Source organism: Oryctolagus cuniculus, chromosome 5 (assembly GCF_964237555.1).
Source record: "Oryctolagus cuniculus chromosome 5, mOryCun1.1, whole genome shotgun sequence".
Lineage (NCBI taxonomy): Eukaryota > Metazoa > Chordata > Mammalia > Lagomorpha > Leporidae > Oryctolagus > Oryctolagus cuniculus.
Genome location: NC_091436.1, coordinates 132950503 through 133015395, shown reverse-complemented (window position 1 = coordinate 133015395; position 64893 = coordinate 132950503). Strand labels below are relative to the sequence as shown.

At 50.1% G+C, this 64893-nt stretch overlaps 1 protein-coding gene and 1 long non-coding RNA gene across 2 annotated transcripts; one reads left to right on the top strand and one right to left on the bottom strand.

The window, feature by feature from the left end:
• The first annotated feature begins 42526 nt into the window (after nucleotides 1-42526).
• Nucleotides 42527-49532, top strand: SRSF3 (serine and arginine rich splicing factor 3). Its single transcript, XM_008262842.4, has 6 exons — nucleotides 42527-42665; nucleotides 44465-44672; nucleotides 45751-45885; nucleotides 48048-48086; nucleotides 48298-48384; nucleotides 48550-49532. The coding sequence occupies exons 2-6, from the start codon at nucleotides 44467-44469 to the stop codon at nucleotides 48575-48577; spliced, it is 495 nt and encodes a 164-aa protein (XP_008261064.1). The 5' UTR covers nucleotides 42527-42665; nucleotides 44465-44466; the 3' UTR covers nucleotides 48578-49532.
• Nucleotides 49533-63777: 14245 nt separating this feature from the next.
• Nucleotides 63778-64415, bottom strand: LOC103349749 (uncharacterized). Its single transcript, XR_517888.4, has 2 exons — nucleotides 64175-64415; nucleotides 63778-63871 (listed from the first exon to the last, which is right to left on the bottom strand). It is a non-coding gene; the product is annotated as an uncharacterized lncRNA (long non-coding RNA).
• Between the last annotated feature and the right edge of the window lie 478 nt (nucleotides 64416-64893).

Below are 64893 nucleotides of genomic sequence, written 5' to 3'. Positions count from 1 at the left end.
CTTTTCGGGTAGAGGTCCCAAGTTTACTAGCCCTTGGGCCCTTATTGCTTCAAAATGGAGCAAATTGCTCCCAACTACAAAGTGTCAGGTCCCTGGAATTAGATGCATAAGACATTGTTCCTGCCTGCCTTCCAAGGGGCTTCCTAGGGAACCAAAGAAACATGCTCCTACTCATTCACTTTCTTGTTTGTGTTTTCTTTATTTATTTTATTTTATTTTTTATTTATTTTTTTTTTACAGGCAGAGTGGACAGTGAGAGAGAGAGAGAGAAAGGTCTTCCTTTGCCGTTGGTTCACCCTCCAATGGCTGCTGTGGCCGGTGCGCTGGGGCCGGTGCACTGCGCTGATCCAAAGCCAGGAGCCAGGTGCTTCTCCAGGTCTCCCATGCGGGTGCAGGGCCCAAGGACCTGGGCCATCCTCCACTGCACTCCCAGGCCACAGCAAAGAGCTGGACTGGAAGAGGAGCAACCGGGACAGAATCCAGTGCCCCGACCGGGACTAGAACCCAGTGTGCCGGCGCTGCAGGTGGAGGATTAGCCTATTGAGCTGCAGCGCCAGCCTGTTTGTGTTTTCTTTAACAAATTTTTTTACTCATGTTGATATTTGAAAGGCAGAGTTAAAGAGGGAGAGAGAGCTAGAGAGATCTTCTATCTACTGGTCCACTCCCCAAATAGTCACAGTGGTCAGGGCTGGGCCAGGCCAAAGGCAGGAGCCAGGAACTTCATCCAGGTCTCCCACATGGGTGGCAGGGCCCAAGCTGCAGCAGAGAACAGCCCTAGTGCTTGGGCCGGGACGTGGATGGAGTTCTAGGCTCCTGGCTTCTGCCTTACCCAGCTCTGGCCGTTGAGGCTATTTGGGAAGTGAACCAGCAGATGGAAGATCTCTGTTATTCTGCCTTTCAAATAAATAATCTTTAAAATATGTATTACATTAAAATATTCATCTTGATTATTAAGCTTTTTGCTGCCCTCTTAAATCTTGTACCCAAGGTGAGGTTCTTGCTTACCTGTTCACCTCACCTTAGTCCAGGCCCTGGAAAGATCATTCTAAATCCGTTCTGGTAAGAATTCATCATCAGTAGTGTCAGCCACACCAGCATCAAGATCTGGCCCAGCAATGGGAATAGATCAGGTGTTCAGTGTGATTCTTTTTTAAGATTAATTAATTTATTTGACAGTCTGAGAGATGGAAACCCAGAGAGCGAGCGAGCGCACACGGGCCTCCATCCACTCCTTCACTGCCCAGATGGGCAGAGCTGGGCCAGGCCAAGCTGAAGCCAAGAGCCAGGAGCTTTATCAGTTCTCCCACATGGGTAGCAGGGGCCCAAACACTTGAGCAGTCTTCCGCTGCTTTTCCCAGGCCGTGAGCAGGGAGCTCAATCAGAAGTGGAACAGCCAGCGCTAGGACCGGCACCCCATATGCTTTACCTGCTACGCCACAGCACTGGCCCCCTTCAGTGTGATTTTAAGCTGCCTCTTTGCACAGTTTGTTGCTAATCCTGCCTCTCTGCCTATCCCCAGAATTCTTTACACCACTCAGCTTTTTTTTTCCTTTTTCAATATCTTGTTAGTAAAGACTTTTGCTGCATCCATTGGCCAGAGTTAGGCTCTATGATTTGCACTTAAAAATTCCAAGTGCCAGGGCTGGTGTTGTGGGGCAGCAGGTTAAGCCGCCACTTGTGGCGCTGGCATCCCACAGCTGAGAGCCCGTTCCAGGCCCAGCTGCTCCACTTTTTTTTTTAAGGTTTATTTTATTTATTTGAAAGACAGAGTTACAGAGAAAAGTAGAGCCAGAGAGAGAGAGAGAGAGGTCTTCCATCCACTGGTTCACTCTCCAGATGATCACAAAGGCCAGAGCTGAGCTGATCTGATGCCAGGAGCTTTTTCTGGGTCTCCCACCTGGAGTGGTGCAGGGGCCCAAGGACCTGGGCCATCTTCTACTGTTTTCCCAGGCCATAGCAGAGAGCTGGATTGGAAGTGGAGCAGCCTGAACTCAAATTGGCGCTTATATGGGATGCCGGCGCTACAGGCCAGGTCTTTAACCTGCTGCTCCACAGCGCCAGCCCTTTCAGCTGCTCCACTTCTAATCCAGCTCTCTGCTAATGCGCCTGGGAAGGCAGCAGATGATGGCCCAAAAATGGTTGAGCATGTGGGAGACAAGGGTAGAGTTCCTGGTTCCTAGCTTCAGCCGGGCCCAGCCTTGGCTGTTGCAGGCATTTGGTGAGTGAACCAGTGGATGGAAGACTCTCTCTCTCTCTCTCTGTCACTCTGCCTTCTGAATAAATAAATCTTCAAAAAATAAAACAACAAAAACTCTGACCATGAATGCTTCAAACAAAAAGAAACAAGGAGAGGGGCCAGTGTTGGGATGCAGTGGGTTCGGCCACCTCCTGCTGCGCCAGCATCCGATATGGGCGCTGCTTCAAGTCCCAGCTGCTCCACTTCCGATTCAGCTCCCTGCTGATGTGCCTGGGAAGGCAATAGAGGAGGAACCAAGAGCTTGGGCCCCTGTACCCACATGGGAGACCTGGATGAAAATCCTGGCTCCTGGGTTCAGCCTGACCCCTCCCAGCTGTTGCAGCCTTTCGGGGAGCGAACCAGTGGATGGAAGAATTCTCTCTCTCTCTTTCTCTCTTTCTTTCTCTCTCTCTAACTTTGCCTTTCAAATAAATAAAATTAATCTTAAAAAAAAAAAAAAAGACCAGAAGAAGGAAATGTCCATCACCCTGATTTGCTTAGTATACGTTGTATACGTTTATGGAAACATCACACTTTACTGCCTTATTTCCTGCCGCATGGTTTGTGGGGTGATATCAGCCACACCTTGTGTCTCTTGCTGAATCACAGGATTTACAGACCCACCAAACTGAGGATAGATTCTCACCAGTTTAGAATTCCAGGCTTGGCCGGCGCCACGGCTCACTAGGCTAATCCTCCGCCTTGCGGCGCCGGCACACCGGGTTCTAGTCCCGGTCGGGGCGCCGGATTCTGTCCCGGTTGCCCCTCTTCCAGGCCAGCCCTCTGCTGTGGCCAGGGAGTGCAGTGGAGGATGGCCCAGGTGCTTGGGCCCTGCACCCCATGGGAGACCAGGAAAAGCACCTGGCTCCTGGCTCCTGCCATCGGATCAGCGCGGTGCGCCGGCTGCAGCGCGCGGGCCGCGGCGGCCATTGGAGGGTGAACCAACGGCAAAAGGAAGACCTTTCTCTCTGTCTCTCTCTCTCACTGTCCACTCTGCCTGTCAAAAAAAATAAATAAATAAATAAAAAAATAAAAAAAAAAATAAAATAAAAATAAAAAAATAGAATTCCAGGCTGGCGCCGCAGCTCACTAGGCTAATCCTCCGCCTGTGGTGCCGGCACCCCGGGTTCTAGTCCCGGTTGGGGTGCCGGATTCTGTCCCAGTTGCTCCTCTTCCAGTCCAGCTCTCTGCTGTGGCCCGGGAAGGCAGTGGAGGATGGCCCAAGTACTTGGGCCCTGCACCCGCATGGGAGACCAGGAGGAGGCACCTGGCTCCTGGCTTCGGATCGGTGCAGCAGCCAACCGTAGCAGCCGCTTGCGGGGGTGAACCAATGGAAAAAGGAAGACCTTTCTCTCTGTCTCTCTCTCTCCCTCTCTCACTAATTCTGCCTGTCAAAAAAAAAAAATTCCTGCAAATATCATAGAAAATCTCTGTAGGTTTGAGCAACTTCGAAAGAGCCTAATATTTATCGGCAGTTAGATCTCTGAGAAGCTCACTCCTCTGGAAGTAACAACTAACTAGATTCCCAGTGACTGCAGCAAATAGGCTTTGCTTTCCTCACGTGCAAAGAATCCTGGAGGTATGCGGCTCCATGGTGTCAGGACTGTCTCTTCTAATTTTCTTAGCTTTAGCCTCGTGGACCGGAGTTGACAGCCGTAGCTCCAGGCATCTTGTCTACATTCAAAAAGGGACCAAGGAAGCTAGAGCACCATCAGCTGTGTCTGTCCCTTTCATCAAGAGAGCAAGAGGCTTCTCCGCGGGTGCCAGCAGGCTTCAGGCTCTCATGAGGCCACCATTCCTGGGAAAACGAGCACTGTGCTTGCGTAGGCCCTGTGACCGGGATAGGGAGAGAAGAGTCAGGCATGGATGCTAGGTTAGCCAGCCAGTAATGTCTACCACAATCGTGTATATTCCTATGACTTTTAATCTTTTAGTCTAACCCACCAGTCTGTATGGAGAACCGAGACATGGCAGGACCATTAATCGGCCTGGGAACTCAAGCAACCTCTTCATGTTGTATTGCCTCTGCCCTCGCAATAATGGCTATCATAACATAGTTCACTCCATCAAGCTTCTCAGTTTGCTAACAGGTTTCTCTAAAACTCCCGGGGAGAAGAAAAAGGCATAGCCTACTAAATTTTTACTCATCTGCAGGGGATTGAGTTACTTGATTAGCATCTTTAAAATATTTATTTATTTATTTGAAAGTCAGAGGCAGTTAGAGACAGAGAGCAAGTGAGCTGGTTCATTCCCCAGATGGCCACAATGGCAGCGGGGCCTGGGCCAAGTCAAAGCCAGGAGGCAGGAGCTTCTTCTGGGTCTCCCACGTGGGTGGCAGGGGTCCAAGCACTTGGACCATCTTCTGCTGCTTTCCCAGGTCATTAGCAGAGAGCTGAATCGGAAGTGGAACAGGTGGGACACGAACCGGCGCCCATTTGGGATGCCAGTGTTATAGGTGGTGGCTTTACCTGCTACACCACAACACCAGGCCCTGTTAGCTTTTTTGTTTATTTCCCCAGTTTCAAACACAATAAATAATGTTTCCCTTCTCTTTAAGTGTTGCCCTAAATTATTCTTTGTCCCAAGGGAATTAGTTGCTTCCTTCCCTCAGGCTGAGCTGTGATTCCTCCACCAACTGGAACTCAACCTCTTGGCAAGAAGTGCAACCATCCTGGACACAGGCAGTGTGTGCGCCTTCCGCGCTGTGGCGCAGTAGGTTAATCCTCCGCCTGTGACTCCGGCATCCCGTAACAGTGCTGGTTCTAGTCCCTGCTGCTCCTCTTCTGATCCAGATCTCTGCTGTGGCCTGGGAAAGCAGCGGAAGATGACCTGAATGCTTGGGCCCCTGTACCCCTCTCAGAGACCCATGAGAAGCTCCTGGCTCCTGGCTTCAGATCGAGTCGCTGTGGCCATTGCAGCCATCTGGGGAGTGAACCAGTGGATGGGAGACCTTTCTTTCTGTCTTTCCCTCTCACTGTAACTCTACCTATAAAAAATAAATAATAAAAATAAAATCTTTCATTTAAAAAAGGGTAATGACATCAGTTACCTCTGACTATTCCTTCCACAGGAGAGCAGGAGGGCTGGCACTGTTGTGTAACAGAGTAAGCCGCTGCCTGCAATGCTGGCATCCCATATGAGCACAGGTCTGAGTCCCAGACCTGGTGATCCAGCTCTCTGCTGATGTGCCAGGGAAAGCAGCAGAAGATGGCCCAAGTCCTGGACCCCTGCCACTCACGTGGGAGACCCGGGTAGGGTTCCAGTTTCCTGGCTTTGACTCGGCCCAGGCCTGGCTGCCATTGTGGCCATTTGGAGAGTGAATCAGCTGATGGACGATTTCTCTCTCTGTTTCTCTGTCTTTTTTTCCCCCTCTCTCTCTGTAACTGCCTTCCAAGTAAACAAAATAAAATCTTTTTTTTTTTTTTAAAGAGCAGGAACTATGCTTGGTGCCTGCTAACCCAGTGTTTTTCAAGCTTTAATGTGCACACAGATCTCCTGGGATTTGGTTAAAATGCAAATTCTGGTTCAGAAGGTCTGGGGCAGAGCCCAGAGATTCTGCATTTCAAACAAGTCCCTAGAGGTGCTAACTCTCCTGGTCCACATACCACTCTTGGAGTTGCAAGGAACTCCACCAGATAACTGAGTGGAAAATGAGAAGGAGAACCTGCCCATGGGCCGGGAACCCTCAGTCTCTTCTATGGCCAAGACTAGAGGGACCCATGGGGGCCCCAAGGGCACAATTAAGGAGACACTCGCTATCATGTTCCCTGCACTTGAATAACCCTGAGAGTGAGGGCATCCTTGTACTGAAAATCTTCTAGTTCTGACAAACCATCCACTGAGGGGCATTTGGTGAGTATCCCTCCACACTACTTTCTAATAACATTGATGAACACATATGGAATCCTACTGTATGTGATTATATTGTATATAAGAATACCTACAAGATTACACACACAATATTATGTACTTTTTAAAAGATTTACGTATTTGCTTGAAAGGCAGAGTAACAGACTGAGAGAGGGAGAGACAGATAGAGAGATCTTCCATCCATGGTTCACTCCCCAAATGGCTACAATGACCAAAGCTGAGCCGATCCCAAGAGAGGAGCCTTCTCCGGGTCTCCCACGTGGGTACAGGGGTCCAAGCACCTGGACCATCTTTCACTGCCCTCCCAGGCCATCAGCAGGGAGCTGGATCAGAAATAGAGCAGCCAGGACTCGAACCGGCACCCACGTGGGATACAGCACTGCGGGCAGAAGCTCAACTTACTGTGCCACAGCACCGGCCCCTATTATGCTGTACTTATTTGCTCATTTATATCTAAGTTGCAATGCTTAATTTTTTTTATTTGTATTTATTTATTCTATTTTAAAGGCAGAGAGATAGAGACAGAGAAGGAGAGATCTTTTATCTGCTGGTTCACTCCCCCCAGATACCTGCAACAGTTGGAGCTAGGTCAGGCTGAAGCCAGCATCCAGGAAGTCCATGTGAGTCTCTTATGTGGATGGCGACAATTTAACTCCTTGAGCCATCACCTGCCCTCCTAGGGTGCATAATAGCAGGAAGCTGGATCAGAGGCAGAGATGGGCTTCAGACCTGGCCACTCCAGTATTGGATATGAGCATCCCAAGTGGTAGCTTATCACACTGCACCAAAACGCCCGCCCCAGTTACAAAATTTTAAATCCTGAATCTTGCAAATTCATTTACTAATCCTGGTCCTCCGAAATGCACACATGGTTTTCTCTGAGTGCAGGAATTGTGAGTGGTCTATCTTCTTTATATTTTCCTGTGTTTTCCAGATTGTCCACACTAAGGAACCGGCACTGTGACATAGTGGGTAAAGCCAAATTGTCCACATTGGCCCTACACAACTTTCCAATTTCATTCTTATTTTTATCAGAGCAGCACCTGTATAGACCTGAACAAGGTCAGGTGAGCTACGGGACTTGGTAAACAGCACTTACCTGCCCCCCGCCCCGCCCCCGACGCTGCCCCCCCCCCCCCGCCCCCGATGCTTCCAGAGTCACTCGGCAGAAGCAGCTGCTGTCAGTGCTTCCAAGGGTTCCTTTTCTTACACATTGTTATTTAAGCTGTTAGATTCCTCAGTGGAGGTGAGCATTTAACTCATGCCGCAACTTCTTCCACCACCTCCATCCCTCTTACGTCAGTGGTAGCGTTTACAATTGAGCCAACTTGCCTTCTTATACAACTCTCTCCTGCCGCGGAATGAATTGACTCGACGTTTTATATCTTGCACAGTTCTGTTAAATAGTATTGCTGCGAGCTCCCTGCCAACACTCCACTTATGGTCAAACTCGCCATTAATTTATCAGCTGCATTTTTTGTCCATAGGGTCTCCCTCCCTGGAGCCCTCTGTACAAGTCAGGTTTCTCTTCCTCCTCCTCCTCCTTCTTTGAGATTTGTTTATTTATCTGAAAGGCAGAGTTACAGAGAAGCAGAGGCAGAGAGAGAGAGAGAGGTCTTCCATCCACTGGTTCACTCCCTACATGGTCGCAACAGCTGGAGATTGCTGGGCCAGGCCAAAGCCAGAAGCCAGGAGCTTCTTCTGGGCCTCCCACTTGGGTGCATGGGCTTAAGCACTTGGACCATCTTCCACTGCTTTCCCAGGCCATAGCAGGGATCTGGATTGGACGTGGAGCAGCCAGGATTTGAACCAGCACCCATATGAAATGCTGGCACTGCGAATGGAGGTTTTACCTGCTATGCCACAGCACCAGCCACAAAAAAAGTCAAGTTTCTTGAGATCCAGTAGGCGACAACAATAGTCTGCCCTCTTTATCCTAGGGAGATACATTCTAAGACCCTCAGTGGATGCCTGAAATATTGTATAGTACTGAACCCTGCTTCAAAACATTTGTGGAAAATAGAATTAAAAGGCAAGCATATTTGGATGCAAAAAATCTTGAAACCCATGTATACTTTTTTTTTTTATTTTTATTTTTATTTTTGACAGGCAGAGTGGACAGTGAGAGAGAGAGAGACAGAGAGAAAGGTCTTCCTTTGCCGTTGGTTCACCCTCCAATGGCCGCCGCGGTTGGCGCGCTGCGGCCGGCGCACCGCGCTGATCCGATGGCAGGAGCCAGGAGCCAGGTGCTTTTCCTGGTCTCCCATGGGGTGCAGGGCCCAAGCACCTGGGCCATCCTCCACTGCACTCCCGGGCCACAGCAGAGGGCTGGCCTGGAAGAGGGGCAACCGGGACAGAATCCGGCGCCCCAACCGGGACTAGAACCCGGTGTGCCGGCGCCGCTAGGCGGAGGATTAGCCTAGTGAGCCGCGGCGCCGGCCCCCCATGTATACTTTTTCATACCACACACATTCCATGAGCTTTTCAAAGTCCCCTTGTGTATGCTATGTTTTTTCCCTATACCTACATATACATAATAAAGTTTAATTTATAAATGAGGCACAGTAAGAGATTAACAACAATAAAATAACAATATGCTGTAATAAAAGTTATATGAGTGTGGTTTCTCTGTCAAAATATGGGATATTTAATTTAATATTTCCAGACTGCAGGTTACCATGGATAACTGAACCTGTGGAAAGCAAAGTCGCAGAGAAGGGGGCCCCCCTGCATAGGGTTATACAGAGGACTGTGGAGACAGAGCCGTGTGTTAGGGACCTGGCTCGTGTGATTCTGAGCAATGGAAAGTCTGAGTTCGCAGGGCAGGCTGGACACTCAGGCTGCCGTCCACACTCTGGAATCCTCACCTGCAGACTGGAAACTCGGTTGAGGGCTCTGTGTTGCTGCCGTGAGACAGCATTCCTTCTTCCTCGGAAAACTTCAGCCTTGGGGCCGGCACTGTGGAGTAGCAGGCGAACCCTCCGCCTGCAGCGCCAGCAACCCATATGGGCACCGGCTCGAGTCCTGGCTGCTCCACTCCTGATCCCTACTAGTGGCCGAGGAAAGCAGTAGAAGTTGGCCCAAGTGCTGAGCCTCCACACCTGTGTGGGAGAGCCTGCCGGAGCTCCTGACTCCTGGCTGTGGCGTTGCAGCCATCTGGGGAGTGAACTAGCAGATAGAAAAGCTCTCTCACTGTCTCTCCCTCTCTTTCTGTAACTCTGCTTCTCAAACAAACAAATAAATCTTTAAAAATAAGTACATAAATCCTAAGAAAAATAAAACCTCAGTTTTGTTCTGATGGTCTTCAACCAATTGGAAGAAGCCATTTTAGATGATGAAGGCTCATTAACTTCAAGTCAAGCGACTGTACGTGTTAATCACACCTAAAATAGACCTAATCAGCAACATCTAGACTGGTCTTTTTTTTTTTTTTTAGAGAGATTTATTTATTTATTTGAAAGGCATAGCTACAGAGAGGCAGAGGCAGAGAGAGAAAGAGAGAAGGGGGGCCTTCCATCCACTGGTTCACTCCCCAGATGGCCGCAATGGCCAGAGCTGGGTAGATCTGGAGCCAGGAGCTTCTTCCTGATCGCCCACGTGGGTGGAGGGGCCCAAGCACTTGGGCCATCTTCTGCTGCTTTCTCAGGCTATAGCAGAGAGCTGGATCAAAAGTGGAGCAGCCGGCCGGCGCCATGGCTCACTAGGCTAATCCTCCGCCTTGTGGCGCCAGCACACCGGGTTCTAGTCCCGGTCGGGGCACCGGATTCTGTCCCGGTTGCCCCTCTTCCAGGCCAGCTCTCTGCTGTGGCCCGGGAGTACAGTGGAGGATGGCCCAAGTGCTTGGGCCCTGCACCCCATGGGAGACCAGGAGAAGTACCTGGCTCCTGCCATCGGATCAGCACGGTGCGCCGGCCGCAGTGTGCTGGCCACGGCGGCCATTGGAGGGTGAACCAACAGCAAAAAGGAAGACCTTTCTCTCTCTCTCTCTCTCTCTCACAGTTCACTCTGCCTGTCAAAAAAGAAAAAAAAAAAAGTGGAGCAGCCGGGACTCGAACTGGCACTGCAGGCGGTCGCCCCACCTGCTATGCCACAGCACCAGCCCCTGGACTGGTCTTTAACAAGACTCCTGGGCACCATGGTCTAGCCAAGCTGACACAAAGAATTAACCATCACACCCTCTCACCCCCCAAAGAATCCCTCCCCAATCATACATGATTCTCTTTAGAGTACTCCTATTCCCTTTAAACACCATCCATAGCCTACAGCAAATATTTCTCAGGTTCATGAAACAAGCCATCAGGGAACTGGGCTAAGGTACACAAAGTGTTACACACACACACACACACACACACACACACGGCGAAGAGGTGACTCAAGGGCACCCCTCCCCCCCAGCTGCTGGGTGGGTGCTGAACTCGGGCAGCACGGACTCCATGGTAACTGCCAATAACCAAGCCAGGCGAGGAGAAAGAGAATTTATGCACAGCTCCAGTCGTTCCGGGAAGCATTAGTCGGATTAGTTGGGTCTACAACAGCTGCCTCACTGATCATTTTTATCCTGATGCTTAAATTGCAAACCTGAAAACCTCAAAGTCAAGAAAGCTCTAAAGGCAAAAGTAACTTTTCATGTGGTTTCTTGGACTCAGATGGACAGGTGAAGCAATGAGATGTTTTGATTGTATGCTTTTTCCTGCTTGGAGATTTTTTTTTTTTTTTTTTACTTTCAAGTGCATGCTTAATAAACCAGTCAAAATAATTGAGAAGTCTTTGGAGATACAGACTTTAATTTTTTCCAAATGACTGTGGGTGTGTGTCATGATGAGTCAATGTTTCTTTGGGAAATGAGGGTGAAAAATCTCAGAAACCAGTGAAGAATGCGAGGTGTGGCAAGTCCAGTGCCACACACTTCACATCCAACCAATGGATAAACTTTTCCCGCCTGCCCATATGGGAGTGGAGAGGAACATGCAAGCAACTGTGGCCTGAGGTCTCCTGGGAGAACGAGAGGAGGGGAACCAGGATTTCCAAACAAAAAGAATGCAGGAAACCTTTTCCTCAAAGCAAAAACAAATCTGAAATCTAGAAGCGAAAGCGAGAAGGTGTGCACTGACCTCACCCAGTGTAGATGGGAACCTCTTGGAAAATAAGGGAGCTGCCGAGGCCGCCTGTGGGGAGCAACTCGGACTAGACTAAGTTACTGGAATCAAGACTTATTCTATGCATCTGCTCTCCCACAATATGGCGCTGGGAGAGGAGGAAACAGCTTCTGCGCAGCTGCCTCCAGTTCAACCAATAAACTGCAGGACCTGCTCCTGATTGGAGGAGAGCAGCGTACTCGGCGTGTGGGTAGCAGAGTTGGGATTGGTGGAAGAGGATTATAAAGGAGGAGAGAGACAACATGCACCAGGAACACCTGAGGAACATCTGAGCAGCCCCCGAGAGAGCCGGTCGGCGGTGTGCCGCTCCCCCGCGGAAGTGGGGAAAGTGGCAGGGGGCCCGCCCCTCCACGGAGGTGGAAGGACGGCAGCCAACCCAGGAAGGACCAGCAGCAAACCTGGGAAGGGCCAAGCAGATGAAAGAACAGCGCAGGGTCCAGTGTTGTTCCTCCGCGAAGAGGGGGACCGACAGCCGCCATGGTTGAAAAGTTTTCCTTTGGCTGCTGGGCACAGGGCTACGCAGATCCCCAGAAGCTAAGGCCCCTCCTTGGGGCTGATCTGCTACTTGCAAAGGTCATGGAACTGCCAACTGAGAGGCCGTCTCAGAAATTCTCTAAGTCCCATTTGTGAAAAAGATGTATGTATTTATTTATTTGAAAAGCAGAGAGAGAGAGAGAGAGACATTTTTCACCCACTGGTTCACTCCCCAAATCGCCACAACAGCCAAGGCTGGGCCAAGTCAAAGCCATGAGCCAGGAACTTCATCTGGGTCTCCCAGATGGGTGGCAGGAAACCAAGTATTTGAGCCATCATCTGCTACCTCCCAGGTGCATTAGCAGGAAACTGGATCGGAAGCACAGACAAGCCAGCAATCTTACGTGGGATGCCAGTGTCCCAAGCACGGCCTTAACCCGCTGTGCCACAACGCCTGCCCCATTTCTTCCAAATAGAGATAATAGGACAAACCTCCCCCTCCAAAAAAAAGTGTTCCATATCCATAAATCTGGAAAATATCGGATTAAGTAAAGTTGTGTGGTCTTATTTATTTCAGGACTTCTCAGTACCTTTAATAGTGTTTTTTAAAAGATTTATATTATTTACCTGAAAGACAGAGTTAGAGAGAGAGGAAGAGACACACACACAGAGCGAAAGGTCTTCCAACCACTGATTCACTCCCCAAATGGCAGCAACGGCCGGATCTAAGCCAACCTGTAGCCAGGAGTTTTTTCTGGGTTTCCCACACGTGTGCAGGGGCCCAAGGACTTGGGCCATCCTTTGTTGCTTTTCCAGGCATATTAGCCGGGAGCTGGATAGGAAGTGGACCAGCCAGGACTCGAACCGGTGGCCATATGGGATGCTGGTGCTGCAGGCCAGGGCTTTAACCCACTGCACCACACCAACGGCCCCCTTTAATAGCATTTTTACTCTCCATCTGAAACATTAATTTTATCGGATTTCTCACAGTTATTTGAGATGCTTTGTGGAGCACTAATTAACATTTTCCTAGCTCATGGAACACAGGTCTGGATGGTCATCATTGGGGTGAGCACGAGATAGGGGTCCAGAAGATCACTGGCTAGCTCCCGGGCAGCTTCAGGCCAAAGGAGCCCAAGGAGGCCTGTTAGCCCATTGCCATCCCCTGGAAGCGAAAGATGACTTCATAAATTCCCTTTTCACGCCGAATTGCGGCTAACCGTCTCAGAATCCAGTAACATCAGAGCTCACAGGGAACATTGAGATCCCTGTAATTAAATTGTAGAACTCCCTGTCCACTGTGACAGTACCTTCCCAGATGGCTGAATTCACTGACTAGCACTAGTGTGATTTTGACACGTCTGCCTATAGTCAAAAATGAGCCTGACTGACGGCCCACGTCATCCCAAACACATCTCCATAGGACAAAATTTCCATAAGGTAAAATAATTCAGTCATTGGAGCTTGAAGCAAGATATGATCTGTTATTTCAACAGTGGATTACTTTTTTCATTTTTAGATTTTATTTTTTATTTATTTGCAAGTCAGTTACAGAGAGGAAGAGAGAGACAGAGAGAGAGAGAAAAAAAAAAAAGAGAGAAAGAGAGATCTTCCATCTGGTGGTTCACCCCCCCCCCCAAACTGCCACAATGACCAGGACTGGACTAGGTCAAAGCCATGTGCCCAGAGCTTCTTCTGGGTCTCCCAAGTGGGTGCAGGGGCCCAAGGACTTGGGGCCCCGTTCTACTGTTTTCCCAGGAGCATTAGCAGGAAGCTGGATCAGAAGTGGAGCAGCTGGGTCTCAAACTGGCACTCATATTGGATGCCAACGTCACTGGCAGAGGTTTAACCTGCTATGCTACAATGCTGGCTCCTGGATTCCTTTTTTAAAATTTTTAAATTTATTTGAAAGACAGAGAAAGAGAGAATTCCCTTCTGCTGGTTCATTCCCTAAATGCCTGCAACAGTCAAGGCAGGGCCAGACTGAAGCTGAGAGCCAGAAGCTAAATCCAGGTCTCTCATATAGGCAGCAGGAACCAACTACTTGAGCCACCATCGGCTGCCTCCTAGGGCGCACATTAGCAGGAAGCTGGAATTGGAAGTGGAGCCAGGATTTGAACTCAGACACTGTGATATGGGAATCCCAATGGCATCTGGTTACCCTTGTGCCAAACACCTACCACTGGATTCTTGATTTACTTCTGAACCTACAACCTGCTTGAAACTGAGCTGTACGTCATGTGGATGGCACTGTCCTAAAGATTGTGTATGTTTTAAAGAATAGGCCAAGGATAATAAAAAAATTCAAAGTGAAAATCTCCTTCCTGCCTATGACTCCTTCCCCCTCCAAGTTAGCCATTTGTATTAATTAGCATTTTGTGGCCCCTTCAGGAGTTCTTTATGCAAATGGAAGCAGATGTGGATAGGGAAATTTATTTCTCTTCCTTTGTCTTATACAAAATGACACAGTTTTTATTAGGTCCTTGCCTATTGGGCCTGTTTCCTGATTGGTGAGTAGAGGGAACCACACCATCTCTCTCCCGGAGTCCTCCCCTCCCACATCCTCCGAGGCTGGAGGCTGGGACTCGTCCAGACCCCTGCCGTTTGGATTTTTTGGAAAGTCGCACTTGCACGGCTGGTTTTGTCAGTGACCTCAAATTTGAGCACTCAGGGTGTGGTTTACAGACGCTGGTATTTCACGCCTTAAGAAGAGCCAGTACACAAATGTCAACATTTCCAAAGCAAATGTGGGAGCGGTTGTTTGCATTACAAATGAACCTTGTAAAAATGATTCACCAAAGGCTTTTTGAGAATGTATTTACATATGTTTATTTATTTAATAAATAATACTTATGCTTGGTACAAAATTGAAAAGCATGTACAATGAAAATGCTCCATCTTGGTCCCCAGCGCCCGCAGGACCCCCCTCCCCATGGGCAGGGCTGTTCCCAGTGTCCGGTGTATCCATCCATAACCTTTGCATATGCAAACAGATCCACATATATCCTTTTACAAAAACAGCACTCTAAAGTCCTGTCTTTGCCCTTTGTTATTTTTTTTTTAATTTTATTTATTTATTTGAGAGGGAGAGAAAGAAATGTCTTCCACCTGCTGGTTCACTCCCCAAATGGCCGCAATGGCCGGAGCTGGGCCAATCCGAAGCCAGGAGCTTCTTCCTGGTCTCCCACATGGGTGCAGGGGCCCAAGCACGTAGGCCATCTTCCACTACTTTCCCAGATCATAGCAGAGAGCTGGATTGGAAGAGGAGCAGCTGGGACAGGAACTAGCGCCCAACCAGCCGGCCCAACCCTTTGTTATTTTTTGCTGAAAAACATATCTTGGAGAGTCTTCCATATCAAGACAGAACAGCCTCAGCCTTTTTTTTGGGGAAAGGACCGTATGATTTTTCATTAATGGAGACACACATAAGAATCTTGCCTGAAAGAAGACTTTTGTCATGGTTCACTCCATTATCCACTGTCAATCTGACTGGATCGCCACAGTCCTGTCTTTATTTTATTTATTTATTTATTTTTGACAGGCAGAGTGGACAGTGAGAGAGAGAGACAGAGAGAAAGGTCTTCCTTTACCGTTGGTTCATCCCCCAATGGCCGCCACGGCCGGCGCACCGCGCTGATCCGATGGCAGGAGCCAGGTGCTTATCCTGGTCTCCCATGGGGTGCAGGGCCCAAGCACCTGGGCCATCCTCCACTGCACTCCCTGGCCACAGCAGAGAGCTGGCCTGGAAGAGGGGCAACTGGGACAGAATCCGGCGCCCCAACCGGGACTAGAACCCCGTGTGCCGGCACCGCTAGGCGGAGGATTAGCCTACTGAGCCACGGCGCCGGCCCACAGTCCTGTCTTTAATCACACTCAGTTGTAGGGCAAGATGCTCTCAGAGCGTTTCCAACGCGGTCTGTATGTGCAGCACAGAAATTCAGTGTTTCCTAGCTCCTAACTCTCAGTGTTGACTTTCAGACAACTTCAAGGTCTTCAGTGCAATCCAACTTTTTAGAACTTCTTCCTTTTCCTATGTTGTTCCTATGTTCCTTCTCTCCACTCGTTATCAAAAGTTGAACAACCTAATGTAGACTTTTTTTCTTCGGTCTGTCTCTCTTTCAAGCAACAAGCTTTTAAAAACTGTCTCTTTCTCCGAGGCTTTTACCAACCTTCTGAAGACCAGCAGAAGCTCTTACCCCGCCATGGTCCCCAGCTCTGCCTGCTCAGCAAAGCCCTCCACAGACCTGCTCAATGTAGGAATCGGAAGGATTTTTGGTCCTAGAGACAAGGGAGGGTGAGCCATTAGTATCCCAGCCCTCAGAGTGGCCAAGGGAGCCAGGCAACCTCCAGTGGCCTCATCATCCACTCACCCCAGCAGATGTACAAATATTATCATTTTTTATGTGCGACAGCAAAAAAAAAAAAAAAATTGAGGGGCTCCCCTTGGGCACCACAAAGAAGCCTGGAGCTTCACCTAAGGTGCAGGGATTTTAGCGCATGCGTGATGGGCTGCCTGAGGCGCCTGCCGCGCAGGACAATCAATCAATAGAAGACAGGATTATTCTCATGACTGCATCTTCTCAGGGTTCCTTGTGCCTCAACCCAAAGAAAGAATCCGTGACGTCCCACGGGTGTCTGATAATCCCCACGCTAGCTGGCTTATGTCCACTTCACATAAAACATTCGCTGGCCTAGGTTCTGAGAGAAGACGCTGGCCCGCTTCTTTTTCCCACCTTGGGACTCTTCTTTACGGATTCTTCTTCCTCCACTGGGCCTTTCAGGCTACAGTTTTTCCACTTTTGGCTCTTTGGTCTCTTCTGCCTCTCGAACCAAGCAGAAGTACTTCCCGGAGGGGCCAGCGCTGAGGTGCAGCGGGATAAGCCGGTGCAGCCTATCTGGGGAGTGAACCAGCAGATGGAAGATCTCTCTCTCTATGTGTCTCTCTCTCTCTATGTCTCTCTCTCTCTCTCCCTGAATTATAAATAAATAAATGAATGAATACTTTCTGGAAGTCCAGGGACAAACTCTTTTCTGATGAATTCCTAATGGGTGTTTCCAGCCCATACCCTTCCTCTGAGCTCCAGACCCAGGTATCCACCTGCCTCTCTGTCCCTTCTTCATGAATTGCTGGGGATGCAACATCAGACCCCTGGGGGAATGAGAGCTTGAAACAGAAATAAAAGTGTTCAATGTCAAGGTGCTCTTGCACCCTGGAATTTGTACCTACTCTAGTGGCTACTTCAAGCCTTTTTTACCTTCTTTAATTCTTTGATTTTGCCTACCCTCCCCCCCACCCCCCACCCCACCCCCAGCCCCTGGCCACTGCTGCCCCAGTGCCACCAGTCAGCAGATTCTACAACCTCACACTTCACACAGAGGCGGGGCCTCAGAGTGTTTTCTCACCTTCTGCCACCAAATTATAGGCATCCGCGTCCACCCTCAGGCTCAGTCCCCATGTTTAGGCCAATTTCCTATGGTGCTTTCTGGCTCTTTAGGGGTCCCCATCCTTTCTCTCTCACCTGGTCTCTCTGGTGCCTTCTTCCTCTTTTGCTCCTTTAATTGATTAGACGGAGATAGAGACAGAGAGAAGAACTCATCTACTGGTTCACTCCCCAAACGCTGGCTGGGCAGAGGCCAAAACCAAGAGCCAGGAACTCCATCCAGGTCTCCCATTGGGTGGCAACAGCCCATCTACTTAAGCCATCACCATTGCCTTCCAGGTCTGCGGTAGCAGGAAGCTGGAGTCAGGCACCAGAGGTGGGCGTGGAAGAAAGGCACACAGACACCCTGCCTTTACCAGAGTCTTCACTGCTAGGCCAAGTGCCTGCTCCATGTTTGGTGCTGCTCACCGGCGTGGATACTTCTCCAAAGCCTCTCTGTTTTAGTCTCTTCCTGTGACCCCCATGTCCAGCCCCCACAAGTGCCATCTCCCATTTCCTTCACAACCACATTTCTCGAAAGAGTTGTCTCCATTTTCCATCTAGCTGTCTGTATTTTCTGTGTCTCAATCTCCTGCAATTTTGCTTTCTTCCCACAACCTGGCTTAAACTATTTTTGTCAAAGTTAGCAGCAATGTCCTCCCATTCAGTGGACTTTAATTGTTTAATATTATTTAATCCAGGTGCGATGGATAAGCCACTGCCTGCAATGCCAACATCCCATATGGGCACCAGTTCGAGTCCCAGGTACTCCACTTTTTTTTTTTTTAAGATTTATTTATCTATTAGAAAGGCAGAGAGAGAGAGAGAAAAAGAGAGAGAGAGAGAGAGAGAGAGAGAGAGAGAGAGAGAGAGGTCTTCCATCTACTGGCTTACTTCCCAGATGGTGCAATGGCTGGAGCTGTGCTGACCCAAGGCCAGGAGCCAGGAGCTTCTTCCGAGTCTCCCATGAGGGTGCAGAGGCCCAAGGACTTGGGTCATCTTCTACTGCTTTCCCAGGCCATAGCAGAAAGCTAGATCGGAAGTGGAGCAGCCAGGACTCCAAATGGCACCCATATGGGATGGCGGCACTGCAGGCAGTGGCTTTACCTGCTATGCCACAGCGCTGGCCCCTGCTCCACTTTTGATCCAGCTCTCTGCTGATGCATCTGGGAAAGTAGCAGATGATGGCTCACCCATGTGAGAGACCCAAATGGATTTCCAGGCTCCTGGCTTCAGCCTGGCCCAGCCCTGCTGTTGTGGCTATTTGGGGAGTGAATAGCACATGGAAGTTCTCTCTGTCTCTCCCTCTCTCTTGGTAACTCTGTCTTTCAAATAAAATAAATACATTTTTGAAAACATTGTTTAATCCAACGGGCTTTTCTTAGTCTGGGGGGTGGGAGGCCTTGGCACCTCTGTGGCGTTTGCTGCCCTGAGCAGTGGCTTCTCGAAGAACCACATCTCCTTGCCATCTTCTTCCCGACAACGCTTTGTAAACAGCTCCGGGTGGCTTGCTGGGTAATTGCCAGTGCAGGGCCAGGATTTCCTTTCCACCCTCCCCAACGCCCAGTTTTGGCCACCTCCCTCTTCAGGTTTGCGCTGGGGGAGCCCTTCCCTGTCCCCGAGCCCCGTCTGCAAGCCTTGCCCTGCCAATTCTCCCAGCGTGCAATGAGATGTGGAGTCGTGCTGCACCCCGGCTCTTCCCCTGGGCTGGTCTCATTTCCAGGGACTGCTGTGACGGCAAGGCTTGGGGGAGGCACTTCCTGCTCCCCGGTGTCATCTGTCACGCTGACGCGACCCACCTGCGCTGGGAGCTCACCCGCCCCCTGCCCACTGGCGGCACCTGATCCCATCACCCTCTTCATTCTCCTCACGGCTCTAAGGCTTTCTCTGTGTTTTTCCAGATGCTGTCAAAAGCGATCATTGCACATGATGAAGGGTAGGCTGGCCTCTTTGTACGAAATTCCACCTAGCAACCCCAGAATACACCAGAGTGGATAAGAAGCTCCTCTGATCTACATTTCTAATTCCCACTCCCGTAAAGCTTGGGCCAGTGTAGGGGACAGAGCACAGGGCCTGGAGAACACAAGCTTCTGGGGGCCGGCGCTGTGCATAGGGGGTTAGGCCACTGCTGGTAACCCATATGGGTGGTTGCTCGAGTCCCCACTACTCCACTTCCCACCTAGCTCCCTGCTAATGCACCCGGGAAAGCAGCAGAGGATGGCCCAAGTGCTTGGGCCTCTGCATCCACATGAGAGACCCAGAGGAGGCTCCTGGCTCCTGGCTTCAGACCAGCCCAGCCCCGACAGTTGCAGACAGTTTTGGGGAGTGAACCAGCAGATGGAAGCGCTCTCTCGCTCTCTCTCTCACTGTAACTCTGCCTTTCAATAAATAAATAAACCTTAAAAAACAAAAACAAAAAAGCACGAGCTTCTGAGTTCTCAGTTTGAGGTCCTGATCTCAAGTGGAGGTACAGTGGGCTCTCCTGAACTGTGCACACCTGTCTCTGCGTGTGCTTCCTTTCTGTGTGGTGCAGTATCATGGTTCAATAAGGGGCCGGCATTCTGGTGACACGGGTAAAGCTGCCACCTGCAATGCTGGCATCCCATTTGGGTGCAGGTTCAAGTTCCAGCTGCTCCATTTCCAATCCACTTCCCTGCTAATATGTGCCTAGGAAAGCAGCAGAAGATGGCCAGAGTGCTTGGTCCTCTGTACTAACATGGGAGACTCGGATGAAGCTTCTGGGTCCCGACCTCAGCCTGACCCAGCCCCAGCCCCAGCCATTGCAGTGTTTGGGAAGTGAACCAAAGGCTGAAAGATCTCTGTGTCTCTCCTCCTCTGTCTGTAACTCCACCTTTCAAATAATAAATAAAATATTTTTTAAGATTTATTATTTATTTTACTTGAAAGTCACAATTATACAGAGAGAGAAGGGGAGGGAGAGGGAGAGGGAGAGAGAGAGAAAGAGAGAGAGAGAGAGAGAGAGAGATCTTCCACCTGCTGGTTCACTTCCCAGATGGCTGCAATGGCCGGAGCTGCACTGATCTGAAGCTAGGAGTCAGGAGCTTCTTCCAGGGATCCCACGCGGGTGCAGGGGCCCAAGGACTTGGGCAATCTTCTACTGATTTCCCAGGCCACAGCAAAGAGCTGGATCGGAAATGGAGCAGCCAGGTCTCAAACCGATGCCCATATAGAATGCTGGCACTGCAGGAGGCGGCTTTACCCGCTACGCCACAGAGCCAGTCCCAATAAAATAAAAGTTTTAAAACGATTTATATATTGGGGCCAGCTCTGTGGCACAGCAGGTTAACGCCCTGGCCTGAACCAACGGCATCCCATATGGGCGCCAGTTCTAGTCCTGGATGCTCCTCTTCCGATCCTGCTCTCTGCTGTGGCCTGGAAAAGCAGTAGAAGATGGCCCAGGTCCTTGGTCCCCTGCACCCACATGGGAGACCTGGAGGAAGCTCCTGGCTCCTGGCTTTAGCCTGGCCCAGGCCTGATGAGTGTGGCCATCTGGGGAGTGAACCATCGGATGGAAGATGTTTCTCTCTCTCTCTCTCTCTCTCTCTCTCTCTGCCTCTCCTCTCTCTGTGTAACTCAGACTTTCAAATAAACAAAAAAAAATCTTTATTTTTTATTTTTATTTATTTATTTGACAGGCAGAGTGGACAGTGAGAGAGAGAGACAGAGAGAAAGGTCTTCCTTTGCCGTTGGTTCACCCTCCAATGGCCGCCGCGCTGTGGCCGGCGCACCGCGCTGATCCGATGGCAGGAACCAGGTACTTATCCTGGTCTCCCATGGGGTGCAGAGCCCAAGCACTTGGGCCATCCTCCACTGCACTCCCAGGCCACAGCAGAGAGCTGGCCTGGAAGAGGGGCAACCGGGACAGAATCTGGCACCCCGACCGGGACTAGAACCCGGTGTGCTGGTGCCGCAAGGCGGAGGATTAGCCTAGTGAGCTGCGGCGCCGGCCTAAAAAAAATCTTTAAAAAAAAAGATTTATTTATTTATTTATTTGAGAGGTAGAGTTACCAACAAAGAGAGGGAGAGAGGGGGTTTGTGGGGGGGGTCTTCCATCCACTGGTTTACTCCCCAAATGGCCACAACAGCTGGAGCTGGGCCAATCTGAATCAAGGAACTTGGAGCTTTTTCCTGGTCTCCCACATAGGTGCAGGGGCCCAGGGACTTGGGCCATATTCTGCTGCTTTCCCAGGCCACAGCAGAGAGCTGGATCAGAAGTAGAGCAGTCCAGACTCGAACCAATGCCCATACGGGATGCCAGCACTGCAGATGGGGCTTAACCTACTACACCCCAGCGCCAGCCCCACAAATAAATTTTGAGATAAACAAAATAAATCTTCCCTAAGTCAAGACAGTGAAGATTTAGTTCCCTAAATGGGGTAAGGCAGAGGAGAAAAGCAAACCCTGGTGATGAAGACCCTCAGTGACTGTTCCTGACCCGGTGCTGGGGACACTGGGAACACAGGGACCCATTTGGGGACGAATCTAAGACTGTGTGATGTCCTGGGAAGGAAAGAGAATCATTTTGCAAGAAAGCAGATAAGGCAGGCCTCTTTCCTCTTCAGCGTGACACAGAGGAATTTCTGGGGGGAAATGGGAAGATTCTGTGGCTGTGGAAGAGCAATGGGTAGGAGGCATTTGTAAATATTAACAACAACAAGACACGTACTTGTGCCTAATGTCACCAGCAATGAAGTTGGCAATCACCCACATGGCTCCCCTTAACTGCTTAATTAATCTAATTACCTCCTACCATCCTCTGGGCCTTTAAAAAGATTAGACTTATTTACTTATTTATTAGAAAGGCAGAGGAACAGGGAGAGATCTCTCTCTCCTAGTTAGTTCACTCCCCAAGTGACCACAATGGCCAAAGCTGGGCCAGGAGAAAGCTGGGAGCCCAGATCTCTGTTCAAGTGCCCGGAATTCTGTTCAGGCCTCCCACGTGGGTGGCAGGGGCCCAGGTACTGGGGCCATCTTCTGCTGCTCTCTCAGGTGCATTAGCAGGGAGCTGGAGTGGAAGTGGAGGAACCCCATTAAATCAGCATTCTGACATGGGACGCTGGCATCATGGCCTAACCTCCCGTGCCAGGACGCCGCCCCATCTTTTGGTCTTCCTTATCCCACATATCCTCATTTGTTGTTGTTGTTGTTGTTTTTTTTTTTTTTTTTTTTTTTTACAGGCAGAGTGGACAGTGAGAGAGAAAGAGAGAAAGGTCTTCCTTTGCCGTTGGTTCACCTTCCAATGGCCGCCGCGGCCGGCGCACCGCGCTGATCCGATGGCAGGAGCCAGGAGCCAGGTGCTTTTCCTGGTCTCCCATGGGGTGCAGGGCCCAAGCACTTGGGCCATCCTCCACTGCACTCCCTGGCCACAGCAGAGGGCTGGCCTGGAAGAGGGGCAACCGGGACAGAATCCGGCGCCCCGACCGGGACTAGAACCCGGTGTGCCGGCGCCGCTAGGTGGAGGATTAGCCTATTGAGCCACGGCGCCGGCCTTTTGTTGTTTATTATCTAAATGAAACACAAAGCCCACAGAAAACCAAGAGAAGCCACATGTTTGAGAAAGACCCCTATCATATTTCCTGATCATCTATAGTAAAACATCTCCTTTTTGAGACTCTCAAGGAGTGAGCATTTGGTCTACTGATTAAGACACCAGTTCAGGGGCCGGTGCTGTGGGTCAGTGGGTTAATACCCTGACCTGAAGTGCTGGCATCCCATATGGGCACTGGTTCGAGACCTGGCTGTTCCACTTCCTATCCAGCTCTCTCCTGGGAAAGTAGCAGAAGATGGCCCAAGTCCTTGGGCCCCTGTGCCTGTGTGGGAGACCCGGAAGAAGCTCCTGGCTTTGGATCAGTGCAGCTCTGGCCATTGCGGCCAATTGGGGAATGAGCCATTGGATGGAGAATCTCTCTCTCTCTCTCTCTCTCTCTCTCTAACTCTTTCAAGTAAAAAAAAAAAAAAAAAAGACACCAGTTTGATATCTGGCTCTGACTTCCAACTCCAGCTCCCAGCTCCCTGCTAAAGCTAACCCTGGGAGGCAGCAGCAATGGCTCAAGGAGTTGGTCTCCTGCCCCTCCCACAGGAGAACTGGATTACATTCCTAGATGTTGATTTTGAGGAGTGAATCAGTGGATGGGATTTCTCTCTCTCTCTCTCTCTAATTTTCAATCTTTTTGTTTTTTAAAGAGGAATCTCATATCCTGGAAGGAGAATGTAAAACACAAGGGGCAGAGACCGACACTGTGGCGCGGTAGGTTAAGCATCTGCCTGTGGTGCCGGCATCCCATACGGATACTGGTTCATGTCCTGGCTGCTCCACTTCCAATCCAACTCTGCTGTGGCCTGGGAAAGCAGTAGAAGATGGCCCAAGTCCCTGGCCCGTGCACCCACATGGGAGACCCAGAAGAAGCTCCTGGCTCCTGGCTTCAGAGTGGCCCAGCTCTGGCCGTTGCAGCCACTTGGGGAATGAACCTGCAGATGGGAGACCCCTTTTTCTGTATCTCTCTCTGTCTGTAACTCTGCCTCTCAAGTAAATAAATAAATTTGTAAAACACACACACACAAAACAGGAATATAAAGTGACACACACTTTTCTGCAAATATTGCTGGTTCTCTAGGGGCAGGAATGCAACCCCAGGGGCCTCTTTCTTTTAGGTAATCCCCACGGACACAGCAGAACAACAAGTGCAGTGACTGCCTGTTGGTGACTAAGAACTTGACATGGCCAGGAAGGAGTCTGTCTAGCTGTTCTCTCTCAGTGCCAAAATGCACCTTGAAATCCACCTTCTTTTGGCTGACTGAGAAAGATTTAAATGACTCACTTGGTTATATCTATTTTTTCTTATTGACATTCACACAGTGGGAATCTGATTTTTGCAGGTCCCTGCCTACAACTCCCTCCCATGATACTCTCTCCATCTGCCTTTGTTTTTCAATGTTCTGTTTCTTATTCTCAGTTAGGCTTCTCTCTGGAGAGATAGTTTGAAGAAACAAAAATAATTGGACCCCAGGGAGAGCTGAGGTTTAAACGAACTGATGAAATAATTTTTGTCTATATCATGCTTTTTGGAACCTTGCTTAAACACTGACTTGAAATTGAAGTTTTCTGTTTACAACAATCTCTTATTAGTGCCTAGTCCATGAACTTTGTACTAGGCCCTTCTGTTAGGGTCTTTTCTTTTTTCAAGCAATAATTTGGAATTTTCATGCTTACAAGATCCCAGATACCTCATTGAAATGCAGCTTCCTGGGCTGGCTCATGAAGGTTCCATTGAGTTGGTCTGTGGGGGCCTGAGGGTCTGCATTCTTAATGAGCCTCCCAGAAAATTATGGTGCTGATGTAACACAAAAATCTGTCTTCCTTGGTCACCCCCTTCACACACACACCCCTTTTGTTTAATTTGAAAAGCAGAGAGGCAGACAGACAGACACAAATCTCCCATTTGCTGGTTTACTCCCGAAATGCCTGCGATACCCAGGGCTGGACCAGGTCAAAGTCAGAATCCAGGTCTCCCACATGGGTGGCAGAAAGGAACTCAATATTACTTGAGTCGTCACCACGCCTCCCACATCTGCATCCACAGGAGGCTGCAGTCAGGAGCCGGAGCTGGGAACCAAACCAGATACCCTGATGCGGGGTAAGGGTGTGCTAATCAGAGTCTTAGCATGAGGCTAGAAGAGAGGTGCACATGTTTGTGGCTGAGTAGTTTTCTCATCAGCCTGCCTCTTTGGGGATCTGACAGGCTTCTCTCATGTCATCTTCTGCCTATGCTCTTCAGTCCAAGGTGTCGGGGGTTCTGCTAGCACAGTCTCAGGGCACAGGCGTTTGGTGCAGTGATTAAGAGGCTGCTTGGGGCCGGCGCCGTGGCTCACTAGGCTAATCCTCCGCCTGCGGCACCGGCACCCCGGGTTCTAGTCCTGGTCGCGGTGTCGGATTCTGTCCTGGTTGCTCCTCTTCCAGTCCAGCTCTCTGCTGTGGCCCAGGAAGGCAGTGGAGGATGGTCCAAGTGCTTGGGCCCTGCACCCGCATGGGAGACCAGGAGGAAGCACCTGGCTCCTGGCTTTGGATTGGCGCAGCACGCCGGCCGTAGCAACCATTTGGGAAGGAAGACCTTTCTCTCTGTCTCTCTGTCACTCACTGTCTAACTCTGCCTGTCAAAAAAAAAAAAAAAAAAAAAAAAAAAAGAGGCTGCTTGGGATATCCATGTCCCATGTCCAGGTAGCAAGGTTTAAGTCTCAGCTCTGCTTCCAATTCCAGCGGCTTGCTAATGTGTACCCTGAGACGCAGTGGATAGTGGCTCAATGATGGGGTCCGGCCACCCAGATGGAATTGAGTTCCTGACTGCTGGCTTCGGCCTAGTCCAGTATTGGCTGTTGGGAGCATTTGGAGAGTAAATCAGCAGATGGGAGAGCTCTGTTTCCGTCTGCATTTCAAATAAGGGCCAGCACTGTTCAGCACTGGCTACAGGTCCAGCTGCCACCTGTGACTCGGGCAGCCCATGTAAGCACCAGTTTTTAGTCCAGGCTGCTCCACTTCCTATCAAGCTCTCTGCTAATGCACCTGGGAAAGCAGCAGAAGATGGCCCAAGTACTTGGGCCTCTACCGCCTTCATGGGAGAACCAGAAAGGGGTTCCTCGTTCTTGGCTTTGGCCTGGCCCAGTCCTAGCTGTTGTGGCCATTTGGGGCGTAAACCAGCAGACGGAAGACCTTCCTCTTTTTCTGTTTCTCCTTCTTTCTCTGTAACTCTACCTTTCAAATAAGTCTCTCCAAAAAAGCAAAACATTAGGGGCCAACATTGTGGCACAGGGGGTTAGCCATCGCCTGTAAAGCTGACATCCCACATGAGCACCAGCTCAAGTCCCAGCCGCTCCAGTTCTGACTCAACTCCCTGTTCGTGTGCCTGGGAAAGCGGCAGAGTGCCTGGACCCTAAATGGAGTTCTAGGCTCTTAGCTTCAGTCTGGTCTACGCTCGTCCACTGTGGCCATTGGGGAGTGAACTGCAGATGGAAGATCTCTCTCTCTCTCTCTCTCTCTCCCTCTCTCTCTCTCTCCCTTTCTCTCTGTAACACTGCCATTCAAATACATAAATTAATAACATAAATAAATCTTTTAAATAAGTACAGCAATAAAGTTCTCAGGCCCTTGTGAATCTCCTGTACATATCGTGTCCAGCAGACAAAAGGCTCTTCCTCATGTCTTTCTTTCCCAGGCTATCCCATCACTGTTTTTCACTTCTGCTGAGACAGTGGAGGAAATCCATCAGCCAAATTCTTTAAGATTTATTCATTTATTTGAAAGGCAGAGTTACAGAGAAGCAGAGGCAGAGGCAGAGAGAGAGAGAGAGAGAGAGGTCATCTATCTGCTGGTTCACTCCCCAAATGGACACAAAGGCCAGGAGCCTGGAGCTTCTTCCATGTCTCCCACATGGGTGCGGGGGCCCAAGCATTTGGGCCACCTTTTCCCAGGCCACCAACAGGGAGCTGGATTGGAAGTGGAGCAGCTGGGTCTTGAACTGGCGCTCATATGGGATGCTGACACTGCAGGTGGCAGCTTTACCTGCTTCGCCACAGTGCAGGCCCCAGTCAAATTTTTTTTTTTTTTAAGATTTATTTATTTTGAAAGTCAGAGTTAGGCTGGCGCTGCGGCTCAATAGGCTAATCCTCCGCCTGCGGTGCCGGCACACCGGGTTCTAGTCCCGGTCGGGGTGCCGGATTCTGTCCCGGTTGCCCCTCTTCCAGGCCAGCTCTCTGCTGTGGCCTGGGAGTGCAGTGGAGGATGGCCCAATTGCTTGGGCCCTGCACTCCATGGGAGACCAGGATAAGTACCTGGTTCCTGCCATCGGATCAGTGTGGTACACCGGCCATTGGAGGGTGAAAGTCAGAGTTAGAGACAGAGAGAGATTTTCCATTCACTAGTTTGCTCCCCAGATGGCTGCAATGGCCAGCACTGGACCAAGCTGAAGCCAGGAGCCAGGAGCCTCTTCCAGGTCTTTCTGTGGTTATCAAGGGCCCAAACACTAGGATCATTTTCTTTTCTTTTTTCTTTTTCTTTCTTTCTTTTTTTTTTTTTTTTTTTTTTTGAAAGGCAGAGTGGATAGTGAGAGAGAGAGAGAGAGAGAGAGAGAGAGAGAAAGGTCTTCCTTTTTGCCGTTGGTTCACCCTCCAATGGCCACCCGGCCAGCATGCTGCAGCCGGCGCACTGCAAAGATCCAAAGCCAGGAGCCAGGTGCTTCTCCTGGTCTCCCATGGGGGTGCAGGGCCCAAGCACTTGGGCCATCCTCCACTGCACTCCCAGGCCACAGCAGAGAGCTGGCCTGGAAGAGGGGCAACCGGGACAGAATCCGGCGCCCTGACCGGGACTAGAACCTGGTGTGCCACAGGCGGAGGATTAGCTTATTGAGCCATGGCACCAGCCTAGGATCATCTTCTATTACTTTCCCAGGCTGTTAGCAGGGAGCTGGATCAGAAGTGGAACAGCTGGGACACAAACCAGCACCCAAACTTGCTTCACAAATGGTAGCTTATGCTACAATGCTGGCCCCTCTGCCAAACTCTTAATCTCTACAGAGTGTGTTTTGTGTGAATGAATGCTCTGACCTTTTTTTAAAAAAGTTTATTTATTTATCTGAAAGGCTGAGCATGGTGGGGGGAGAGAGAAAGAAACCCTCTATCCTTTGGTTCATTCCCCAAATGCCTGCAATGGCAAGGGCTTGGCTGGGTCAAAGTCGGGAGCCTGGAACTCCTTCTGGGTCTCCCATGTGGGTGGAAAAAGACCCAGGCACCCAAGAAATCACCTGCTACCAGGTGCATAAGAAGCTTAATTGTAAGCAGAACAGCTGGGACCTGGCACTCCAAGGTGGGCTGTGGGCATCCGAAATGGCAGCCTGACCAGCTGCACCCCAATGACCTTTTTCCTTTTTTAAAGATTTATTTATTTATTTGAAAGGTGGAGTTACGGAGAGGGAGAGGCAGAGGCAGGGAGGGAGAATCTTCCATCTGCTGGTTCACTTCCCAAATGGCCACAAAGGCTGGAGCTAAGCTAACCAGAAGCCAGGAGCTTCTTCTGGATTTCTCACATGGGTGCAGGGGCCCAAGGACTTGGAGCATCTTCCGCTGTTTTCCCAGGCACATTAGCAGGGAGCTGGATAGGAAGTGGAGCAGCCGAGATTTGAACCGACGCCCATATGGGGTGCTGACTGGGCAGGCAGCAGCTTTACCTGCTATGCCACAGCACAGGGGGTATGGGGGGGGGCCCACAATGACCTTTTGACCTTTCTAAGCTATTATGATAGGCTATACTGCTTTTTGTTTACATTATGCTTTCCTGACCATGATTCTCTTAATTTTGGCCTCTTTTGCCCTGGAGCTACATTGATAATTCTCCAGATTATCAAATCCTAGCACCTTTCTGCTTAACAATTCTTTTTCCCAATTTTCTCTTTTCTCTCAAATTTTACTGTAAGCAGAAAGAAGCCAGGCCACATCTCAACACTTCGCTTAGAAATTTCCTCCGCTAAATATCCAAATTCATCATTTGTTTTCCATGTGACAGTAACCATGATTTTACCGCTTTCTGTCACTATAGGACAGACATTGCCTTTCTGCTAGCTTCCAATAACATGTCCCACTGGGAGGTAAGGACTCAGAATGAGCCTTCCAGATGCATTTTTCTGACCGTCTGCTTTAATGATTTAGGTATTCACTAAGGCAATAGATATCTTCTCTACCACACTCCTCACTTCCCTCTGGGTTTTTGACATCATATTTCAACCAATAGTCTGTTTAAGGTAAACTAGGCTTTTCTAGCCTTTTTTTTTTTTTACAGGCAGAGTGGACAGTGAGAGAGAGAGAGACAGAGAGAAAGGTCTTCCTTTTGCCGTGCTGCGGTGGGTGCACCGTGCTGATCTGAAGGCAGGAGCCAGGTGCTTCTCCTGGTCTCCCATGGGGGTGCAGGGCCCAAGCTCTTGGGCCATCCTCCACTGCACTCCCGGGCCACAGCAGAGAGCTGGCCTGGAAGAGGGGCAACCGGGAAAGAATGCCGGCGCCGCTAGGTGGAGGAATGGCCTATTGAGCCGCGGCGCCGGCCAGGAATTGGCTTTTGTGTTTGTGGGGTTGATGCGGCCACCAGGAGGGGCAGCCTGGAACCCTCTGGCAGAGACTGATGCTACCATCCACAGGCAGCATTTCTTCTCCGGAAAGCCCAGCTCTGCTTTTAAACCTTTCCATGGACTGAATTAGCCCACTCTGGCTGGATAACCTTCCTTACTTAAAGTCAACTGATAATGACCTTTACATGTGTAACACCTTTACAGCAACACCCACATCTGCTGGTTAACTTCCCAAATTCCTGCAACAGCCAGATCTGAGCCAGACCAAAGCCAGGAATCCATCCTGGTCTCCCACAGAGGTGGGTGTCTTCCTTTCTCTCTGTAAGTCTGCCTTTCAAATAAACCTTTAAAAAAAAAAAGGAACATGCATTTTATGAAAAAAAGTATGCATGAATTTTAAAATTTTGTACCCGAATAAACTTGGAGTTAAAAAATTCCATTTTTCCACAAACTTCTTGGACTGCCTTCGTATACAGTTACTGTAAGCATCATTCCCCACTGGGAAGGTATCTTAAATATTTAATTCTTTCTCTTAAGGAGCCAGTGTTGCAGAGCTGCTGGTTAAGCTGGTGCCCACATCCCATATGAGAGCTTGTTCAGTTCCCCATGTTCCGCTTCCAATCCAGCCTCCTACTAATGCACATGGGAAAGCAGCAGCAGATGGCCCAAGTCCTTGGCCTCTGTACCACATGGGAGACTCGGATGGAGTGCCAGGCTCTTGGCTTTGGCCCAGCGCAGCCTTGGCCATTGCAGCCATTTGGGTAGTGAATCATCTCTCTCTCTGTCTCTCCCTCTCTCTGTCTCTGTTAACTCTGCCTTTAAAATAAATCTTAAAATAATTCTTTTCCTGTAATTGTGAATTTTTAAAACAGAGAGTTGTTTTAATCCTCACACATCTTTTTGATTCACGTAGGTCATTCTTGTTCCATTTTGCAACATGAAAGATACGACGGTGAGACTGCAAAGAGTTTAAGGAAGTTGCTCATTGCTTCAATCCTAGCCAACAACCAAGAATCCTGATAAGCCTTTGCTTCTAAAATAAAAGCTCTCGGTTGCCAAGGCTCTTTGGGGATTTGTTACAGCATGCCTGTTCATGGGCGCCTGCTTCCTGGTAACGTGGCCACAGTCAAGTGAGAAACATCTCAGCTCCCTGCCAGGAACTCCCTCATCCTTGACAAGGTCATTGCCACCCTGGGTCTCACAGGCTGCCAGGCTGCCCTCTCCCAGCACCAGCTGGGATAAGGCAGGGGCTGAGCACCGCGGCCCAGCAGGTCCTTACCCTGAAAGCTCCCTTCATTGGCTTCTGTCTGCTTTTCTTTTAGAAATCAGAATTAATTAGGGGTGGCCTCCTGGGCTCTTTTCCAAGCAAGGATAGGGGTAGCAAGTAGCGAGTGACAGGAAGCCCGGCAGTCTGAAAGGAACCTAGATGGTGGAGTTAGAGGAGGCCATGGAAGCTGAGGGGTGGACAGGGCCGCTGCTCGGCTGGAAGGCGCTGGCACCGAGGGAGCCGTTATTAAAATATTGAAATACTTCAGTGTTCATTGGCAGATGGCTGCTGCTCTGAGACCCTACCCTGTGCCTATCTAGCCTTCATCCCCAGCAGCTGGTCTTTTCTCTCGACAACTTCCTGTGACTGTTTTGCTGAATATTTTGAATAATTCTCCTGGGTGTGGACACAAACTGGATTGCAATTCTAATGAGTGCGACCTGGCAGTCATAGTCTAACTGGCCAGAGTCGCCAGCCACTGTTGAAGTATATTGAGACAGACTAGGCTCTGCCTTCCTTTGGGCCACACACTTTTTGGCATCATGTTGTGATGTCACAGGTATTTCTTACTACAGAGTTCAAAAATTTGAAAACTCCAGGCTTGGGTATTCCAGGCAGAGGCACTGACTTCAGAGGCCACATCTTGTTTCGGCAGAGGAAAAATTAGATGACTGTGGTGTAGGTGGGGGTCAGGTATGGTGGTCAGTGGACAGTGGCCTGGAGGCACACTCGGTTGAGGGGCGCAGAAGGGACTGACGGTGCATCAGGGACCTAAAGCACTTGAGGACATCCGTGTGTTTGGGATGCATGGTTCGGGTGTGGAGGAAAGCACTTGGCCATAGAGAAAGCAAAGAACTTCGGTCCTGAAAGCGTGTGAGGTCCCTGGTGGGGGGATTCATCCAGGGAGGTGGGCAGAGGCCCTAGAGGAACCTCCAGGGCTCCCTGCTTTGGCAGGCAATGGAGGGAGAAGGCTGTGAAGGGCAGGAGAAGGAGCGCCGACGAGACCGACGTTTAGAAAACTGGGAGGAGACAGAGATGCTGGAGGAAGGGGATCACCAGGCTGAAGTGCCATGGGTGGAGCAGGATGAAGGCTTTGGACAGCTGCTGGACCTCAGAGGCAGCACTGGCCTGTGGCTGGGTGTCCTGACCGCTGGGTCAAACCGTTCCTCATAATTTTGAACTCTGCCACATTAGGCAATTGATTTCACATCTTTGTGCCTTATTTTTCTCCTCCATACAACGGAGATTATAAGAAAGTCTAGGTCAGAGAATTTCAAGGATTAAGTGTATTTGTAAAGAGACTGAAAGAGAGACACTCTAAAACTGGTTCCAAAGCTTATAAATACTGAGACCAGCATGGTGGTGCAGTGTGTTAGGCCACCGCCTGCAATGCTGGCATTTCACATGAACACCAGCTTAAATCCTGGCTGCTCCACTTCTGATGCAGCTCTCTGCCAGTGCACCTAGGAGAGCAGCAGAAGATGGCCCAATTACTTGGGCCCCTGCACCCATGTGGGAGACCTGGATGGAGTTCCAGGTTCCTGGCTTTGGCCAGGACCAGCCACAGCCCTCGCCCCAGCAATTGCAGCCATTTGGGGAGTGAACCAGCAGGTGGAAGCGCTCTCTCTCTGACTCTTTGCCTTTCAAATAAATAAATCTTTAGGGGGAAAAAGTCTTGTTAATGTTGCATGCAAGCATAAGCTAAATGATCACAGCCATCACTATCAGCCAGAGATTGCTGTAGAAACTCTAGAGACTGAGGAGAGTGAATGCGAGCCATACTGGCTCTAAAAAGAAAAAAAATAAAGCTATCTTGCAAACCACACAGCAAGGCCCCTCTGCTCTGCCCTCTTGAGTTGCTTCTCATAGTTGCTTTTGAGGTCAGACTTGCTCACTTATGGGGATTTCCAGAGCAGGGCGAGGGCCACTGCTAGCCGGCCCCTGAGTACTTGTCTTCTAGCCCCAACCCTCTTCCAGACCCTTTGTAGGGCTGAGAACCAAATAAGGTAAACCAGCAGGCAAGCGTGGACACTCTGGCGCCACCGAGGGGGAGAGAGGGTGGAGCTGAAATCATCCAAGAAGGGAAAAGCCTCCTGGGAAGCTCAGGAAGTGAGCTGCCTCTGGGGGCAGCCCAGCGAGGAACCACGAGAGGGTTCTCGCTGTTCCTTAGGGCTCCCCAGAGGAAGGGATGGGGGCGGCAGCCGAGGAAACAAACACACACCCCGCACCCCCGAGACACCCGAGGCAGGCAGCTGCTGAGCCTTGCTGCCTTCTGCTCTTCCAAGGGCTCGCCAGGCTCCAGAGCCAGACTTGGGATTTTTAAAAAAAGTTATTTATTTTCGCTTTATTTGAAAGGAAAAGAGACTGACAGACTAATGGAAAGAGAGCTTCTATCCATGGGTTCACTCTTTAAATGCCTGCAACAGCCAGGGCTGGGCCAGGCTAAAGCTAGGAGCCTGGATCTCAAACCAGGTCTCCTCAAGTGGTGACAAGGACCCAAGGACCCAAGCACCTGAGCAATCTCCACTGCCTGCCAGGGTGCGCATCCGCAGGAAGCTGGATCAGAAGTGGAGGAGCCTGGACTCACAACCTAGCACTCCCATAGGTTGCAGGAAACGACCAATTTGAGGCCAGCGTTGCAGGTGGTGAAATTCACCAGAGCAGATAGAGTGAGCAGAGCTAGATTTACTGAACACACGGCAAGAAAGCAGCAGGCCCGCAGGTCAGGTAGGGGCTGACTGCTGCTGGGGCGTGGTCTGTAGCCTGAGGGGTACACCTGTAGCGGTGGGCCTTTAGCATCGGGTGGGATAGCCAGAGGCTGCCCGGTACAATATGGACCAAGAAGCATACTTGTAACTGCAGTATTTCCTCAGTTAGAGCCGTCTAAGCCGTCCCAGAGATGCCAATCACCTACCTGGGAGAAGCTGGGGAGCCTTTAGACCCCTATTTCTTAAGGGAGTCCAACAAATGCCCGGGGGCCACCTTCGGACCACCAGCCTTGAGATTTAAATCCAGTCTTTATCCCCTTACAACCTGTGTGACCCTGGGCAAGTTACTTGGCTTCTCTATAGTCTGGTTCCCCTTTGTTTCCAGTGCTACAATCACCTTTTATGAATCAGGCAAATCCAGGAAAAGGCTCAGGGTAAAACTGAGTTTGTGTACTTAGGTGGGGTGTTGCTACATAGGGAGAAATGTGCTCAGGGGACAGTGTGAGAGGAGTGGAATTACACACACATGCTCGGGAAGTCCTCAAACTTCAGTTGAGGGACCGGGAGAAATCAGATAACTGACAATGATTAGTAGCCAGCCTGGGGGTGGGCATTTAGCCTAATGATTACGATGCCCACAATCCCACCTTGGAGTACCCGGGTGAAACACTGGTTCTGGCTGCTAAATGCAGGCCCTCAAATGTCGCTCCCCCTCTTCGTGGAGGAACGACACAGGACCCTGCGCTGTTCTTTCGTCTGCTCGGCCCTCCCCGGGTTTGCTGCTGGTTCTTCCCGGGTTGGCTACTATCCCTTCCACCTCCATGGAAGGGCAGTTCCCCCTGGCCGCATTCCCCACTTCCGCAGGGGAGCGGCACACCGCCGGCCGGCTCTTCTCGGGGGCTGCACAGGTGTTCCCTCAGATGTTCCCCTTAGATGTTCCTGGTGCATGCCGTCTCTCTCCTCCTTTATAGTCCTCCTCCGCCAATCCTAACTCGGCTGCCCACACGCCGAGTACGCTGCTCTCCTCCAATCAGGAGCAAGTCCTACAATTCATTAGCTGAACTGGAGGCAGCTGTGCGGAAGCTGTTTACTTCTCTCCCAGCGCCATATTGTGGGAGAGCAGATGCATAGAATAAGTCCTAATTCGAGTAACTTAGTCTAGTCCGGATTGCTCCCCACAGATCCCCCTTTCTTTTTATTTTTTAGCGTTGATACGCGCCTGTCTTCAGTGTCCCGCGGCACACACTCTGCTCTACTTGCTAGAGTTGCCACAGGCTCTTACAAGTCCTATCCATCAGGCAAACCGAATCCGGGTCCTCTCTTCGCCATGTTGTGAGGAGGTTTTTAGGCGCTGATGCGTGCCTGTGTTCGGTGCCCTGCAGCGCATGCTTTGCTCTGCCTGCAGGGGCTTACAAGCTCTATCAGGCAAACCGAATCCAAGCCTTCTCATTGCCTTATTGTGGGGGAGACTTATTAGTGTTGGTTCGTGCCTATCTTCGGTGACCTGCAGCTCATACTCTGGTCGAGCTGCTTGCTGGCGCTTACCGCCTTAAATCAGGCAGACCGAATCCAAGCCTCCTAATTGTTGCATTGTGGGGAAGCTTTACTGATGTTAATTCGTGCCTGTCTTCGGTGACCTGCGGCGCATAAGCTGCTAGCCGCCGCAGGTGCTCATCGCCTCACTTGATTAGGCAGACCGAATCCAAGCTCTCACAGTGTAGTGTTGTAGGGAGGCCTTTCTATTTCTCTATTTCTCTATCTCCGGGCATTCCTATTTCTCCCATTTTACTTCTATCTGCCAACATTCCCATTTCTCTTTTACTTCACTTCCAAACTTCTGTTTCTCTTATCCCCGCAGCTTCCCGGCACCTCGCCCCGCCGGCGGGTTCCCGGCTCTGCGCCGCTTCAGCCCGCGCGCCTCTCTCATCTGCGCAGCTTCCCGGCTTTGCGGAGCTCGGCTTCGCGCGCTCCGCGGTCTCCACGCTTAACCCTTTCGCGTCTGAACCACGGCCTACGCCAGCGTTCCCTATCTATTCACGCCCCGTGCTCTCTCTGCACGCGGCAGCTTCCGCGAGTAACAGCGTAGCTTGCGTCTCCGCCATTAGCATTCAATCTAAGTTCCCCGGGCTAGCCTGGCGAATTCAACCCAGCGTACGTCTCCGCCCCACGGTTTGGCTTCCCGTCCTTTGCTCCCCGGGCTAATCAGACGGATCCCAACCTGGCTCACGTTTCAGCTTCTGGCTTCAACTTTTCGCCCCCTATTCCCGGGCTAACTTGAGAACCCCAAAGTGGCTTTCGTGTCCGCCTTGGCCTGCCCCCCGCGGCTTCAATTTCCCTAACACTTTTCTCTACCCGGTATGTTTCCCTAAGTTTTCTTCCAACGATATTCCTCCCTCATTTCTCCTGGCCTCTCCCCACAGTCCGCATCTGAGTCTGTTTGTTCTAGCTTTCACTTTCGCTTTCGACCTTAGAGATTTCTCCCAGCTTCCCCCCGTAGTCCGTATCCGAATCTATGCCTAGGCTTTCAATAGCTTCTTCCGGCTCCTTTTTCGTCCGGCTTTTCCCTAGGCTGTTTGCTAGTCTCTCTCTCCGATATTTTCCCTAGGCTGTTTGCTAGTTTCTCTCTCCGATATTTTCCCTAGGCTGTTTGCTAGTTTCTCTCTCCGATATTTTCCCTAGTTCTTCCCGTTTCTTCCCTCCTAAGTTTTTTATCCGTCCTAGGTTTCCTATCCGAGCTAGGTTTCCTATCCGAGTCACGGCACCATTATGTCGCTCCCCCTCTTCGTGGAGGAACGACACTAAGCCCTGCCTAGGCTTCATATCCGAGTCACGGCACCATTATGTCGCTCCCCCTCTTCGTGGAGGAGCAACACAGGACCCTGCGCTGTTCTTCTGTCTGCTCGGCCCTCCCCGGGTTTGCTGCTGGTTCTTCCCGGGTTGGCTACTATCCCTTCCACCTCCGTGGAAGGGCAGTTCCCCCTGGCCGCATTCCCCACTTCCGCAGGGGAGCGGCACACCGCCGGCCGGCTCTTCTCGGGGGCTGCACAGGTGTTCCCTCAGATGTTCCCCTTAGATGTTCCTGGTGCATGCCGTCTCTCTCCTCCTTTATAGTCCTCCTCCGCCAATCCTAACTCGGCTGCCCACACGCCGAGTACGCTGCTCTCCTCCAATCAGGAGCAAGTCCTACAATTCATTAGCTGAACTGGAGGCAGCTGTGCGGAAGCTGTTTACTTCTCTCCCAGCGCCATATTGTGGGAGAGCAGATGCATAGAATAAGTCCTAATTCGAGTAACTTAGTCTAGTCCGGATTGCTCCCCACACTCAAAGGCAGCGGTGATGGCTCAAGTAATTGGGCTTCTGCCACCCACATGGGAGACCTGGATTGAGTTCCTGGCTCCCAGCCTCATGCCTACCCTATCACCAGCTACTGTGGAATTTGGGAAATGAACCAGAGATGGGAGCCCTTTCTCTATCTCTCTTTGTCTCTCTGACTCTCAAATAAATACATAAGTAAAATATTAAAATAAAGAAATTGTGGGGGCCGGCACTGTGGCACAGGGGGTTAACACCCTGGCACCAGTTTGAGACCTGGCTGCTCCACTTCCCATCCAGCTCTCTGCTATGGCTTGGGAAGGCAGTAAAACATGGCCCAGGTTCTTGGGCCCCTGCACCCACGTGAGAGACCTGGAGGAAGCTCCTGGCTCCTAGCTTCGAATCAGCACAGCTCTGGCCATTGCAGCCAATTGGGGAATGAACCATGGGATGGAAGACCTCTCTCTCTCTCTTTCTCTCTCTCTCTCTCTCTCTCTCTCTCTCTCTGCCTTTCCTCTCTCTGTGTAACTCTTTCAAATAAATAAATAAATCTTAAAAAAAGAAAAAGAAATTGTGGACTGATTTAAAAGGATACTTTTAAAGCCAAATTTTAGGTATTTTATTAAAATAGAACTTAAATTTTTATTTGTTTTCATTAAAACATAATTATAGAAAAATAGACCTAACAACAAATAGCTAAACATTTCTGTTTTCATTAAAATATAATTATAGAAAATAGATCGGCCGGCGCCGCGGCTCACTAGGCTAATCCTCCACCTAGCGGCGCCGGCACACCGGGTTCTAGTCCTGGTCGGGGCGCCGGAGTCTGTCCTGGTTGCCCCTCTTCCAGGCCAGCCCTCTGCTGTGGCCTGGGAGTGCAGTGGAGGATGGCCCAGGTGCTTGGGCCCTGCACCCCATGGGAGACCAGGAGAAGCACCTGGCTCCTGCCTTCAGATCAGTGCGATGCGCCGGCCGCAGAGCGCCGGTCACGGCAGCCATTAGAGGGTGAACCAACAGCAAAAGGAAGACCTTTCTCTCTGTTTCTCTCTCACTGTCCACTCTGCCTGTCAAAAAAATAAAAAATTAAAAAATTAAAAAAAGAAAGAAAATAGATCTAACAAAAAAGTAAATGGGGGCCATTGCTGCGGTGCCACAGGTTAGGCTGAGGCCTGCGGCTACGGCATCCCATATAGGTGCTGGTTTGAGTGCCAGAGCACACTTCCGATCCAGCCCCCTGCTATGGCCTGGGAAAGCAGTGGAAGATGGCCCAAGTGCCTGGGCCCCTGCACTCGCCTGGGAGACCCAGGAAAAGTTTCTGGCTCCTGGCTTCAGATCAGCACAGCTCTGGCCCTTTTGGCCATCTGGGAAGTGAACCAGTGGATGGAAGACCTCTCTCTGCCTCTCTGTAACTTTGCCTTTTAAATATAAATAAATAAATCTTAAAAAAAAGCTAAAAAATCAATTGCCTTCCATTAATAAACATTATCATTTTGATAGACAATCTATTTTTTTCTCTGTGTGTCTACATACAAATACTTTTATCTTTTTTTTTTTTTTTTTTTTTTGACAGGCAGAGTGGACAGTGAGAGAGGGAGAGACAGGTCTTCCTTTGCTGTTGGTTCACCCTCCAATGGCCGCCGCAGCCGGCGCACCGCGCTGATCCGATGCCAGGAGCCAGGTACTTCTCCTGGTCTCCCATGGGGTGCAGGGCCCAAGCTCTTGGGCCATCCTCCACTGCACTCCCTGGCCACGGCAGAGAGCTGGCCTGGAAGAGGTGCAACTGGGACAGACTCCGGCGCCCTGACCAGGACTAGAACCCGGTGTGCCGGCGCCGCAAGTCGGAGGATTAGCCTAGTGAGCTGCGGCGCCGGCCCAAATACTTTTATCTTTGAAAAGTAGGTCATGCCTATGCTGATATGTAACCTTTTGGAGAAGTATGGAGAGAAATGTGGTGAATGCCCTTAAAACCTCCCCGGCCTAGCCAGTTCCCTATGGACATCCCTTTGCTGATTCTGTGTTTCCCAAACTGAGTGATTGTGTGACACCCTTACCGAGGACTCAGCTTTCCCAGGACACACCCTGGCAAGCGAGAGGAAATGTAACTTGAGTAGAGCCATAAGCCCTCACCCCAAGGGAATGGTCCTCATTTGCTGGCCCATCCTGCATATTTTATTTTTAAAATGTTTTAAAATAAATTTATTTTTAAAGATGTATTTATTTTTTTGAAAGCCAAAGTTATAGAGAGAGAGAGGGAGAGACAGAGAGAGACCTTCTATCCGCTGGTTCACTCCTCAGACGGCCACGATGGCCAGGCACCCCGCCTCCCTGTCTCTTTCTGGTCTACTCAGGCACATTTTGATTTCACCTGGCTGCTTTTCATACATTTTAGAGTTTATATTACAAATTCATCCAGATAGAGCGTTAGTCCCTAGCTGAAATCTACCACTGACTTCACACATTTTTCTTGTTATTTGTTTTTGGAATTCAATCCAGGTCTCTGAGTGATAGGGGCCCAAGCACTTAAGTCATCCACCTGCTGCCTCCCAAGATGCATTAGCAAGAAGCTATATGGAAGCAAAGTAGCTAGGACTCAAACCTGCACTCTGGTATGGGATGATATGAAGAATATGTCAGTTATAGGGGCTGGCATTGTGGTGTAGTAGGTTAAGCTGCTGCTTGCGACTCTGGCATTCCATGTGAGTAATTGGAGTCCTGGCTGCTCCACTTCTGGTCCAGCTCCCTGCTAATGTGCCTGGGAAAGCAGTAGAAGATGGCTCAAGTGCTAAGTCCTTGTGCTGCTGCACACATGTGGGAGACCTGGGTGGAGTTCCAGGTTCCTGGCCTGGCCCAGCCCTGGCTATTGTGCTCATTTGGGGAGTGAATCAGTGGGTGGAAGATCTCCCCTCCCTCCTCATAACTCTGCCTTTCAAATAAATAAATCTTTAAAAAATAGAGAAATGCAATATTCACATTGTTGTCCGGAATATGGTAGTAAAATGACTTTTTAAATGATTATTTGTAGTCATTGTATGTGGTTATTTTCTTTCTCTTCTTGTAGAACAGGACTGGGGAACATCTAGCCCATGGGCTGCACAAGGCCCACAAAATCATTTGGTCTGGCCCTGCCAAGGCAATTGCAGGCAGGACTCACAATTCAATAATTCCATAGCTGGCTAGGTTTTTTTTTTTTTTTTTTTTACAGGCAGAGTTAGTGAGAGAGAGGGAGACAGAGAGAAAGGTCTTCCTTTTTCTGTTGGTTCACCCCCCAAGTAGCCGCTATGGCGCGCTGCACTGATCCGAAGCCAGGAGCCAGGTGCTTCCTCCTGGTCTCCTATGTGGGTGCAGGGCCCAAGGACCTGGGCCATCCTCCACTGCACTCTGGGCCACAGCACAGAGCTGGACTGGAAGAGAAGCAACCGGGACTAGAACCTGGGGTGCCGGCGCCACAGGCGGAGGATTAGCCAAATGAGCTGTGGCGCCGGCCAGGTTTTCTTTCTTTAAGAAAATACTTTTATTGTATTTATTTGAAAGGCAGAGTTACAGAGAGAGGAGAGAGAGAAAAAGAGAGAGAGAAGTCTTCTATCTACTGGTTCACTCACCAGAAAGTTGCAACAGCAGGGGCTGGGTCAGGTGGAAGCTAAGAGCCAGAAAATCCATCTGGGTCTCCCACATGGGTGGCAGGGGCCCAAGGGCTTCAGCCATCTTCTGCTTTCCCAGGGGCATTAACAGGGAACTGGATTAGAAGTGGAGCAGCTGGGACTCAATTGATGCCTACATGGAATGCTGGACTGAAACCATGTCCACATGGGATGCTGGTGTCACAGGCAGCAGCTTAACCTGCAGCACCACAACACTGGCCCCAGCATTTTTTTTTTTTTAAAGAAATTTGAGGGGTGAATTCAGATAGTGAGCAAGCGAGTGCTCTCATCCATGGTTCACCAAACCAATTCAATCCATGTCTTCCTCATGGGTGGCAGGGGCCCAGCTACTTTTTTTTTTTTTTAAGATTTATTTATTTATTTGAAAGTCAGAGTTACACAGAGAGAAGAGGCAGAGAGAGAGAGGGTCTTCCATCTGATGGTTCACTCCCCAGATGGCCGCAAAGGCCAGAGCCAGGAGCCAGGAGCTTCTTCTGGGTCTCCCACACGGGTGCAGGGGCCCAAGGACTTGGGCCATCTTCTACTGCTTTCCCAGGCCATAGCAGAGAGCTGGATCGGAAGAGGAGCAGCCAGGACTAGAACTGGCACCCATATGGGATGCCGGTGCTTCAGGCTAGGGCATTAACCCATTGCGGCACAGCGCCGGCCCCGAGGCCCAACTGCTTAAGATATTACTTCTACCTCCCAGTAGGAAGCTGGAGTTAGCAGTCTGAGCTGGGCATTAAAATCCAGGCACTCCAATATGCGGATGCTAAAGTATTTTTTTTTTTTTTTTAGGATTTATTTACTTATTTGAGAGGCAAAAAGAGAGAGAGAGAGTAATTTTCCATCCACTGCTTTACCCCCCCAAATGACCACGATGGAGAGGTCTACCCAGGCCCCTGGGTACTGGGCCATTATCTGCTGTTCTTCAGGCACATTGGCAGGAGACTGAATCAGGAAGTAGAGCAGCTGGAATTCACACTAGCGCTCTGATAAGGGATGCGGGTGTGGCAAGAGGCAGCTTGACAATGCTGGCCCCAAGCCAGTCTTTTCTTGAGTGGCCTCGTGTCAGCTGATGCACACCTAGGGCTGGGCCAGGCTGAAGCCAGGAGCCCGGAACTCCATCTGAGACTCCCACATGGGCTGCAGAGGCCCAAGCACTTGGGCCACCATCTGCTGCTTTCCCAGGTGTATTAGCAATCTGTCCTTTTAAATTCTATTATTATGAGCAGAACTTAACCCCATCTACATGATCACTTTAACACTTAATCCTCTCTATATGATCACTTCAACACGTGGAATGCTATTTTTGCTTACAGGTGTTAAATCTTTGTATCTGTCCCCTCACTATAGATAAAATCATTTAGAGCCACAATAAAAGACTTCAAAAGAAAATACCCGGACAGAGAACACATAAGTCAACAGCTGGTTTATATTTTAGCAAAGAGAGGGATAAAACCGAGGGAACTAAAGCTCAGTATTAAGTGAGACTAGACGGAAAAGGGGCTGTGCTAAGTCTGGGGGCAGGAGACGAAACTTCCCAGCTGACTCCCGGTTCAGGAAAGGGAGAGAGCTTGGTGGTTTTCCAAACGCAACGGCAGAATTTCTCCTCCAGGAGTTAATTACGGTTGTGGCTCCGTCTCCCAGGTAAGTACAGCTGCCCGTATCGGGCGGAGCAAGGCCTGCGGTGCAATTCTTGGCCCAGGATTAAACTCCACCTTCTCCAGATACTTCCCTTTCCCGTGATTCGCTAAAGGTGACCGCTTTCATCCCTCGCCATCCGTGCCCAGTCCGCAGTGTGGGCCGGAGGCGGGAAACCAGCGAGGGCTGGGCGCACTTTCCAGGGCCAGGATTTTCCTGGAGCGTGCGAGCGCGGCGACCACAGGCGGGTGCCAGCGGTGTCACAAACGGCTCCGTGACCTTGGGAGCACCTGGGGGCCGCGCACGTAGGCGCGGAGCCCTCGGGTCCAGCCTAACCGCTCATGAGGGTGAAGTCATGAAAAAAAAAACACCCCAATACTTTCTACCCAGCAGTGGCAGTGACGGCCCGCCGTGTTTGGAGCGCGAGGCGAGGGGGGTCTGCACGCAAGCTGGGGGTCGCACACCGAGCACACACGCGTGGGAGGGCCAGGTGGTGGCCGGTCGCGCGCCGGCCTGCGGCTCCACCCACCTGACGGCAAGGCCCGAGCGCGCTCCCAGCAACCGCGAGTCTAGCAGCGTTTGTAGCCGTCCTACGTCACGGCGTCCTCCGCCTCTCATTGGACGAGCCTGTCCAATCATGTGACTCCGGGCCGGCACATAAATACGGGCGAGGAGAAGGCGGTGATCCGCCATTTCGTGGACGCCGAAGGAGAGGGAGTATCTGCGGGAGCCGGGCCGGGGCGGAGCAGCGCAGAGCGGGAAGATCCTTTGGAGCTTGTGGAGTTGAGCCTCCGCGCTTCTAACCTAAGATTTCGGTGAGTGGCTAGTGGCAGAAGGAGTGAAGTGAGGAGTGGAGTTTTAATAGTACGAAGATGGGATCAGGCCCAATGGCGGCTTCAGATTGAGACAAAGAGGCGCCGCCGCCATTTTGTGACGTTCCGCACGGGGCGGTGGCGGGGGCTCCCTGCGCTTCTGGGGGTGCTCCCCGGGCTTGCAGTGGTGGTTGTAGCCCACGTTGGGGGGTGAGCCACGGTGGGGGGGAGTTCCCCCGGGGGTGGGGCGAAGGCAGGTGGCCTCTAGCTGAATTGTCCTGGTGGCGCTCTTTGAGTTTTATGGCGCCTTTTTTTCCCTCCTTGATCCTTCATTTTCTTGGCGAATCTTCGGATCTTTTTTTTTTTTCTTGAAGTCGCTAATCAAGAGTGGAGCTTTCGATCCGTATTAAAGGGCCTCCTTTCTCATCTTTAGAATCCTGGTGTTTCAATTCGACTTAACTTATTACGGCCCGCAGCTAAGCACTTTTTTTTTCTCTCTGTAAACGAAGTTGGGCTCCATTGCTGCTGGAGCTGCTTCCCATTAATGCGTTGGGCCCAGGACGCGGTTGAGTTTTGATTTCTTTGAAAACCGAGTTCCACCAGTGGTTTGGTCTCAGAACGAGCTCCTGGGCACAGGGTGGGGTCAGGGCAGGTAGGGTGTGTCTGGACTGGATTTTTTTATTTGGATAATCCCAGGATGAGAAGAACGTGGTGTTGGAAAGGCTTTTCAAACTGAATTATTGAACAGGTTGCTTTTATGTAATTGAACCTGGTTGCAACTTGATCGGATTGATTTGCCAAGTGCCTGTAATAATAAGTATTGGAAGTTGATCGGATACAAGCCCAAAGTGCAGTAAATTCTTGGGGTAAAAGGGATCTTAAAAAATTTTTTTGAGATGAATTTTATGTAGGATTTAAGGTATATAGTTAAGTGACATTTAGTCCATTCAGTGTATGCAGCCATGCCTTTTAGTTCCAAAATGTTTTTCTTCCCACCCTAAGGGGCCTCTCCCCTCCCCCCACCCCCTCTTCCTCGGCCTCGCAGCCCTGATGTCTCTAGATTTACTGTTCTCCGGTATCGCGCGTGGGATCCTATCGTGTGCGGGCGGGTGTGTTGCGTTGTGTGTCTGTCGGGGTAAAGCTGACGTGTTCCGCCGGTTGTAGCGTGCGTTAGTGCTTTCTTCCGGAGTACTCCCGGCTTGTTGGGTGTTCCACATTTTGCTTTTTCGGTTCTCTGATGATGGACGTTGATGTAAACCCTTTGGCTGTTGTGAAGAGGCTCCATTTTAAAAAAAATGGAGACTTTTTTTGCCGCTTGGGTTTTTGCTGTGTAAGAAACGGACCTGTTTCTGTAGCATCATGCCAAGGAAAGCTTTTCTTAAGTATTAAATCTGGGTAAGTTGGGACTTCGGAGGTCACCTGTGTATCGGTTGCCTGATGGTTTAATCTCACCGACTGGCTTTCTTCAGTGCTCTTTGATTTGGTTTCTGCGGTCTGGACAGTTTGCTGCGTAGGTTACCTGCTTTTCTAAGTATTCTGGCGGTTAAATGAAGTAACTGGTGAGCGTCCTCTAACTAATGGCCTTGATGGTAGTAACTGCTCCTCCGTGGGTGGTGGTCTCCCTTGACAAGGAGGCATCCCCCACACCTCCTTTGAATTTCCTGGCTTCTTGGGGACTTAGGAGTGAAAATAAGGGGTGAATGGGGGTTTGGTTTGTAGCACGTTCTTTAGGAGGATCTTTTCAGTGATTCGGGTGTTAATATTTTGGACTTTTTTTTTTTTATCTCTTGTGTGTGTTACAGAAATGCATCGTGATTCCTGTCCATTGGACTGTAAGGTGTATGTAGGTAATCTTGGAAACAATGGCAACAAGACCGAATTGGAACGGGCCTTTGGCTATTATGGACCACTCCGAAGTGTGTGGGTTGCAAGAAACCCTCCTGGCTTCGCTTTCGTTGAGTTTGAAGACCCCCGGGATGCTGCTGATGCCGTCCGAGAGCTAGATGGAAGGTAATTTTATGATTCTAATGGTAAATGAGTTGCCTTTAATATTTAGAATCTCAAGATTTGGAGTCTGGAGATAAGAGTGGCCATGAACTGGTCATTGTAGCCTTTGTCTGCTTTTTTTTAATATGCTCTTCTGTGTGTTTGTAGTATTTCATCTAGGAAGTCTGAATTGGTTGCTATTTCCCTTTGTTTATGGTGTCTATTAACTGGTTGATAAATAATACCGAGTTGCCCTTCTCTCCCTCTTCCTGGCCTTTGAAAACCATTGGAGTTCATAAAGCAAGAAAAACTGTTCATCCTTGAGATGCGCAAATCAACTCTGCTTCAGAATTTCTGTCTCGGAGCCAGAGGCGGTGCCTTCAGTGGGTCCCTTTTCTCTGTAGCATGAAGAGGGGGCTGAGGATTGGCTGTAATTTGTTTTCCGGAGCCCCACATTTTCCCAGTCACTGTCCAGAAACACTTTGGCTGGCTTAACCTAACAGGCTGTGGACAAAGAAAGGGGGAGAGAATAACTTTTTCTGTTCTCAGCTATAATTTCTTAGTGTGCCATCCACTGTGTGATGATTGAGGATGGAGAGTTCCGTAAAATGGCTCTGTCTTCTTGTATTGGAGTCCCTTATATTTGGAGAGAGGGAGAAGGGAGACCAATAAATACAGTAGTTGAAATGGTGCTAAACTAGTAATTGAAATAAAAATACTGGGACCTCAAAGGAAGAAGTCACAGTGGGATACAAGAGAAATCCAGGAGTCTTCTCAAGGCGCAGTTGTTAACAGATTAACATTGAACCCAGTAATCAGACTGGCTCTAACAAGCAGTGAAAGCAGGAAGTTGGTTTCCTTGTGAGTTGGTACTTTTAAAAATCCCACCTAGTGTTGTTACTTAGTTTGAAGTTAAACTGGGGAACCAGAGCAACCATTTTATGTGTTGGAAAAAATAACAGGAACTGAAACTTGTTTCGGTATTAAAAGGATTGTGTAGATGGGAGATGTGTTCTTCGCAAAGTACATGACTGGGACAGTTTCTCCACGTTGATACACATCTCGGAGATGGTTTTAAATTTGCTTTTTCTCCCCCTCCTAGAACGCTGTGTGGCTGCCGTGTAAGAGTGGAACTGTCGAATGGTGAAAAGAGAAGTCGAAATCGTGGCCCACCTCCCTCTTGGGGTCGTCGCCCTCGAGATGATTATCGTAGGAGGAGTCCTCCACCTCGCCGCAGGTACTTGAGAGATAGTGTGTTTAGAGGTATTGGTGTAATGGAGTAGCTAGTAGGAGCAGGTGTTTCTCTTAAAGTTTGTTGGTGGGTTTTAAACTTGGAAGGATTGGAGGTTCCTATGAACGTTCATTGGCTGGGTGTAGTTGGGGTATGAGAGTTGTGCTGAGTGTTGGCTTTGTCTTTAGGTCACTGTTCATGTTGGTAGTCAGTAACTTCTATCTTGGATCTATCTTCTAGTTCATCTTCTAGTTGCATCTTTCCAAGTCTTCCCTTATACTTCAGTTTAGGCCTTTTTTCCATTTCTTGACTCCATAATGACAAACATTACATTCAACTCTAGCTCTTCACAAAAATGTGTTTTCTGCTACTAGCACAATTGTAATATTTATCAAAAAGGCAGCTGTTTTAATGTTGCAACTGGTAAAATGGAAATCATTCTGAAACTAACTGAAATCACTGACCAATAAAGGGGGCTAAAAAAGGAAGTATTCCCAGTCATCTGTTCTTCAATCCCAAATAGGAAAAGAATTCAGTTTTTTTATAATTGAAAATGGCATCCTTCTTGGACCCAGGCATTATTGTCTGGATGCTAACTCCACATCTCCTCAAACTTCCAAAATAGTTTCTATAGGACTGAATTTGCCTCTTACAGGTGAGTGAAGTCCTGGGAGATAGGAGTGCAAAATCTTGCCCCTTTTGCTGTTTTGAAAAACAACACATTGTTGCCCATCATAATAAAGAGTATTTGTTAGCTAATAGATGGTTGTACTGATGGCTTGTTTTTCATTTTTTTTGTGCTTTTTGGTCCATCTATTAATAAAAATGAACCCCGTTACAGAGTCACCATCATGTCTCTTCTCACCACCCTCTGAATCTGCATTAGCCAGTCAACTAGCCCTTTCAGCGTCATGTGACCAGCGCGCCCCATTCAGCTTGGCTGGTGTCGTTTCACATGACCCAGGCTGGCCAGTCGTCAGGTTGCACCGCCCTTTGGTTCCCGAGCATGCTGTTTTCTCTCAGCCTTCTCTCCAACCTTAACCAAATCGGCAGCAGCCACCTCGACCGCCCACACATTCCTGGCCAATCAGCTCAGCTGTTTATTTACCAAATGTCTTCACAACAACTACAGCAGCAGCCTTCGGCTAACAAAAAAGCAGGAAAAATCCACAACACCCCCTTCGCCAACCAACTAAATCCAACGCAACATCTGGCAAAACCTTTTCAGCAAATTCTTCCTGGCCGTCAGTCCGGCAGCCTCACCTCACCATTTCTAGCTTGTTGAAACCCAAAACTAGTAAGTTTTTCCTGCTTATACAGTTTACTGCTGGTTAAAATAAGGAGTAAGCGGCTTAAAGTAATTCTTTTTTCTGGATCAAAGGCTGGCTGTGCATAATTGAATGGTAACGTACATATATATTGCTTGAAAAAACTTTTAAGGGTGATAGGGAACTCATAATGTAACCAGACCTTCAAGTGAAACTCATTTGCATGTGTGAGATGCCAAACTAAAAATTTTAATATCTCTAACAGATTTTAGCTTTTCTTTCTAGCAAAAAACAAAAAAATTGTCGAATCCTATCACCTTTAAATGGTTTTACTAACCGTTTTCAAATTTTACAATATTGGGGGTGAAGTGTGGGCCAAGCTAAGGTAATTTTGATAAGCCTAAACACACTCTTAAATGTTACGATCACAAATGCAGTTCTAATGTAGCACTTAATGGCATCATTATTTACACCTAGCGCGTTTTCACGAGATTACACTATCCACCTGGTACCTAAGTCTTGTCATGGACTTATAGGTTTGCATGGGTTCCAAATACTGGTTTATGGTACTGTTTTTGGAACTACTTGTGGGATTACATTTTGGTGTGGTGTTTGGGTAGTGAAGTTAGTTTGACATGGAAGTTTTGCATTGGACAGATCTGCTGTGAAGCATTCTTTGTTAAAGTGAATCCATGGTTGGAATACCTGCTTCTCACTTGAGCTTTTTGTTCCTTAATCCTTCTGTGCCTTTTTTTTTTCTTTTCTTATTTTTTTTGACGATGGGTGCCAGTTCTTCGGCACATTTCACTGGGCCCAACAGTGAGATTGAGAAGTTGGGAAATGCCTCACGCCATATATACTAATTGACGATAAGCCTAATTTTGCTATTTCTGCTTTTAGATCTCCAAGAAGGAGAAGCTTCTCTCGCAGCCGTAGCAGGTAAATAACTGGCAGTTTTGGCCACGCTCTCAGAATTGAGTGTGTCTGCTGCTCTGTTTTCCAAATGACTTGGTTAATGGAAATAGACTTTGAGTGATAACAATAGGCTCTTGCTAAGTTGCAGGGGTAAACCAACTTTGATTTTTCAAAGACGACTTAGGAAATATTGTCAAGTAATGACGACTAAGACCTTAACGTTCTTTCTGTGTAGGTCCCTTTCTAGAGATAGGAGAAGAGAAAGATCACTGTCTCGGGAGAGAAATCACAAGCCGTCCCGATCCTTCTCTAGGTCTCGTAGGTAAGATCTGTAATGACTTGAATCGTTTTAAGACAATGCATACATCATAAATAATGTCTGTTTTCTAATTCACAACTTTGTACCTTAAAAATATTTTGATGTTAGGTCATTGAGTAGCAACAGTTTATAAAGTTTTGAGTTCTGTTCTTTTTTTCTCTCCTGCAGCCGATCTAGGTCAAATGAAAGAAAATAGAAGATCCGTTTGCAAGAGAAGTGGTGTACAGGAAATAACTTCATTTGACAGGAGTTTGTACAGAAAATTCAAGTTTTGTTTGAGACTTCATAAGCTTGGTGCATTTTTAAGATGTTTTAGCTGTTCAAATTTGTCTCTTGGAACAGTGACACAAAAAGCTGTCATTCTCTATGGTTTGAAATGGATCATATGAGGCATGTGATACCAAGAATTGTTACTTTACAATGTTCCCTTAAGCAAGATTGAATTTACTTTTGAGCTTTAGTCTTGCAAAGACTGATGACCTCTAAATCCTGCCCAGCTAAACAAAGTGTGATGTTTTAATATTGTAGAAACAGCACTGTCAAAAACTGAACTAAAATGTCCTTTTTCCCTCAGCTGGTATATAGTAGGAAGCTGTAGGTGAGCAAGCAGTCTTTAGGAGCTGCTGTGACGCAAGCCAGCAGGTAAAAATAAAAGCTGCACCATTAAAATAGATTAGAGGTTTTTGGAAAAACCCAGCTAGTCTTAACCCTGGGCAGAGGTTGTCTAGTTGGTCTAGAATCTAGTAAGTTTCGAGAAAGTTTACCTTTGCCTAGGTGATAAGTTCCTTATGTAATTGCAATATAGAATACATAGCTGTTTATATAACAGTCTTTATTGGGAAATTTGAGATTTCAGAAAATACCAATGTCCTGCCAGTTTAAGGGTACATTGTAGAGCTGAACTTTGAGTTACTGTGCAAGATTATTTTTTTCATGCTGTCATTTGTAATATGTTTTTGTGAGAATCCTTGGGATTAAAGTTTTGGTTAAAAATTGTTGTTTAACTTGAAAGCCTGTTTTTCCTTGCAAACTCAAATCTGTGAGCTTGGTACCAAGTCCAGGTATAACATTCCTATTTGGAAGCCATACTTATATTTTCTTGTAAAGTGCTTTTGAATTAATAAAATATTAGCATAATTGTGTAATAGTCAGTTGAGCCCACTGTTACCATTGTTCTTGTCCCATGGAAAACAGTTGGTCACACAATTCTTGAAACACAAAACTGAGAGGCATTATGGATTAGTCTTGCAGTGAAGGAGGTTTTCGGTCATCACCAAAGTGATTGTTGATAGTTACTAAATTTTTAGGAGTTGAAGCCAGTTCAGGTTCTGTGATAATATAGTGAACAACATTTTATAGTAGCAAACCCGGTACATTGTAACCCAAAATAAGTTGCCCTTCTGAAAAAAGGCTTTTATCTTTAGCATGAAATCTTAACACAAGGTTTTAAAAGTTGCTTCCATTTTATAATTTGAGGTGTTGCATGGAAATTCTAAACTGATCCATCACGTTGTAACATTCACAATATGGTTCAAATGTAACAGTGCAGATTTGAATATGGAGGCATGCATCACTTTCCTCTTAGAAATTGGGAGGCGCTGTAACTTCACAATTTCTGTGCGATTAGATTAAATCATAATGCAAAGTCGCGTGGCTTAGTTTCCTTAAGTGTGCTCCTTCAACATAGTTTTGGATTATGCTGTACTGACTTGTGTCTACTATGAAAGATCAGTCATTGCATCCAGAATTCAGTCTATAAGGGTATCTTAAGATAACAGATCCTAAACACAAGTCCTTTGCAGTAGGTCCCGTTAACCTTTCACACAGATAATAAGGGAGAAGAGAACTGATGTCAGGAAGGTTGAGGATGAGCCCGAGCAGTTGGGCGTGTTCAGGGAAGAGACTTCAGATTGCCTGTGTGGTTGACTGGGCTCTCCCGCTCCATTCTTGCCTTGACATTTCTGGTTAGCCTATGAGACCTGTTTTGCTAAAAAGCCAAGCTTCCTAAGAAGGTAGGAAAGAAACTTAAAAAATGGGCTTTCTAGGGGAGGGGCAGTATACTACTTAAGAGTCTTAAATTGGAAATTTTCATGTATAAAGGGCGATTGATTATGGATAGAATATGGGTGATAAGTAAGTAACCTTTCAAGACCTCATTAGTGAGTTACCCTGACTTGGGTCCCTAAGATGAAGTCCTAACAGTTTTATGGCTTATGCTGGGTAAATATGGAACATGAAAATTGTTGTAGCCTTGAACTGCACATTGAGATTGGCTGAAGTTTTAAAGCTCCTGTAATTTTAGAAATCGCAGGTCACATTAGCGGCCTTCTGACCTGCAGTGTGTGATTAGATCACTATTAGTGATAAGTAAGCATCTAAGGAGTTTTTATGTTTAGAACGTATTAGCTCTATGAGTCAGTCCCATACTGTTTGTTTCTGAGGTCTACGGCTTCAGCAAAAAGTTGAAAAAACTAGCCAGAGGAAGTTTTTATTGGATGTAGATAACCTTTATCTACCATTTATAAACTTGAACATATATATCTTTGAGGTCATGTTAAAAAGATCATGTGATCCTTAGATAGCACCTCCTCCCATTAGATGGTGATCTGTTGTAGTTCACTCAAACCGTAATCTGGATGAGAAATCTGGTAGCTTTTATTGTAGAGCTCTGGTTCATTTTAGTGTAGTGCTGATTAATCCCTTATGACACTGATCATAGAGATGGTTCAAAAACACAGCCAGATTCCAGGATCATTAGGTTAGCTTTCCAGGATGGTCCAGCCCTGTGAATTTGGAAGAGTTCTAAGTGGTGAACATCCTTGGGCATATAAGAACCGCTGGTCTAGTACTCTGTCTAAATGTGCTTTTATTTTCAGGCTGTGGACTGGGATTTAGTTGTCAGATCTAGTTGGTGGTAATCTCTTCCAGTTGTATATTTTTGTACTGCCAGACTGTTGCCTTCTGGTTTTCCATTTTTTGAGAACATGAAAGATTTTTATAATTAAAGTTGCTGAAGAAAAATTGGATTGGAGTATATTTTTACCTAAACAGTCTGCTAGTGTTGAATTTGGTTTTATATGTCTAATAATTCTTCACATCATGTTTTGTTAGATTCTTTGGGAAACTGAAAGTAATTGAGTTGTAGTACCTTTGAGGTTCTGAGAAGGGATTATTGAAATTTGTTTTGATAAGCCTTGAAGAATTAGTCTTGGTCATGCAACATTTCCTTTGTTGATTTACGGAAATTCCTAATACAGTATTATATTTTTATAGTAACTTACTGCTTTAATTATCTGGAACACATGACAATAATCAAAAATGATTCCCAAACACATGAAGTATATGTAGAACTTTTCTCATTCTTAGTTTTGCCTCAGTTCAGACACAAAACATTGTAGGAATAAGACACGGATACTAGCCTCCTCACTTGGTAGTCACTCAGTCCTGAGATGGAAAGTGGTTCACAAGAGCAAGCTGATGCTTCCTTCCAGAGTAACAAGGTTGAAAGATGGGGCCTGGCGTGTGGTGCAGTAGGTGAGTAATCCTGCTTGTGGCACCAGCATCCCATATGGGTACCGGTTCTAGTCCCGGCTGCTCTTCCAATCCAGCTCTCTGCTATGGCCTGGGAAAGCAGTGGAAGATGGCCCAAGTCCCCTGCACCTGCATGGGAGACTGGAGAGTGGCTCTTGGCTTTGGATCGGTGCAGCTCTGGCTATTGCAGCTAATTGGGGAGTGAACCAGCAGAAGGAAGAGCTTTCTGTCTCACTATCCAACTCTGCTTCTTAAATAAAAAAATTTTTAAAAAGACTATATATAGGAGAAAACTTTTAAAACTCCCTGTTCCCTTGTGGTTAGGCCTTTTTGGGCAAATTGCATTGTTTAGTGGCTTTTAAAGATTGGTTTATTTGAAGAGAAGTTAAGGGATGTGTATATGGGTCTTTCATCGGCCTTAAAATGATACCTGCTGAGGCTGAGCCAAAGAAAGCCAGGAGCTCCATTTGAGTTCCCAAAAGGGGGAGGCAGGGCCCAAGCACTTGGACTGTCTGCTGAGTTCCCAAAAGGGGGAGGCAGGGCCCAAGCACTTGGACTGTCTGCTGATACTTCCTACTTCCTAGGAACTATATGCACGTGGGGTAGTTCTGTGTTTAGAGATGACAAGATAGATTTGTCCAAGGTCACATGGTGTGGATGCCCCAGCAGCTATGGGGCAGTGTAGAGTGAAGCCTTTGGGGGGGTCGGTGCTGCGGCCTAGCGGGTAAAGCCACTGCCTGCAGTGCTGGCATCCCATATGGAAGCCAGTTCAAGTCCCGGCTTCTCCACTTACAATCCAGCTCTCTACTGTGGCTTGGGAAAGCAGTAGAAGATGGCCCAAGTCCTTGGGCTCCTGCACCCGTGTGGGAGGCCTGGAGGAGGCTCCTGGCTTCGGATCAGCGCAGCTTCAGCTGCTGGGGCCAATTGGGGAGTGAACCAGGGAATGAAAGACACCCCCCCCCCCCGCCTCTCTCTAACTCTGCCTTTCAAATAAAAAAGAGATTCTGGTACCACATCTGTGCCTGGTGCAGATCCCCAGCACTACTCCTGGCTGCAGCTTTCTGTTGCAGAGCCCGGGAGGCCTGGGTTTTGTCCACAGCTTCGACTGGAGCAGCTACAATCTGGGAGGTGAACCAGTAAGTAGGTAGGAGGAGCTTGCTCTATCTCTGCCTTTCAAAACTTTTTTTTTTGAAAGGGAAGGCTTTCAGATTCGGCCATTCTATTGAAACTTCCATCTTAGGGCTGTGTCCCTTTTTAGTTTGAAAACCTGGAGGACAGCAAGTCAAACCTTGCAGTGATGAGTCCATATTTTCTTTCAGTCTTCACATCAGAATCACTTAGAGAGCTTTCCTTTCCTTTATTTAATTTTTGACAGAGTGGACAGAGAGAAAGGTCTTCCTTTGCCGTTGGTTCACCCTCCAATGGCCACTGCGGCCCGCGCATCGCGCTGATCCAAAGCCAGGAGCCAGGTGCTTCTCCTGGTCTCCCATGGGGTGCAGGGTCCAAGTACTTGGGCCATCCTCCACTGCACTCCCGGGCCACAGCAGAGAGCTGGCCTGGAAGAGGGGCAACCGGGACAGAATCCGGCATCCCGACTGGGACTAGAACCCGGTGTGCTCTGGCGCCACAAGGCTGAGGATTAGCCTAGTGAGCCGTGGCACCGGCCTGGGAGCTTTCCTTTCCGTTCTGTTCGTTTGAGCTTCCATCTGCTGCTTCAGTCCTCCAAATGCCCATCAGAGCTAGGACTGGGGCAGAGCCAGAACTCAGTGCAGGTCTCCCAGGTGTGTGACGAGCTCAGTTACTAGGGTTGGCCCTGCTGCCTCTCATGGTCTGTGCCAGCCGGAAGCTGGGGCAGGAGCCACAAGCCGGTATTGGACACAAGCGCTCCAAGGACACCGGCGTCTTTCCACGTTCCTGCGCAGGCAGACTCAAAGGACTCAGCCCTGGGGCCATCTCCAGACATTGTGATTTAGTCTATGCTCTGGAAGTCGATCCTGACGAGTCACTGGCCCTGCAGTGGTCCTGTTGATCCCTTGGGCTCCATCTTTAAGTGAGTGTGTTTCAAAAGTTCATGGAAAAAAGGCAATTTTCTTTTTTAAAGATTTATTTGAAAGGCAGAGTTACAGAGAGAGATGGAGAGCTATCCACTAGTTCACTCCCAGATGGCTGTGCCAGGCCAAAGCCAGGCGTCAGGAGCTTCTGGATCTCCCACGTGGGTACAGGGGCCCATGCACTTGGGTTATCTTCTACTGCTTTCCCAGGCTGTTAGCAGGAAGCTGGATTGGAAGTGGAGCAGCTGGAACTCAAACTGGTGCCCATAGGGGATGTTGGTGCTGCAGGCTATGGCTTAACCTGCTGTACCCTAGCGCCGGCCAAAAAAGGGAATTTAAAGATGTTCATTTAGGGCCCGCATTGTGGCAAGGCCAGTAAACAGCTGCCACCTGTGACGCCTGCATCCCATTTTGGTATACTTTCATGTCCTAGCTGCTCCACTTCTGATCCAGCTCCTTGCTAAAGGCCTAGGAAGGCAGCCAAGGATGGCCCAAGTGCGTGGGCCCCTGCCACTGGCATGGGAGACCCAGATGAGGCTGCTGGTTTCTGGCTTAAGTTTGGCTCAGCCCTGGCCGTTGTGGCCATTTGGAGAGTGAACCAGCAGATGGAAGAGTAAATAAATAAATAAATAAGTAAATTCTAGAGTAAATTAATAAGTAAATAATAATAAGTAAATTCTAAAGTAAATAAATAAATCTTGAAAAGCTATTGATTTTGGTGGAAAACTTTGAAACCCATGTATAGGTTTTCCCTAATATGCATTTTACACAACCTCTGAAGATCCCTTGCATGCATGAATTTCAACCTTTTTTGCACTGAAATATTTAAATTCCATTTTCCACAAACTTACTGAAGTACTTTGTACCTGTCTGCTCTGTACCCCATTTTCCCAACTTCCCTGTGTGGAACAAGCCACATTTCCACAACCATGCCCTTAGCCTGGGACTTGGGCTGCTGCCACAGCCTCTGCCCAATCCTGTTGCTCTTTCTTAACCATGCGCAAAGAGGCAGCCCTGGTTCTGTTGAGTCCAGGTTCTGGGCTGGGAACTCCTACCATCCCTTGGGCGCCTGCCGTGGTGCCCCTGTCCCCAGCACATGCTTTCCTTTACCCCATTTGTCATTCGTGTTGCGGGTGCTCCCTCCCCGCAAGGCGTCGGGGAGGAGAGGTGGACAAACGCAAGGGAAGGGACATGGAATGGAATTACTGCTGAGCACAGGACTGGAGCTTTGCCACATTGACCCGTGACATTGGGGACATCCCCCGTTACTCGGGAAATGGAGAGAGTGCTCTCACACCCGAGCCTCTTTTTTGGTAAAAACAAATTTGGTAATGATCCTGGACTATTTTGAAGTGAAATCCATTTTTTAAAAAAGGGAAGCCTGGTGTGGCACTTGGCACACAGGGTTAAGCTGCCATCTGCAGCCCTGGCATCCCATATGGGTGCTGGTTCGAGTCCCCTGCTGCTCCACTTTCAATCCAGCTGCCTGCTAATGCGCCTGGGAAAGACCCAGGTCCTTGGGCCCCTGCACCTACATTGGAGACCCGGAGGAAGCTCTTGGCTCCTGGCTTCGGATCAGCCCAGTTCCGGCTGTTGCGGCCATCTGGGGAGTGAATCAGCAGATGGAAGACCTCTCTGTCTCTACCTCTCTAACTCTGTCTTTCAAATAAATAAAAATCTTTTTTTAAAAAAGCAGTTAACAAAATAAACTTTATTTCCATGTGTGTCGGGACAACCGCTAGAAGGCGTGTCAGGTTCTGGAACTCAACTTGGAGCCATTCCACGTTGACTACAGGGCAGGAAGTGTGCGTGGAGCCACACCAGAGCACCGGGATGGAAACCAGAGCAGAGAGTAATATGATAAGCAGGAGGGGGCGATAAGGCTTACGTGAAGTTAAGGTAGCCTGCCAAGACAGACGGACAGACTGAAATGGAAAAACGAGGAAGTACAAGATGGCCTTAAAACTTGTATCAAAATAATTCCCTGGTTGTGACCTGGGGCTAATGAGAATAATAGGTGTGGAGTAAGTACTGCAATCCCTGGCACTTACTGTGGAAGCATGAAAGAGCACGTATCCTTAAACAGAGGAGCAGCTGGGGTAGGAGAGCAGTTAGAATTTACAGGGCATCCAGTTGATTCTAGAGCGTCATTCCGTATTCACACTTTCTCTCCCCGATGGCCTCATCCCGAGTTACAGGGCTTTTGCCAAGCCTGTGTGTGGACGGGTAATCCTCCGTGTGTCAGACATTTGGTATCTCCGTCCTTTCCCCTCTAAGGCCAGACCAGTGCCAGTCATTAAAAACCTCAACATAGCAATTGCTCAACTGCCCACTAGGAGGCAGTACTGCACCACTGAGAATTTCTGGGTGAAATTCTTTGCCCCAGTGACACATATCTCTTCAGTAGAATTGAGTCTACAGTGACTCCAAAGTCTCCCACTTGACTGTAAACCTGCATTTCAAGACCTTTTTTAAAAAATTATTTATTTGAAAGAGTTACAGAGAAGAAGTAAATAAGCAGAGAGAGAGGGAGATCTTCCACTTGCTGGTTTACTCCTCAAAGGACCACAGTGGTGAGAGATAGGCCGGGCTGAAGCCAGGAGCTTTATCTGGGTCTCCCACTTGGGTGCAGGGGCCCAAGGACCTGGGCCATCCTCCGCTGTTTTCCCAGGCACAGTAGCAGGGAGCTGGATCAGGAGTGGAGCAGCCAGGAGTTGAACCTATATGGAATGCCAGCGCTGCTGGGAGCGGCTTATCTACTACACCACAGCGCCAGCCCCCAAAACTTTGTTTCTTTTACAGATTTATTTCAAAGGCAGAACACCTGGTTCACTCCTCAAATGGCCACAACAGCCATGGCTAGATCAGACCAAAGCCAGGAGCCAGGAGCTGCTTCTGGGTCTCCCATGCTGGTGCAGGAGTCAAAGCACTTGGGCCATCTTCCACTGCTTTCCCAGGCCATAGCAGGGAGCTAAATCAGAAGTGGAGCAGCCAGGATGCAAACTGGCATTCTATTATGGGATGCCAGTATTCCAAGTGGTGTGTTAACCTGCTTAGCCTCGTTGTCCTTAAATTTTTTTGCATCAAGATCAACTCATCTTTTAGTTCCATTTTCCCCACATTTTTGCAGCCCCCCACGTACACTGCTAGGTTACTAGAACGTCCCCCTGTGGGGGAGGAAGATTCTGTTACCCTACTTTGGAACAGACTTAGGTCCGAGGCCCGTGGGAAGTGGTTTTTGTGGAAGGGGTTTTCCCGTCAGCTGAACGCTGAGGAAGGGGTTTGGATAGAGCTGGCTGTGGACCAGAAAGAGCCAAGTGTGTGGGAAGAAAGCACCAAGGCAGGAAACAGAGGGGCTCCCTGTGGGCTGACGAGTCTGCACCCCGTGGACTTGTCCTCAGGACAGAGCGGGGGATCAGGACCATGTTTGTGCCAGAGGGATGGTGGTTTGCAAACCGAAGAAGTAGCCAGACTGGAGTGACACCTCATGTAACACACTGACTACATAAAACCACGCAATGGTTTAGCCGTAAAAAGTATACTTCTAGGGGCCGGCGCTGTGGCACAGCAGGTTAAAGCCCTGGCCTGCGGTGCCAGCATCTCATGGGCGCCGGTTCTAGTCTTTGCTGCTTCACATCCAATCCAGCTCTCTGCTATGGCCTGGGAAAACAGCAGAAGATGGCCCAAGTTCTTGGACCCCTGCACCTGCGTGGGAGACCCGGAAGAAGCTCCCTGCTCCTGGCTTTGGATCAGCCCAGCTCTGGCTGTTGCGACCATTTGGGGAGTGAATCAGTGGATGAAAGACCTTTCTCTTTCTCTCTCTCTGCCTCTCTGTAACTCTGACTTTCAAATAAATAAAATAAATCCTTACAAAAACCAGAAGTATACATTTAATCACGTCGCCTTATAAAGACAGGCACACATTTGGATCAATGCAGTCTTAGGTCAACCTCGGGACTGGACTCATTTCTTTATTTTTGTTGTTCAGAGAAGTAAGTGCAAAGGGTAACATTTTTAAACACCCGATTTCACAACTCTAGAAGTGATGAAACAGGAGCCAACAGCCTCGAAGCACTGGCTCACTTGGGCGTGTCCGCATGCATGCGGTTGGATAGGTTTGTATAAAGAAAACTTCAAGATGTGGCAGGCCACGCCCACCACACATAGGCAAGGAACTCGGTTGAGGCCTGTGAGACCCCTGCCCCCGCTCTCTGCTCCCAGCTGACAGCCCTGAGGCCCAGGGCAATGGCATCAGATACTTGGAGCCCCGAGGGTGGGGTGGGGGGGCCACCCCTGGGCACTCGGCCTCCTGACTCCTGGTCCAGTGCCGCTCCTGAGCGACATCTGGCAGGGCAGCACGCCGCGGCCTGGCTGGCCAACCTCTCACCCCAAGAAGGCCCTGGCCGCGTGCCCATCTCCCTGGCAGATAAAGCCGCAGACAGATGGCAAACAGTGCACGGCCCAGGAGCTGACCCAGGTCTGATTCACCAGCGGCTGGTGCCCGTGCCAGTGGCACAGGCTGCCCTCTGGGCCTCTGCTCTTTCTTACCGCTCCTCTCCGCTTGGGGCTTTTGGGCAGACACCTGTGAGCGTGAGAATTGTTCTGGCTTTTTCAGGGAGCGCTTTCCTGGTGGCGCAGCGACTCAGCTGCCCCAGTCCCCGGCAGCTCAGCGTGTTGCCCCATCAGCCTGGTTTCGGTCTCAGGGTGGGGCCGCCATGTGGGGTGGGGCGCTGTGTTCCTAGGGCTGGCCCTTGCCCAGCGCAGACACCTTGGCAACGGGCGGCGGCTCGCGGGCTCAGAACAGGTGGGTCGCCTGCTCCTGGGATTTCAAAACGCCATTTATTGGCATGTGTCTCCCGAAAGGAGCAATGTGCTGAGAAATGATGGGACTTGGAGAAATGTCAGCTGCTCTCCCTCAGCGCCGCTGGGGCAGCGTTTGTCATGGCGGAGCTGGCACGTGTGTCTGGAGGAAGGGCTGCGTGGAAGCCGAGTGTGGCAAGCTTCGTGTGCAGAACCGTGTTCTCAAAGCAAGTGCCCACCCCGGAACCTTGCTGCATGGACACCAGGCTGCTTCTTAAGAACCCATCTCCCTGGGCTTCAAGAATCCAGAGTAGGTGTGCTGCTGCACAGGGGATGGCCTCTCTGTGAGTTCCGTGGTCCCCCAGAGCGGGAGTGCCACTGCCTGGACCACACGGCCCTGCCCCTGTGCGCCTGCTCTGGGCCCCTCACCCGGGGCTCTCCCAGCCCTCAAGGCTTGAGTGCACTGGAAACCTCAGTCTCGCCAGCAGGGACGTGGGCGTCCTGGTGCCCCCTCCTGGGCTTGTTGGGACGAAGAGGTGAGGTCGCTTATGTCGAGGGTCAACAAGAGCCCAGCAGAGAGGAGGACCTGAGAGTGGCCAAGCTCAGCGCTTCCCTTCAGCTACTTGGCTCCACCCCACGTCTTTGAGTGGCTCAGCGTAGCAAAGGTAAGCCAGGACCACGCTAGCCAAGTCAGACCGCGCACAGGAGCGAGCAAGGGGCCGGGGCCCAGGAGCTTCCGAGTTCACAGGTGGGGTGTCCTCGCCTGCTGCCTGCCCGCCCGGTGCTTGGTGCCGCAGGCTGCGTCTCTTGTTGAGAGGGTGTCCAGGCGCTGACGCCATCGCCCGCTCTGCAAATGGGGAAACAATTCCAGAAAGAGGAAGTGACTTCCCGAAGCTCACGGAGATAGTGGGAAGCGACCAGCTGGGCTGGAAACCCACACTTCCCAGTCCAAGCCCAGCACCCAGGAGCCGGGACCACAAGGGGCCCCACTCAGGTAGGTCCCGGCTGCTTGTGGCTTTTTTTTTTTTTTTTTTAAGATTTATTTATTTATTTGAAAGGCAGAGCTACAGAGAGACAGATGGAGAGAGAGAGGTCTTCTATCTGCTGGGTCACTCCCCAGATGGCCACCATGGCCAGAGCTGAGCCGATCCGAAGCCAGGAGCCAGGAGCCAAGGGCTTCTTCCAGGTCTCTCACATAGGTGCAGGGGCCCAAGGACTAAAAGCCCTTAAAGCCCTGGGAGTGGACAGGCTGGAAGTGGACCCCCGCCTCGGGATTTGCAGGCCACTCAGTTTTGCAGCCACAGGAACAGTGAGTTTGCGCTGTCTGTAGGCTGACCCACACATCCGTGTGTCATCCGGGCTTTTCCCCACTATATTTATTTGAAAGGCAGAGAGACAGGGAAACAGAGATCTTCCATCTGCCGGTTCACTCCCTAGACAGCCACAATGGCCAGGGCAGGGCCAGGCCAAAGCCAGGAGCCAGGAGCTCTATTCAGGTCTCCCATGTGGTGCAGGGGCCCAAGCACTTGGGCCATCCTGCACTGCTTTCCCAGGCCACAGCAGAAAGCTGGATCAGAAGTGGAGCAGCCAGGACTCAAACCATTGCCCATAAGGGATGCTGAAACCGCAGGCCATAGCTTTGCCCTCCGTGCCACAACGCCAGGCTCCTCACTGATTTCTAAAAGAGTAACAAACGCGTGCTGAGGACAGCGAGTGAGCCCACACCTTTGTGGACAAGTTGTTTCCCCAGATCCATGAGGATAATTGTGTGGAACACCACACAGAGCGGGCAGCCAGCGAGCCCTCGTTCTGTGACGGCCGTGACCCTCCCAGGGGCCTGCATCAGGGCCCGGGGGAGGTCAGACCTCCCGGTGGTCCCAAGGGGATTTTCACTTAGATCCCATTTGGAGAAGGGGGTAGTTGGGCTGGAGGTGGCCCAGGGCGTCACTGGCTGTCCCCTGCAGTGAATGGAGTGGTGACCCAGCCTTGACCCCTGCTCTAGGCAGACTGCCATGCGGGGACCAGATGGCCCTCAGGGTCTTCTCCAAAGCCGAGGTTCCAGGGTTTGGGGACTCTGGGGGAGGCAGGTGCTGGTACACTGTGGGGCTGGTGGGCCTAGCGGTCGGCCGCTGGGCAGGGCAGGGCAACGTGCAGCTTTTTGTTCTGCAGGCATTGGGCAAGACTGGAATATTCTCCTAAAATCTGCTTAACCCTCAAGGAACGAATGGAGAAAAATAAGACCCCCGAGTGAGAGTGTGCCCCGGTCCACACGAAACCCACCCGATGCCTCCCCTGTGCACCTCGACTGTGTGTGTAAATTACCTCAGTGCCGGGCTGCTTGTCAAGGGGCCCATGGGAGAAGGACACCGGGGAGGGGTCCACGGGAGAAGGATGCCAGGGAGGTGTTCCCCATAGCGCCTGGGCGACCGCCAAGAAGTTCCACATCAAGAAGTGTCTACGGGGCGGCATTGTGGCACACCGGATTAAGCCACTGCCTGGGACACCCGGAGCGTGTTCTGGCTGCTCTACTTCCCATCCAGCTCTCTGCTATGGCGTGGGAAGGCAGTGGGAGACAGCCCAAGTGCGTGGGCCCCTGCACTCACGTGGGAGACCCGGATGGACTTCCTGGCTCCTGTCTATAGCCTGGCCCATCCCCAGCTGTTGCAGCCTTTTGGGGAGTGAACCAGCAGATGGATGGAAGATTTCTCTCTCTGTAACTCTGCCTTTCAGGGATGGAGGTCGTGGGGCTGTCTCAGAATCCGGAGCCTGCTTGCGCTCCAGGCTGTACCATTTTGCAAGCCTGGGCAAGGGGCTTTGTTCCCCGAGCCTCCGGGTTTTCGTTTGTGGATGGGAACTAATTCTGCGACTTCCCGGGACTTCCGTGGGGTCTGAAGGAAAAAATAACCTCTGCCGAGCGGGGGCTGGTACCAGGCACCGCACACCTGCACCCAGCTGCTCGGTCTCAGGAAACAGCAGCCCCCGGGATCCAGCAAACGGCCCAGCGGCAGGGGGCGCAGCTGGAATTGGCATCCAGACAGTCTGGTTTCAGGGCTGGTTTTCCTTAAGAACCCAGCCAGAGGATCGACAAGTTCTAGGCCTGGTGACTCCTAGGTATCAGCTTTCTGAGGAGGGCAGACAATTCAAGGACCTTAGAAAGCCCTGTTTCAGACTGTTTAACAGACGGGGACTCTTGGGATCAGAAGGTAAAGGACCCGTTAGAGGTCCTGGTGGTCTGGCAGATGCAGGGGTGGGGGGTGGGGTGGGGGGAAGCCCCAAGGCCACCAGCCAGCCACACCCAGGCTGGGCGCCACGGTGACTTCTGTAATCATGACTGCGGATTCATAGCGAGCACCTAGGCCCTGCCACCTGCCACATGCTAAATCCATGAGCCCCATCCCCACCCAAGCACATGCTGCAGGTTATAAAGGTGGGGATGGAGGACGATGACACTGTGCAGTGCCGGGCGGCAGCACACACACACGAGGGGCACGCACCTGCGGGGGGCGGGGGGGCAGGGCGGATGTGAGCACGGGCGTCAAGGCCACCGTCCCACTTCTGAGACGGCTGGGAGCCCTCGTCTGGAGCAGGCTTGACTCAGCCCGCAGAGCCCGAGGACTGAGAGTGAATGGAGGCCGCTGTCCGGTCCAGCAGTGAAGCCATTGCTCAGAACAGCCGCATCCCCTACCAGCTCTGCTCCTGATTCCAGCTTCCTGCTGATGCACACCCTGGGAACCCACAGGTGGTGGCTCAAATGGTTGGGTCTCTGGGTCCTTGAGATCTGAATTGAGTTCTCAGCCCCCAGGGATTTAGAGAGTGGCAGTGGTTGAGGTCTCTCTCTCTCTCTGTCTCTCCATGTTTCCCTCTCTGCCTCTCGAAAATAAAATCAAGTAAAATGAGGCTGGATGAAGTGACTGCTAGCCTGGAACACACCAACTCCAGGCCAAAGGAGGGAAGATTGGTGGCGCAGCTCCTGGAACTGTCCCTGGGGGTACGGAGTGAGGATCCCCACTTCTGTGATCCCCAGGTCCCAGCCAAGGCCACAGGCAGACCCTCCAAGGGCTGCTGGGGAAGTGGAGCCAGCCCCTGGGAAGCCGGTCGCAGGTGGCACGGTCCCCACGCTCCTGTCAGGATTCGAGAAGATGCACATGTGGGCCCGAAGTGCCCTGGCCCCAAGGGCACGCCCACCCCTCTCCCAGGCCAGCCGAGTGTCCCTGCGTAATGGCAGGTCTCCTGGTGTCCCTGGGGTCAGGTGTAGGAAAGGGGGACTTTGATCATTGGGTTCTCTATCTGTAGAAGGACAGCCAGATGCAGATCTGCCCTGAGCCCACCTGGCTCCCACACCCTCCCGCCCTGGCGGGCTGTTTGCCCTCGGTGGAGAGCCTGCAGTTCTGAGGTCCAGTCACAAGGTGGCAGCATAGGGGAAGAAGGCAGGTTCTCCCTGCCCAGCCGAGGACTGTGCAGGCAGGTGTGGCTGCCCGCACAGGGGTGTGCGAGGGATGTGGAACACACCAGCAGGGCACTCAGCATGCAATGGGGCAGAAGCCTGGAATCCAGCGGCGGGGGGCAGGACACGCACGTGTGGTTTTCCACGTTGGTCCTCGCCAGTTGAATGTCCTCACTCACTTTCCGCACTGGGATGACTGGGTGTGTGTGTGTTTCAAGGGTGTCCTGCAGGGTGGGTGTGCCCGTGTGACCTGGTAGGAGCTGAGCGTGAGAGTGACAGTGGGGGTGACGGGAAGGGCAGCAGCAGAAGGCTCAGGTGTCGCCAGAGAGGCTGGGAGGAACCCATAAAGCTGGGTGATGTCCCGCCTTATCAGCCAGCCCTTCTCCTGGGTCAACAGGGCCAGAGTGCAAAGTTCACGCAGATAGCGACTGTGGGGCACGAGGCCTGGTGGAGGTGGCCAGAGGAGGCGGTGGAGGCCCGACCGTGGGACAGGAGACGGCAGGAGGGCCCTAACTTCCCGGCCACACGTGGCTTAAAAAGAGAGCAACGTACAAGGGCACTTTCAAAAAGTTCACGGAAAACAGAACGCAAAGAAGAATTTACTTTGGTATAAAAAGATTTGGAAATCCATGCGTAGCTTTTTCATCGTCGGCAGATCCCGTGCCTGGAAAACATGAGAAAAGGCCCTGGGTGTGAGCAGTGCACTGCGGGTGGGTGGGGAGAAAGCCCTGTGGCCGTCCCCACCCAGGGAAGAGCGGACTCCTGCCCTCTGCCTAACCTCCGCCCTCCAGGGAGCAGCTTCTTATGGGTGGAGCAAGCGAGGAGGGCCCGTCCCCAGGGTGGGGGTATTTCCAGGGGGCCCACCTGCCCTGAGAGGGCAGCTCCCAGCCCCGCGCCCGGAAGGCGGTTAGGAGCACCGTCTCCTGCCCGCTGCGGCTCAGGTTTCGCCCTTGCCTTTTATTTTTACCGAGGACTGGGTGGAGAGCTGCTGGTGCCCCAGGATTACTTTGCAACGACCGCCGGCCTTCCGCAGGGCGCTGGCTTGAGCCAACTGGTCACCATGGAATTTCTTTTTTTAGTGTATAAACAGCCAGGTTTGGGGCAGCTGTTGCCCCTGTCCGGGGCGGAAAGCGGCTTGTTGATGCGGTGGAGCTGCCTGGCTTGTGTTTCTTGGGCAAACACATTCCGTGTCTCGGCTCACCAGCTAGGAGGCCTGGAAAACGTGGCCTGGACACCCGTGGCTTCTGCTGCAGGCGCTGTACCGGGGAAGCCCTGTCTGAATGTCGAAGCCACATGATACAGGGCATTTATAGCAGTTGGAGCGCTTTGCTTCTCGGTGGCCACCCTGCAGATGGTGAGCCCTCCAAGGTCAGCCAGTCGCTCTCTTTTGAAGCCAAAGCATAAAAATGGTGGCTACCAGCCATGGACAGATCAGGGCGCCCCCGCTCTGCGCGGGTTCTGAGGCCGGCGCTGGCCGTGTGCAGTGCCGCCATGGAGTGTGTTAGACGGGGTGAGGACCCTCCAGGGGCGGGAACACCCCACAATGCACTGCCTGGGGAGCCAGCCGGGAAAAGCAAAAAGGCTCATCCAGCTCATGGTTTCATGAGCATTCACAGGTTCAAGTCCAACACGGGGCAGCCCCACTGATCTGGCCTCTGTGGAGGGCGCAGAGAAAGGTACCCATGG

Coding starts and splice junctions, on each gene's coding strand:
- SRSF3 (XM_008262842.4), top strand. CDS start 44,467: ATGCATCGTGATTCCTGTCCATTGGACTGTAAGGTGTATGTAGGTAAT. Junction 45,886..48,047: donor AGTCCTCCACCTCGCCGCAG/GTACTTGAGAGA, acceptor TTCTGCTTTTAG/ATCTCCAAGAAGGAGAAGCT. Junction 48,385..48,549: donor TCCTTCTCTAGGTCTCGTAG/GTAAGATCTGTA, acceptor TCTCTCCTGCAG/CCGATCTAGGTCAAATGAAA.